Source organism: Peromyscus californicus, unplaced genomic scaffold, assembly GCF_007827085.1.
Source record: "Peromyscus californicus insignis strain IS unplaced genomic scaffold, ASM782708v3 Scaffold_9__1_contigs__length_137607984, whole genome shotgun sequence".
Classification (NCBI taxonomy): Eukaryota; Metazoa; Chordata; class Mammalia; order Rodentia; family Cricetidae; genus Peromyscus; species Peromyscus californicus.
In genome coordinates, this window is record NW_026294617.1 from 135,606,396 (window position 1) to 135,678,484 (window position 72,089).

General features: G+C 41.8%; 1 protein-coding gene across 3 annotated transcripts; it reads right to left on the reverse strand.

Annotated features, from left to right (window-relative positions):
* Window positions 1-18,051: 18,051 nt before the first annotated feature.
* Cth (cystathionine gamma-lyase) lies at window positions 18,052-58,266 on the reverse strand. Of its 3 annotated transcripts, none has more exons than XM_052730465.1 (12): window positions 56,613-58,266; window positions 52,097-52,178; window positions 51,338-51,433; window positions 46,592-46,701; window positions 43,461-43,592; window positions 39,824-39,881; window positions 39,018-39,095; window positions 36,822-36,974; window positions 35,643-35,764; window positions 33,573-33,625; window positions 23,836-23,974; window positions 18,052-18,630 (listed from the first exon to the last, which is right to left on the reverse strand). In XM_052730465.1, the coding sequence occupies exons 1-12, from the start codon at window positions 56,775-56,777 to the stop codon at window positions 18,622-18,624; spliced, it is 1,197 nt and encodes a 398-aa protein (XP_052586425.1). In that variant the 5' UTR covers window positions 56,778-58,266; the 3' UTR covers window positions 18,052-18,621. The 3 variants fall into 3 exon arrangements, with proteins under 3 accessions (XP_052586425.1, XP_052586427.1, XP_052586426.1); XM_052730467.1 differs by lacking the exon at window positions 56,613-58,266 and adding an exon at window positions 52,614-52,810; XM_052730466.1 differs by lacking the exon at window positions 56,613-58,266 and adding an exon at window positions 52,417-52,577.
* Window positions 58,267-72,089: the final 13,823 nt, after the last annotated feature.

The window sequence follows — 72,089 nt, forward strand, 5'->3', positions numbered from 1 at the left end:
AGTTTGCTGTCTCTGAAGTAGAATTGATGGGAAAGACTACTCCACAGAACTGAGCTAGAAAAGTGACAGCTGGAGACACAAGATCTGTAGCCTAAGAATAAATACCCAGGAGAGTGGGATTTATGCCTGTTCCCAGTGATCTAGTCAAGAGATCTGACAACAGCTTTTCTTTCAGAGTGTGAGAAGAAGAAAGCAGAGAAGGAAAAGGTTTAACATAGTTCAGTCACATGAGTAACAAAATACCACCTCTGAAGAGGCAGTACAGCCTGGAGAGAAAAGCGGCCAAAGGCCAGGTTTCCTGGCAGAACAGGAAAACTGTGAATTTGAACTTTCTAACCCAAGCATACATATGGATGTGCGTTCCTGAACCCCAGGCTTTCTTCAAAAATTTCAACCCTGCTCACATCAACCACTCAAAGTGGAGCCTTGTCCTTTGCCTTAAATAGGACATCACTGACAGCTCTAAAGCTGAGTGTGGTGGTACATGCCTGTGATCCCAGCACTGGGGAAGTGGAGGCAGGAGGCTGCTGCAGGTTCTGTATCAGTCAGGGTTACATAGCAACATTCAATCAAGGAAAAATAAGTTGAACACTGAGAGCTCATCCAACCACCGACGGGCTAAGGTGCTCAAGGGGGGTGGAGACAAGACATGACTGCACCTGAGGGGACAGAGGGGTCTTAGGATCTGGCTGTCTCCTGTGGGACTCACACCTCAGTGGACCTGGAGGAGTCAATATTTTCTGCTTCCTTTCTTAACTTGTTCCCCCCATTTCAAACAAGGACCTTCCTACTGGTTATGGCTAACCTCCCTTGTCTTGTTGGTATGATTTAGAATCTCTGTGGAACTCTCTGGGAGTCTCTAAGAGGATATTTCCATAAAAGCTTAACAAAGGTGGTCAGGACTACCCTGAATGTGGGTCCTAAGGTCCTGAGCTGAATAAAAAGGAGAAAGTGATCACCAGCACTCATTTCTCTTTTTCCTGACTGTGGCTGCACTGTGAACAGCCCTCACCCTCCTGCCTCCATGCCTCCCCCACAGTGAGGAACTGTTCTTTGACTATGACAGAAATAAACTCCTTCCTTAACTTGCTTTTGTGGGGAATTCTGCCACAGCAGCAAGAGAGTAACTGGCACACCTGTCCTCTTCATCATCCCACGTGAGAAACTTTGATATAACTCTTCAAACCAAGTCTGCATCTTCTCCCTGCCACAGGCACAGTCTCCACTCCTGACTCATCTGTGCTGGAACTTACATGAGTCCACAAAAGTGGACACATCTCTGTGAATAACAGTAATTTCCACTTGGGAGCGTTTTCTTTTAGTCACAGAAGATGCCAAAATCTTTCTATAAATTATCGAATTTTGCTTTCCACGACTTTACAAGGAAAGAACCATAATTCTCCGCTTGACAGATGCTGAGTTGAAGATGTGTTGCTGAAAGGCTTGCAGCTCACACAGGGCATGGCTGATTTGTACCTAATCTGTTTCATTGCAAAACATATACACTAACACTCCAATAAACATTTGTTTGTTTGTTTGTTTTTGGTTTTTCGAGACAGAGTTCCTCTGTGTAGTTCTGGCTGTCCTGCAACTCACTCTATATGGACTAGGCTGACCTCGAACTCACTGAGATCTGTCTGCCTCTGCCTCCCTGAGTGCTGAGATTAAAGGCATGCACCACCACTGCCTGGTCTGATAAACATTTTGTGTTGAAGGCAAATTTTTAAAAACTGGTAGCATTTGTCTGTGTAATTGAAATAATTTTATATTTTGGGAATGTATTATTTCCAAGTACTCCCACTACCGTGAACTAAGGAGATGTATCTACCATGCTGTCTGTGGTTTTTTGTTGTTTTTGGTGATGTTTAATATTTTTATTAACTCTTCTGAGAATTTCATACAGTATATTTTGATCATATTAATGTAATTCCCTAAATTTCTCTTAGGTCTACCCCCACCTTCCTATCCACCAAACTTCATGTCTTTCTCTTAAAAAAAAATCCACCAAGTCTAGTTTGTGCTGCTCAATACTCTTGGGTGTAGGGCCTGCTGTGGAGTGTGATCAATTTACCAGGAGTCACACTCTTAAGAAAACTGACCCTCCTTCTCCCAGTAGCTTTCAATTACAGCTCTTCAGTTAGGGCTGGGACCTTATGCCTTCCTCCCACCCTCCATGCTAGGATTCTTTTTTTTTTTTTTTTTTTTTTTGGTTTTTCGAGACAGGGTTTCTCTGTGTAGCTTTGCGCCTTTCCTGGTACTCGCTTTGGAGACCAGGCTGGCCTCGAACTCACAGAGATCCACTTGGCTCTGCCTCCCGAGTGCTGGGATTAAAGGCGTGCGCCACCACCGCCCGGCCATGCTAGGATTCTTATCTGGCTTGAGCTTGCAAACTTATTGTGCATGCTATCAAAATCACTGAGTTCATATGTTCAACTTCCCCGTTGTATTTGAAAAACACTGCTTTCTTGTAGTCATCCACCATCTCTGGATCTTACAATCTTTCTGTCCCCTCCTATGTAAAGACCTCTGAACCTTTGTGGGGAGAGGTGTGATTTAGATGTCCCATTTAGGGCCAAGCAATCTGCAGTCTCTTCTTCTCTGTACCTTGGCAAGTTGTGAATCTCTGTGTTAATTGCCATCTACTGCAAGATGAATCTTCTCTGATGAGGGTTGAGAAACTCACTAATTTATGGGTATAGCAATGAGTCATGAGGAATCATCTTAATGCTATGTCCATTTTGCAGAAAAATAACATTAGGTTCTCCCCTAGGGCCTATGAGCTGTCTAGCCCCAGGTTCTTGGCCCTGAAAGCGGTACAGGGTATGGGTTCTATCTTGTGGAGTTGAGATCCACAGAACTCATGTAAAACTCCAACATGGCAGTACATGTCTATAACCTCAGCTTTGGGGAGGTGGGTAGATCCTGAAGTTCATTGGCCAGCCAGCCTAGACAATGTATTTAATAAGCTTCAGGTTCAATAAGAGACCCTTTCTCAAAATCATAAAAAGCAGAGTCATGGAGGAAAGAAAGCCAACATCAATCCTGTGCTTCCACATGTATGCACACACACACATACACGTGGCTCTGCTTCTTCCTCGGGATCATTGGTGCATTAGTTCACAAGGGTGGAGGGAGCAGAAGCGGGGAACAGGGTTCAGATGGCTGTGGGTACAATGGAGATAGCCTTCCAGGAGATGACTTCAGCAAATCAGCTCAGCTTTATTCCAGAGTACAGGGAACATATAGGATTGGTGCTGTGGGATGGTCTTTCTGTATGCTGCGAATATGTGTTGCTATGATTGGTTAATAAAGAAGCTGCTCTGGCCTATTGCAAGTCAGGTTATAGCTAGGTGGGAAATCCGAGAAAGAGATAGGAAGAAGAAAGGCAGAGGCAGGAGAGACACCAGCCTACTGCCCAAGGAGCAACGTACCAGCAGACTGGTAACACCACAGCCATGTGGCAAAACATAGATTAAAAGAAACGGGTTAATCTAAGATGATAGAGCTAGCTAGCAAGAAATTTAAGCCATTGGCCATACAGTCTGTAATTAATATAAGCCTCTGAGTGATTATTTTATAAGTGGCAGTGGGACCACAGGGCAGGGTGGGACCGGAGAAACTTTCAGCTACAGATTGGGGAGCCTGGGGACAAACCCTAGTATTACGTGGCATGCTCCTATCATAAGCCTTCATATGTGGCAGTAGGGCCCTATAGCAAATATCCTAGTACAAGTCTTAGTTGCCATATGAGCAGTAGGGGAAAGGCTTCTAGCAGGAAACTGTGCCAACGGCCACCCTAGAGATACATCAGGCATCCAGGATTAGAGACATTCTCTAGATAAGGTTAGGTAGAGAACAGGAAGTCTCACTAGGGGAGAGGGAGTCCTTGTGCTGTCAAGCTTTGAAGAAAGCTGCTAGGCCATGATAGACTGCAACCTCTGACCAGCAAGGCCTTCCAACACATACACACAGCGAGATACCCCCAACACACACACACACACACACACACACACACACACACACACACACACACACACACACACACAGGGCATGCCCCCAGGAACACTAGGGTCTTCCACAGACCAGCTGGCTGCACAGGGTAGCTCCTCCTCTCCATAACACCTTTCTGGGATGCAGTCTTTAAAGCACCGAACTTTGGGGAACATTCCAGATTGAAATGACAGCATATGGCCATGTTCTCACAGAATCCAAGGCACTAGACAATTTTATATGCAAAAGTTTCAGTTTGTAAAAGATGTCAGTTTTAAAACATAACTGTGTCTGTAGTAGAAAGCAGGCCAGGGCTCTTATGTGTTGACTGTTGCCATGAGTCTTATTCAAGCAGCATAGTATTGAAAGACAGAAACTATTCATTCCAGCACAGATCAAATGCCGTCTAATCACAGCAAATGTACCCCCAAGATGTCCTAATACTTTAAAGCAGTGTTTCTCAACCTGGGGTCTTGACCCCCTGAAGGTCAAATGATCCCTTTGCAAGGGTCACATATCAGATACCTGCATATCAGATATGTACATTACAATTCATAACAGTAGCAAAACTACAGTTATGAGGTAGCAATGGGATAATTTTTGTGGTTGGAGTCCCTATAACATGAGGAACTGTATTAAAGGGTCATGGCCTTAGGAAGGTTGAGAACTACTGTTTTAAAGTGTGTCGTGAACAGTTCTTGCCCACCCCAGCCTCAGGAGGCCTCTGCTAACAGAAGCTTCTCCCTGAGTCTTTGCTTCAGAACTTCCGATTGTCACAGGATAGGGACTGGCACTGATCTTCTGTTCCTCAATGTTTACCTTTCTTGCAGAGTAACAGAATTTAATAACTGGCTCTGACATGGCCATACCAGATCATATAGAATTACTTGGATAGAAACTGGCCTTGCCTCACTCAATAATTAAACTGTTTTGTTTACTATGATCTACAGGATTATTTAAAAAACTAATAAGGCTACCAAATTGTGGGCTCTAAAGCTATTTTTCCTTAGTGGCAGCATTGCTGGGTGAATGGATCTAAAATTCATTAACTACAGTGATGTTGACCCAAGATCCAGTCAGTTCAAATGCAGACACACAAAACCAAGTCATACATTTTAAATCATTAAAGTAACTGGATAAGAATTGAAATTCCTGGAGAGATTCTATACTGATTTCACTTTACCTTAAGTACATTTCAAAGTAAACAGGCGCTGAAATCAGTATCTGCATGAACAGAAACGATGATTATCTGCAGAAGTCATTGTCATGGTCACCTCACTAGTAAGACCACAAAGGCGCCCAAGGGTTGCTACAATTACAGACATTCTCTGGGTAGTCACCCACTTTTCAACACTTTCTATGTTCAAGTCTGGAACGCCCATGCCCATACAGAGGCTTTTCTTCATTGGCATCCAGGCAGTGAGGTTGCCCAGGGCCCCTGCTCCTTGCCTTCTGGAATATGACACAAGATAAACTCTTTCCAGCAAAATATTGGCAACTTAGATATACTTGCTTTATTATCCTTCTTGACACAGTTAAGTCCAATTTTAACCCACTGTATACCCAGCCAGGATTTTTGCAAAGCTTCCATGCATTCCAAGGCTGACTTCTTGATCCTAAGAACTCTTCATTAGCACCTATCATGATGTATTTCATCATGGAAACTTGGATTCATTTCTTTGCTTTCTGCAAGATGAAGAGAGGAACAGAACAGATAACTTATGTAGCAGGCTTTTGTGAAGATGCAAGGGTAGTAGACAAGGTTACCTGGCAGTGACCACACAAGCACATCAGTATTCTTTGCCGTATTCACAAAGCCATCCATCCAATCAAGCAGAGCTCTCTTCCCCCCTCCCTGCTCTCTGCTGTGGGAAGTCTTGGGGGGGGGGCCTTCTCATAGCTTGTCCACACACCCCACTCCTGTGTTGGACCTGTTTGGATAAGCGATTTTATCAGTTTTATTCACTGTTTTACTCCTAGCACCTTGATCCAGGCATGGCATATAGTAAAAGTTTAATAAATGTGTGTTGAGTAAATGAATAAAGAAAAGACCTTGTCCTGAAGCAAAAAAATAATTGAGTTTGTGTTCATAAGTCAAAGTGTTTACTCTATCAATGTTTTGAATGTTTAGCTATTTCCCTAATTTTTTCTGAACAGCTAAGCAGTTCTATAGGCAGCCCTTGTGTTCAAACCTGGATGGCTTCATCTCAGAAGTATACACCTTTTTCTGTCTTGCAAGAAAGTCTGACTAGTAGCCAATGACCTGTTAGGAACTTAATTTCAGTGTCAGAGCTGCTAGTGTAATCATGCCTTGGATGGTCAAAGACCAGAGTGTATCTGGATGTACCATCTCTATGCGAACAGTGACCACACAAACAGAAATTATGATTCTTCCTTCATGGTGATTGGATCCCTGACCCAGTCTGAGGAAGCATAAGGTGGGCAGATGTCAACCTTGCATTTGCTGAGATGGGAGTAACCTCTCCCATCCTAGACTCAAGAGCTGAGTTTAATTTATTCTGACCTCAAGATGTTATCTGTGTCAATGAGCTTGGGGCAATAGAGCAGAAGGCAGAATCCTCTTTGCCTCTTTTACCTGGCTTAACAGTCATTAGCTCAAAGGTTCTCAAGCAAATTGCCAAGTCTACCTCTGAAAAGATCAATATGTATAAATGCCATGATAAATTGCCAAGGCCCCACCTTATCTGGGTAAATAGCCACAAGCTGTTAAATTCCCAGCACTATCCAGTCTAAAACAAGAAAGAAACGTAGGGGCAGTGATAAGTAAAATTAATTTCCTTCAGTTCTTTTTTTTCTTGAAACAGCCTTGCTATATAGCCACAACTGATCTTGAACTTGAGAACTTAAAAAAATCCTACCTCTAGCTTCTGAGTCCTGGTGTTAAAAATACTTTATCTGAGTGTGCATGCATATACACACGTTTTAAAATGTGTTATGTAGTGAAAGATGACCTTGAACTTCTGATTCTCCTGCCTCTATCTTCTGAGTGCTGGAATTAGAGGCATGTGCCACCACAACCATTCTATAGAGTGCTAGGGATTGAACTCAGGGCTTTATACATGCTAAGCAAGCCCTCTACTACCTGAGCTACTTTTTCAGTCCTCCACACCTCCATACACGTTATTTTTAACCAGGCAAATGTTAATTCATCCTTCAGTAATCTTTCCTGAACTCTCTGTTATAGACTCAATGTTTGCAATATAGTTCCCTGCCTTCACCCCTGTTCCTACCCCTACCTCCCTAATCTCTAATGCCATGAGACTTGAGGTGGGGCCTTTGAGAAATAATTAGGATTACATGAGGTTATGGGGTTGAAGCCCCAGTGATGGGGTTAGACATCTTATGAAAAGTTTTTGTGTAGCTAAAATAACATCTTTTTTTTAAATTTATTTATTTATTTTTCTATTATCAGTTTGATACAGTATAAATTCTTATCTTAATAGTGAAATGTTTCATTGAAGCTTGCCCAGTAATTGAGTAAAACCAAAACTTATTATAAACCACAGTCTTCCTAGGGTCGTTCCCCCCCCCCCCCCCGCCCTATATAGCCTCCATGGTTCTGTGGGTTGCAGTGTGATGGTTCTTTGCTTTATATCTAGAATCCACTTATGAGTGAGTACATATCATATTTGTCCTTCTGGGTTTGGGTTACCTCACTCAGGATGATTTTTTCTAGTTCCATCCATTTGCCTGCAAATTTCATGCTGTCATTTTTTTTTCTGCTGAGTAGTACTCCATTGTGTAAATGTACCACATTTTCTTAATCCATTCTTCAGTTGATGGGCATCTAGGTTGTTTCCAGGTTCTGGCTATTACAAATAGTGCTGCTATGAACATAGTTGAGCATGTATCTTTGTGGTATGATTGAGCATTCCTTGGGTATATGCCCAAGAGTGGTATGGCTGGGTCTTTAAAATAACATCTTACAAGGACTGAATGAGAATAAGGATCTTGAGATGGAAATCAGATTTTCTTGCAACATCTAGTGATATTGACCTAATCATATAATGCATGTTCCCTTCATTTCAATATCAGATAAAACCTTTTCAGTTACTAAGAGCAGTGGCAACAAAAGATAAAAGAAAAATTGGCTTAATAAAAGTAAAAAAAAAAAAGAATGAAGGAGAGGGGAAGGGAAGGATGAAAGGAAAGGGATAAGAGGGTGAGAGAGGGCAGGAGAAAGAAGAGTAGGAGGAGGAAGGGAGAGGAAGAGAGGAAAGTGGGGAGAGTAGAAAGGAAGGGGCAGGAGGAAGAGAGGAGGAAGAGAAGCAGGAAAAAGAGGAGTGGGGAGAGGCTTGTTCATGGGATGCACATAGTTGTTTTTTTAACTCTTATTCTTTGGGGACCTGCCACCCAGCTTCCAAATAAATACACAGAGACTTATTCTTTCTTATGAATGCCCTGCCTTAGCTTGGCTTATTTCTAGCCAGCTTTTCTTGAATTATTCCATCTACCTTTTGCCTCTGGTCTTTTATCTTTCTCTATTCTCTATTCCTTTCTTTTCTTCTTACTCCATGGCTGGTTGTGTGGCTGGGTGGCTGACTCCTGGTATCCTCTCTCCTTATCCTTTTCTTGCTCCTCTCTTCCCAGATTTCTCCTTCTATTTATTCTCTCTGCCTGCCAGCCCCACCCATTTCTCTCTCCTGCCTAGCTATTGGCCATTCAGCTCTCTATGTCTAATCAGGTATTTTAAACAGACAAAGTAACACAGCTTCACAGAATTAAACAAATGCAACATAAAAGAATGCAATACATCTTTGCATCATTAAATGTAGTAGGACAGGCCCATAGGGTCAAGGAAATTGGCTCAAACAAGTTGCCAAGACATACACATAGCATACTTCCTAATGAGCCAACCTGAAGTCTGCCTGAGGGCCTAGCAACAGGCACTGTCAAAGTTCCTGGTCACTGTCAGAGTTCCTGATTGTGCCCAGCCAATGAGGGATGACCACGCAATGCCACCAGATTGGGACACAGACTGGATGCTGGGAGGAGGGTATACAAGGCCTTCCCCATTATTAAATAAAGGAGTTTATTGTTTGCCTTCAACTGACTCCTGGTGTCTGTGTCGTTGACACCATGCCTTCTTACCCCCTTCCCTGAGGGAGCCATTAGAATCCAGCAACAATTAAACAAATATTCCATAGCATAAACGAATGTAACACATTTTCAACTAATATTCCACAACACCACATGTACCAGCATTGGTCTATGTTTTAGGATGGATCCACCAGAGCCCAGTTTTCCATATCTTGGAGATGCCATATCATCTCAGATGGGTGTCCCCTTCACAATGGGGAAGTAGCTCTGCTGGTACACATCACACCTTGGTAGGCTTAAGCCACAGGGGATGAGACTTTGCCTTTTCTGGTAACTCCCATAAGAGTCTGAGATCTTAGACCAAGGTTCAGATAGAGCCACTGTTATAGACAGGGGACCATCAGGGTGGGTTTCTGATCATCTGTGCTCATCATGAGACTCCTGAGACAGAACAGAATATTAGGGTATAGTATATGTTGTACAAAGAAGGTAGGATGGACTCTAGACAATCAACACAGGAAGGGCCACCCTTCGGGTAACAAAACAACTCCACAGTATTTTGCCTTTTACAAAGGCTATTTGAAGCTGGACTGTGGTGGTACATGCCTTTAATCCCAGTGTGGGAGCCCACAAAGGTTTCCTAGTTAGATCTGAGATTGCTTTACACAGCAGGGCCGCATTAGTGGATGGCTTGACCATGGCTGTGCTGGGGGGAGGTCTTCTGCTCCACCCCTTGGCATTCCTTTAAAAGCCCTTTGGCAGAGACAGTCAGGGCCCAATGGATTAGATCCAGGCCCCCTAAGGCTATCTTGTGTTTTTGACTCTCTATCTAATTTTTCCTGCTGCTCCTGCTCAAGAGTACCCTGGGGAAAAATGGGGGTGGCATGGCTCCCCACATCATTCAGGAGGCAGAGGCAGGTGTATCTCTGTGAGTTTGAGGCCAGCCTGGTCTACAGAGCTATTTCCAGAACAGCCAAGGCTACACAGAGAAACCCTGTCTCAAAACACACACACAAAAAAATACCACACACACACACACACACACACACACACACACACACACACACAGGCTATTTGATTCTGAAAATCAAAACCACAAGAGGATACCTGGCATTAAAATTTTATTTATTTATTTATTTATTTATTTATTTATTATTTATTTATTTATTTATTTATTTATTATTTATTTATTTATTTATTTATTTATTTATTTATTTATTTATTTGCAGTACCAGGGATTGAACCCAGGTCCTTGCACATATTGGTGCATCTTCTACCACTAAACCTCACCTCAGTGCTTCTCTTTTGTTGTTGTTGTTTTTTTTTTTGAGACAGGGTTTCCTTATGTAGCTCTGGCTGGCCTGAAACTTGGTATTAGATCATGCTGACCTTGAACCCACAGAGGTTTGCCTGACAAGTGCTGCAGTTAAAACTGGGTTCTGCCATTGCTGGATTTCTGCAATATTTTTAAAAATAAGATGCCAGAGGCATTATTTATTCTCTGGCTTTAGAGAAAACAGAACGGCAGTTTATTAAAAGATATTTTAAATGTAAGTTTGTATGTACGTATTCTGGCACTTGCCCATCTCTCAGCACTGGGATTATACTCACACAATGCCACACTTGGCTTTTTATGCAGGCTGAGGGACCCAGACTTAGGTCTTCACGCTTGCATGGAAAGCACTTTACCAATGGAGCCATCTCTCAGCCCCCGACACTGACTTCATGCACAGGGATTAAGAAAGAGATGCTCAGGGAAAGAATAAAACATGCCCGAGGGTGGGTAGAGGCTTCTCCAGGAAGAGTTGAGGATGTCTTAACATTAACCATATATGCTATTTTGGTAGCTTTCAAAGTTACATCTCAAAGGATTGCTAAACTTTTCTGTTTCTCTTTTTGGTAAGTGAGACTAGGGCAGTTCTTGGAGATGCCTTGGATGGGGTTATAATCTGGTAAGTAAAACTGAGGACCACAAGGGATTCACAAGGGTTTACGGTGGCTGGTGGCACATGCTTTTAATCCCAACACTCAAGAGGCAGAGGCAGGCCGATCTCTGTGAGTTCAAGGCCGTCCTGGTCCACAAAGAACATTCCAGGACAGCCAGGGCTGTTGTTACACAGAGAAACTCTGTCTTAAACAAAAAACAAGGGTTTCGGACTTTTTTCCCTGTTTCTTTTCTTTTCTTTTTTTTTTTTAACTGCAAAGGGAGTTTTTGGTTACATTCCTAGAAACCTGTAAGTTTAAAGCTGGAAGAGAGAAAGGCCTATTTCATTGATGTAATTCTTGATTCCCAGGTTTCTGTTGCTGTGATGAAACAACATGATCAACAGCAACTTGGGGAGGAAAGTGTTTATTTTGCTTACACTTCTACATCACAGTCCATCATGGAAGGAAGTCAAGGCAAGAACTCAAGTTAGGAACCTAGAAGCAGGAGCTGAATCAGAGGCCATGAAGAGTGCTGCTGACTGGCTTCCTGCCTGGCCCACAGTCAGGACAAATCTCTGATACCCGCCAGTCCCACAGCCGCTCAGACCCAACCAAGTAAACACAGAGACTTATATTGCTTACAAACTGTATGGCCATGGCAGGCTTCTTGCTAACTGTTCTTATATCTTAAATTAATCCATTTCTATAAATCTATACCTTGCCCCATGGCTTGTGGGCTTACCGGTATCTTCACATGCTGCTTGTCATGGTGGCAGCTGGCAGTGTCTCTCTCCACCTTCCTGTTCTCTCAATGCTCCTCTCTGTTAGTCCTGCCTATACTTCCTGCCTGGCCACTGGCCAATCAGTGTTTTATTTATTGACCAATCAGAGCAATTTGACATACAGACAATACCTCAGCACTTCCCCTTTTCTTTCTTTCTTTCTTTTTTTAAAGAGGAAGGTTTTAACTTTTACACATCTCCAAAGCCAGCTTGGTATATTTGGGAATTTGGGCGTAGCTTCTCTTACTACTTCCTGTTGGAGGGGGGCACTGTATCTTATGGGGACACAATGAAAATTTTAGGATTATGGAATAGTCCATGAGGGTGTATCATCTGAGCCAGTTGCCTTGAAACGGTTCTGGATGTTGGATCATCTGGGCCATGGTGTCATCGGAGACCTTTCAGGGGGTCTTGGCTGGTCAAACCTGAAGTATCTTAATCTGGAACAAATCCATAGCCTCTGGCTTTCTGTGGAAACAAAAGCAGAGCCTCCTTTCCAAGGCAACATCCTTACATCTAAATTTTGAAGTCAAGGTACCTTTAAAATATACATTTTGGCATAACTCAACAGCTTTTGCAATCAAATGTTTTTCTTCAGTTACGAATATCAAAGAGAACACAATCCAGATTCTCTGTGTGGTAGCCATCTTTACGTGGCTTCTTTTTTATATTACCTTGAGCCTATTGCTTTAAACTGCAGCATTCTAAGACTGAAACGGCACTGTGGCTGCTGGCTCCGCCCACTTCAGCTTCCCAACATGGCGGTGGTACGTTTTCTGCCAGCTCTGGGAGCCATCAACTCTCAGAAATAGTGGGTCTATGCTTCTATCAAAGCAGTGTGTAGCCCAGAAACCTCTTTTTTTGTTTTGTACTAGCAAAGGCTAAATCCACCACGCAGCTTAATGTGCCACTTGCAGAGGCCTCATTCCTGCCATAGGGCAGGTCAGAGCGAGAATGCCAGGAACCCACCATAGTAGCTCAAACACGCAGGCGTCCACTAACTTGAAAGAGACAACTAGGAACTGTTTTTAGCTCCGTTTTAGTATCTTCTTTCTCAGGTTTTAGGTGGAAACTCTTGCCAACAGGTTTTATCTGAATCTGTCAAATGTTAACGGACTAGACATCATTAATGTAATCTTGACTGTGTATATTGTATATAATTTTTCTTGTATTAGTTATAAGCTTTTTTAAATTTTAGACAAAAAGAGAGGAAATGTGGTATTGTATTCCCCCAAATATTGTGCATGCTAATAAACTTATCTGGGGTCAGAGACAAAGCAGCCACAATATTATACATAAAGGATAGGCAGTGGTAGCACACTCCTTTAATCCTAGCATTCCAGAGGCAGAAATCCATGTGTTCAAGGATATAGACAGGCATGGTGACTCATCATGCCTTTAATCCCAGAAAGCAAGCCTTTAATCCCAGGGAGTGGTGGTAGAAAGCAGAAAGGTATATAAGGCGTGAGGACCAGAAACTAGAAGCATTTGGCTGGGTAAGCATTTGGCCTGGTTAAGCATTCAGGCTTTTGAGCAGCAATTCAGCTGAGACCCATTCTGGATGGGGACTCAGAGGCCTCCAGTCTGAGGAGACAAGACCAGCTGAGGATCTGGCGAGGTGAGGTTAGCTGTGGCTTGTTCTGTTTCTCTGATCTACCAGCATTGACCCCAATTACTGGCCTCGGGTTTGATTTTATTAATAAGAACTGTTAAGATTCCTGTTACAGCCTACAGTCAGCTAGGCCTTCCCACACCAATCACCAGTCAAGAACATGTACCACAGACCAGTCTGGCAGGAAGGTTTTCTTTTCTTTTCTTTTTTTAAATATTTAAATATTTTAAATTTATTTTTATTTTATGTACATTGGTGTTTTGCCATGGGTGTTGAGTCTCAGGAACTGGAATTACATACAGTTGTGAGCTGCCATGTGGGTGCTGGGAATTGAACCAGGGTCCTCTGGAAGAGCAATCAGTGCTCTTAACCACTAAGCCATCTCTCCAGCCCCAGGAATGTTTTCTTAATTAAGGTCTCCCAGATGACTCTAGCTTTTGTCAGGTAGACACAAAACTAGCTAACACCACATCTCCATAAATTTGCATTTTCCTGGCCTTGCTTTTCCTTCTAACTTCTTAAACTCTCTGGGGGTGGGAAACAACTTTTGCTGGAAAGAAACACTATGGAAGGAGGGCGGGGAATACCTCATAGATTATGTATTGTAGACCAGATTATATACTGTAGCCAACACACATCAGCATGGCTGCTATCTTTAGACTGACTTGGAGGAGCTGGATATTAATGGCCACAGCATGAAGCATTGTTTGTAGTGTGTTAGTCAAGACCCTTTATTAGACCAGTGCATGTCCACTTTCCACAAACAATTGTCCGAAGCTATCTAGAGCTGCTTTGCCATGCAAATCAGTCATCTATGGCCTCTCTCTCCACCTCCTGTCCTGACCCTTCTCTGATGCATTTCTGCTATCAGTCAGCCCTGTCCCCAAACTGGAGTGCATTTATTTCAGAGACTACCTCTCCTAGGAGCAAACCAAGACTAGACTTTGCTCTGTCCTTTCATTCAAAGTGAAAAACTCTTTGAATAAAACACACCTGTCCTATAGTCCCAAGTCACCAGCCTATTTTTTCCCAACCAGAACCTGAGGGGTTTTATTAGGAGGCTCTGATCACAGCCTAACTCTTGCAATTTCAGGAGTGTGGCTTGCTAACCTGTTCAGAATCCCCTATGCTTGACTAAGAGCACTGTGCTGAACAATGGAATGGAAGGTCAGGAGATCAGTGTTCTAGTGCTGTGACCACTGAGAGCTTTTGATGAACTATATTTTAGGTGTGCAAACAACTGAGCTAATATGTGAGGAGTGAAAATCAGGCCTGAATTATTTTTCCTAATTGAAGAAACATAGTAAGTAGCATAAAAACAGTACCTGAGGGTTCTCACTTGTAGCTAGAGTTTTCCTGACTGGCCCACAGTCAGGACAAATCTCTCTCACCCGCCAGCCCCACAGCCGCTCAAACCCGATCAAGTAAGCACAGAGACTTATATTGATTACAAACTGTATGGCCATGGCAGGCTTCTTGCTAACTGTTCTTACAGCTTAAATTAATCCATTTCCATTAATCTATACCTTGCCACATGGCTCGTGGCTTACCGGCATCTTCACATGCTGTTTCTCATCATGGCGGCTGGCAGTGTCTCTCTGACTCAGCCTCCCACTTCCCAGCTCTATTCTCCTCCTTGTCCCGCCTACACTTCCTGCCTGGCCACAGGCCAATCAGTGATTTATTTATTGACCAATCAGCAACACATTTGACATACAGACCATCCCACAGCACTCACTGGATCAAACTAAACAGTTAATTTGTGAGAAGTGGATAAACATCAAACTGAATGTGCTTATAGAAGAAGAAGAGGAGGAGGAGGAGGAGGAGGAGTTGGAGGAGAAGGAGGAGGAGGAGGAAAGAAAGAGAGAGAGAGAGAGAGAGAGAGAGAGAGAGAGAGAGAGAGAAAGAAGGAAAGAAGAAAAGAAAGAAGTTAAGAAAAAAGAGAGGAAGAAAGACAGCTACTCTTTTCTCAATCTTCAATTCCTATTTAGAAGCACTTAATTTTTTTGATCACAGCAAGTCTGTAGATGATGAAACAAATGGAACTAAAACTACTATTAAGACTTCATCTTCAAAAACAAAAACAAAAAACAACAACAAAAAACAACAACAACAACAAAAAGAGTTCACCCTTATGCCAGGCAGTGGTGGTGCATGCCTTTAGTCCCAGCACTTGGAGGCAGAGACAGGTGGATCTCTGAGTTTGAGGCAAGCCTGGTTCCAGATAAAACATGGCTGCTGTAGGCAGAAGTTTCTGTCCCACAGCCAGTTCCCAAATAACTGATACAGAGGCTTAATATTAATTACAAATGATTGGCCCATAGCTTAGGCTTATTACTAACTAGCTCGTACAACTTCAAATAACCCATTTCTATTAATCTATGTACTGCTAAGTGGCTCGTGGCTTTCTCCAGCATGTTTTGCTCCCTCTGTGTCTCATGGCAACTCCTCTGACTCTGCCCTTCTTCATCCTAGCATTCTTAGTTTGGTTGTTCCACTTATACTTCCTGCCTAGCTACTGGCCAATCAGCTTTTAATTAAACCAATCCAAGTGACAGATTTCACAGTGTACAAAAGGATTACTTCACAGCAAGCTACACAAAGGAACCTTGTCTCATTAAAACCAAAGAGTTTATCCTTATTCAAGACACATCTATAGTTCCAGGCTATTTCCTGTCTCCATAAATAAATCAGGTCAGTTAAGACCCACTCTTTTGTTAAAAATGCATTAATTTAGTTGGGCAGTGGTGTCTCACATCTTTTATCCCAGCATTCAAGAAGCAGAGGCAAGCAGATCTCTGAGTTTGTGGCCAGCCTGGTCTACAGAGTGAGTTCCCAGACAGCCAGGGCTACACAGAGAAACCCTGTCTCATAAAAACAAAAAGTCGTAATTAAAAAACATATTCCCCACTCCGTTGTTTATGCCTCATGTAATCCTCACATCTCAGAACACATTTTGACTTAAAATTCCAAAACAATGGAGCAATTTATATATTTTGCCTATAATAGAAGTCACTGGAAACTTTTTTTTTTAAATGTACAAATACTCAAGGGCACCGAGAAGCAAGAGTTGTTTCTCCCAGGAATAAACAGGAGGAAGAGATCAGGTTCACTTGCATGAGCATACTGGATATAGGAAGTCCTCAGTCTCTCCCAGGATGTTTCCTCAAACACCTGAGTGAGAACACAGGAACCTTGGAGTGCCCATTCAAGACAGGCTGTGGCTTGCTCTCAGCTTCATGTGTGGGATTTCAACAGTGCAGGGAGAGCACTTCAGGTCTGAAGGGTGCCCTGTACAGCATGCTGTATGAAACAGCTCAGTGAAAAAGCACCCTGGAAGTCTGAGCTTAGCAGACCATTCCCTCCACAGCCACATGTACTTACTAAGAGGGAGGGTGGGGAGAGTTTAAAAATAGAACCATTACTTCAGTGTGAGCTGCTACTGGGGGAGGCATGGTTTCAGGTAACCCAAAGCTGCAGATAAAATTTGTCTCTAAGAAAGGTAGCAGTCCCTTCTCAGACTGAGGAACAGCATCTACAGCATGACTGTGATGGTTACTTCAGTGTTGACTGTGGTTCTCAGTTGTTTGGTCAACACCAGGCTAGATGCTGCTGTTAACATAAAGGATATTAATCCCTGCATGCAACGAAGGCCTTCCCCAACTGGTAGACTTTTCGACAAAAGATAGGTTTCCTTAAAGAAAAATGATTTTGCCTCAATTCCTCAACACCTAAATTCTTCCTGCTTCCAGTTTGATGGAATGTCCTTCAGACTTGAGACTCAAGCTCTGTGATCATATGAACCACAAAGACACACGGGCAGAGGAAATACACACACACACACACACACACACACACACACACACACACACACACACACCTCTTAGTCTGTGCAACTCCTAACAATCACAATACTAGTCATTTAATTCTCCCAGAAGTTCTAAGACACTGAACATACAATGGCTGGACCCTACATAAATGGGAGAAGTTGAGCCAATCTGCCAGGAAATCAATCTCATTACCTGCATTCTACAATGCAGGAAGCCATCCTGTTAGTGGACATGTAGGAAGTCAGACTGCTTTCTCAGAAATCATCCAGAAGGTGAAGAGCTTAGTTATCACTCAGCCACTAATGCTCAGGACTTGGCCAAGTATGCTGGCTACCGACTCACAAAGAAAGCCTGCTTCCAGTGAGAGCTACCCGATGTGTTGCACACACCTGATCTACAGCAAGTTGTAATATGCCTGATAAGACAAAAAGCTTTTGGCCAAAACAGTTTTAAAATTCTAATTATTGGACTCACAGCTGTTCATGATCATTTGCTCATGATAATGTGCCTAACTATGAAAAATTGTGGTTTGTTTTGTTTTGTTTTATAGAATGCATGTAGATTTACTAAGGAAAAATTAGAAAGAACTCTTGTTGAGGGAGAAATACCCAAAATATTCTGGTTTTAAATACAACTTCCTTACCTCAAAAGCTTTACTATTTAAGATAATAATATGAAAAGTATAAAAAGCACTGAGTTTATAATTTGTACCTAATTTGCAAATATTAAACTTTAAGGATAAAATTAGTCAATTACATTTATAAAAATCAATAAAGTTTGAGACCTCTAGAGCAGCCACTGGGAATTAAAAAGAACCCAAAAATAGCAAAGCAGTATCTGGGAAGGGTGCATTTGATAATTAGATTTATTTAAGAAAAATAACAAATATCAAGGACAACCTTTAGTCACTAGAACTTCACAGTAGGCATTTCAAATATTTGATTTTTGACTTGTGGTAATTAAATAAAAAACATCACTTTCAATAATTTTCAGCAAAATGGAAAAAATCACGGTTGACTTAAGATCATTTAATAATTTAACTTCATAAAACATCAATACTAAATTATGACACTGTAAACATGATTAAAATACATCTTAGGCTACAGAAAAAAGAAAAGTCCAACAACATAATCCCCCAAACAGTACAATTCTCACTTCCTTGGATACAAATATAGCAAAATTACCAAAATGATACTAACAGAACCAACCTGTCAGTTAGGGGAAGACAAACAGAAGACAATCCTTAACAGGGAAGACCCCCAGAAGGTTATAGCTGTAAAAGTCATTAGGTGCCTTAAAATGTTCTCTGGGAAATTCTGCAAATGCTCCTTAATGGTCTGTCCAGTTATTTAGAAGATCTGACCCCTTGGATGCAGCTTCTGACGGCAGCACTGGAATGCCAGCTTCAACTCAAACTTCAAGGGTGCTGTATCAATAATGCACAGGAAAAGAATGTCAGTGACCTCCACACTCCTACTCTGAGAGCTCTTCCTGAGTTTCCTGCTTATTCACCCATGTCAGCTGTATGAAAGTGACACCTTTAGAGGTGACAGTGAGGACACTTTTCTTTAATTTTGGTGATGGTCAGATTGGAACTGGGGTGGCTCTAGACTGGGTTTGTGGTGGATGGAGGAAGGAGTTGTGAGTCAGATGCCCAATACTGTGAGAACCCAAGATGCTGGAGATGATACCAAAGGTAGCCCAGAAGTCTGAATCATCAAATGTCCTCAGCGAGGCTGATACTGTGCTAGGAGATGTTGGGTGGCTTGGGGGCTTTTCTTTCTTAGAGGGGTAAAGACCAGCTGATAAGTCAACTCTAGACTGAGTGGCCAATAGGTTGGTCACTTGTAACTCAAGGACTTGACAAGTTCACAGATCGAATCTCTAGCAACACCATATAAATATGATCACACCCACCCTCAAGATTAGACACATGCTAGCAGAGAAGCACTTAACAGAAATGCTCAGCCAGGTGCTGGTGGCACATGCCTTTAATAATTCCAGCACTCGGGAGGCAGAGGAGGGTGGCTCTCTGAATTTGAGGCCAACCTGGTCTACAGAGCAAGTTCCAGGACAGCCAGAGTTATACAGAGAAACCCTGTTTTGAAAAACCAAAAAGAAAAAAAAGGGAAAAGAAAAAGAAAGAAAGAAAAGGAAAAAAAGAAATGTTCGGCATCCTTAATCATCAGGGAAATGGAAATCAAAACTACTTTGAGAGTTCATCCTACACCATTCAGCATGGCCATGTCAGAGGAGCAGTAGGTGGCAATTGAAGTTCAAGGAGTCAGCCCACCAGGAGGCGATCCCCTGACTGGTTACTCTCCATTAGGCAAGGTCCCCGAGACCACAGACCCCGGAATGTCTTTTGCTTCTGCTGTGTCTACACATGTTTGCTGCTGCTCTTTCTCTGGCATCTGGCATGGTGTGAATGGGTGTGGGGAGATCCCCACTGCCTGTAATGTAGTGTGTTTATCTCATGGAAGTATCCCATTCTACTGGGTATTTTTACCTCTGGATTATTATAAAGATGACTTCCTCCCTAAGCTGTACCATCTAATTGATAATAATAATGTTAGCTTATACAGAGTTTTGATGAATAAAAATAACTACAAGGAAATGTTACACAGCTAGGGCCTGTGAGTTTCACTTAGGAGCTGCATAGATCGTAGCTCAAGCTAATGATTAAGAGAAACAATTGAGTCTCAGTAGCCAGGCTGGCTCAAATTCAGTCTTTTTTTTGAAAGACACAGTCACAGGTTTTGGTGTGCATCATTGGCTGAAACAAAGCCTTATAATACTTCAGGTTAGATCAGATGTTCTGATAACAGCCTTAAGATGAAAAATCGCAGAAAACAATCTAAAGTTCACAAGGACACAAAACTAGCATGAAAAGTACAGAGCAGCCCAACTGTTACTGGCTGATGTATTTTCTTGCTAGGGTTGGTTGATGATCAAAAGTAATGATTAATTGCTTGTACCCATTCCTGCCCTCAATCTCCTGATATAAAGAACTATTGATGAATGGAATGCATCCTAAGGATCTAGAATACAGCTGACTGATTGTTCTTTATGTATGGAAGTTAAGATTTGTGATTCCTTTAAGATTCCTTATAATATTAACTTTCAGGATAAATAGTAAAATGATTGATTCTTTCTTTGTAACCACAACTTGCAGCCTGCCAACAAAAGAGTTGGCTATGAAAAAAATACTTTGTTTGCTCATGTTCTGTTAATCTGTAACCAGTTACTTAGATGTAAATGTATATGGGATATTGGGAAGAATTTGTTTTCAATCATGTAAGAGAGATAAACAAAAACCAAACAAACATGTCTTCACCTGTACTCTGCAGGAATTTAGCAGAATCACTGTAGGGGGAGATATTAGAATTAACAGTTGTTTTTTAGAAGTACCTTGACCTTGAAGAATCCTTGTGGAAGACAGTTATTGTTTTGCTGAAGGGGCTGTGCAGCCATCCCATGACTTTGCTCACAAGATGACTCAGGCAAACCTGAGGCTCTTGTATTATTGTGTATTGCACACAATACATAATAAAGGACTAGAGTCATGGAGGCATGTGATGCTCTCCTTCAGTAAGACATGTAAATTTAGATTAGGGATCTTGGTATGAGGAAATACTTTGTGTAACAATCATTAAATATGCCTCTGTATGGCTGTACAGGGTTCAGTCCATCAGAAGAGGGTAGACCTTCCTTCTGTCACATGGGCCTTAAAATTTCATCTTGGAGTGCCTTCTTTCTTCAACCAACAATGAAAAGAACACAAAAGAATAGAGAATAAAAAAGGAAACCATCAAGAGACAGTATGTTTTTTCTCTTAACCCTCCTCAGATAAGGAAGTCTAGTACACTCAGACTCTGTGGATTTCCCTTTGAGCCCTATGCTGCTAGAGGTTGCCCCACAGGTAGTGATAGTCAATATCAATAAAATGAATGACAGCTCATGCTGGTGAGGATGTGTAATGGGGGAATACTCATTCATTGCTAGTGGGAGTGCAAACTTGTACAGCCACTATGGAAAGCAGTGTAGTGTAGCATGAATCTTAAAAGTTCTTATTAATAAAATCAAACCTGAGCCAGGTATTGAGGTGAACTGGAAGATCAGAAAGACAGAACAAGTCACAGCTAACCTCACCTGGCCAACTTCTCAGCTGATCTTGTTTCCTCAGACTGGAAGCCTCTGTCCTCATATCCAAATGGCTCTCAGATGAACTGTGCTGCTCAAAACCTAAAAGCTTAACCAGCCAAATGCTTCTAGTTCCTGGTCTTCACGCCTTATATACCTTTCTGCTATCTGCCATCACTCCCTGGGATTAAAGGCTCGTTTTCTGGGATTAAAGGCGTGAGTCACCATGCTTGGCTGTATCCTTGAACAGATAGATTTCTGCCTCTGGAATGCTAGGATTAAAGGCATGTGCTACCACTGCCTATCCTAAGTATCTAGTGGCTTTTCTGTTCTCTGACCCCAGATAGGTTTATTAGGGTGCACAATATTATGGGGAACACAATGCCATCACAGTGTAGTGGTTCCTCAGGAAGATGAGAATCAAATGTCATCAAGATCCAGTTATACCACTCTTGGACATATACCTAAAGGACACTTGCTCAACCATGTTCATTACTGCTCTATTCATAATAGCCAGAAACTGGAAACAACCCAGATATCCCTCAAAAGAACAATGGATATAAAGAAAATGGTACATTTACACTATAGAGTATTACTCAGCCATTACAAAAAAAAATGAAATCATGAAATTCACAGGCAAAGGTATGGAACTAGAAAAAAAATCATACTGAGTAAGGTAACTTAGACCCAGATACGGTATGTATTCACTTATATGTGGATTTTTACTGTTAAGTCATTGACAAGCAAGCTACAAACTGCATAACCACAGAGGTTAGACAGAGTGTAAGGCACTAGAGGAAGGACAAATCTTCCTAGGATAGACAGCTTTGGATGGGTGGGTGGGTGGGGGCCACAATGGAAGGATCAGATAGGGAGAGGGAAGGAAGAGAGGGGCAAGGAAGGGACTATGGGGAGGGACAGCTAAAACTAAGGGCATTTGAGGGGATGCATAGAAACAACACAGTAGACGCTTCCTATTACACATACATATGTGAGGGTGATCTAAATAAATCACCAAACAACAGGGAGACAGAGCCCCAACTGGACATGTCTCGTCATCAAATGAAACTTCCAGTATCGGGAATGGGTTGCATCTAATTGAGTTCTTTAGGGCCAAAAGGATCCCACGGAACCACCAAACAACCCAGGCTATTGCCACGGCTACTGGTAGATCTCCACAAACTGACAATAAGGTCCTATTACTGAAGACAACACTTAGACAACTTACTGAACATAGAGAAGTGGAGCTGGTGCCTACCTAGAGATTTCACCCCTCCAGATTAGTACTCATAGTACTGGAAGGTTCTCTGCATGCTACCAAAGGAGAAAGGTAAACACCAACCCAGCTACAAGCCCTTCGATCTATAAGAGTGACCTGCCTACAAGATATGCGGGTGCAATAGCAGTACAATTATTTGTACAGTTATTTGTAGGAATAACCAACCGATATATGATTTGAGTTAATCATCAGTTAACCTATCCACTCCATGAGATGGAACCCATGCCCAGTGCTGCTTGGGTGGCCAATAACCTGAGATTAAATAGGGTAGGGACCTAGGGGGAAACCAATTACTACTGTTCTGATAAACGAACGTAGCAATAAAATGACTCCTAGTAACATTCTGCTTTACTCATAGACCAATGTCTTGCTTAGCCATCAGAGAAGCTACCTCCTGCAGCAGATAGGAACAAATACAGAAATCCACAGGCAGAAATATGCAGAGTGACAGACCTTGGGACACTCAGCCCTAAAATGGATGTCCTCCATCAACTCTCCCCTTAGAGCTCAGTGAAACTGTGGAAAAGCAGGCAGAAAGTGTAAGAGCTGGAGGGGATGGAGGACAGCAAGGAATCAAGGCCTTTTAGACACAACAAGGCTGGCACACATATGAACTCACAGAGACTGTGGCAACATGTACAGCACCTGCGTGGGTCTGCACCAAATGAGGTCCTAGAGCTGAAAAAAGTGGACACACGCCTCTATCCCTAAACCCAGAAGCTAGCTCCACTTGATAGTCATTTGCTAATAAAAAATTAGTTTTCTCCAAGTGAGTCTCATTGGGGAAAAAAAACCACTCCCTTTTTTTTTTTTTTTTGGACTTTACAGGTCCTTTGTGTATATATTATGGCTTCCAGTTTGGCGGTCTTATTCTATGTATGCAAACATACATTGTTTCTGTGTCTATATGCATTTCTTGTGCCTTTCCTTCAGCTCTTTATTTGTTTGGCTGTTTTGTCACATTCCGATTTGTTTCTTTTTATTTTTTTTTATTATTATTCCTTAGATTTTTTTCCATTTGTTTTCTAACAAGAGACAGAAAGGGTATGGCTCTGGATAGGAGGGGAGGTAGGGAGAAACTGGAAGGTGCAGAGGGAGGGGAAACTAACCAGAATATATTATATGAAGATTCTATTTTCAATAAAAGAAAAAAAGAGGACATATGCATACATGTATGCATACACATGCATGCACACACACAAAACTCACCGCTGCCTTCAAAGCTTGATCCAGGTCTTCAAGAAGGTCCTTTTCATCCTCTAGGCCCACAGAGAGTCGGATCAGTGTGTCACTGATCCCAAGGGTAGCTCTGTCCTTCTCAGGCACAGATGCATGGGTCATGATTGCTCTGGAAGTAAATGTGAAGAAATGTTATCATTGGATTGTGCCAGGTATATTTCTAGCTAAAATGTTGGCAGTTATCTTCAGGTCTCTTTCTGCTCCTATTTTTAAACTTTTATAATTTTTCAAAGGCAAACAGAAAATAAGCAATTATCAAACTTATCTCCTTTTGTCATGATTTTATTACTCACATGCCATAAAAATGGGTTAAGGACAGCAGTTTGGTACCCTGGTAGGGGAGAAACCAGTCACCTGTGGACTGGACCACCTGTCTGAATGAGACTTTAGCTGAGATCAAATTGCTCCTATACTGCTCTTTAAAAGAAACATCCTTCTGAGGAAGATCCAGGAAAGGCAACCCCAGCCAGCAGCAGGCAACAGAAATTCTAGTGCAGAACACATGCAAGAAAGGACTGAAAAATTTTTCCAAACTAGAAGCTGATCATTCTCAAGAGGTGCAAAGTCAGGCTTCCACCGCATCATGCACTACAGGAAGAAACGAGGTGTTCTCCTTACATTAGAGGATGAAGGAGGCACTGGAGAAAAGCAGACAAACCTACCCAAGAAGTCCTGGCAAGATGGTTATGGAAGCTCAAGGGAGGGTCTGAATAGACTGAGAACCACACAGGGGAGGCTGTGATACCTAGATCCAGGGTGTGTTCTGCTGCCAGTTCGCTTATTTCCCTGTGCTCTGCAATTGAACCAACAACCCTCAGACCCACGAAAAAAAGCACTTGAGCTGTATAGTACATAAACAGTATCTTTTGTTGCTCTAAGGAAGGTTTTTTTATTTTTATTTTTATATATGTGTACATGATTGGTAGGAGGGGCACAGGATGTGTGTAGAGGTCAGAGGACAAATTTGTGCAGTCCGTTTGGTCCTTCAACCTTTACGTGGGTTCTGGGATTTGTGGTGATATATTGTGTACCCTAATAAATTTGCCTGAAGATCAGAGAACAGAACAAGCCACTAGATTAAACATAGAACCCAGGCAGTGGTGGCACATACTTTTAATCCTAGCACTCAGGAGATCTATGTGGATCTCTGTGAGTTCAAAGCCACTCTGGACTACATGAGATTGACTCAGTCTAGGAGAGAAACAGAGCCAGGCAGTGGTGGCACACACCTTTAATCCCAATACTTGAGAGTCACACATTTTTAATCCCAGCACTAGGAAAGTTGAAATAGGAAATGAGGGTAGGGAAGAAAGGTATATAAGGCAAGAGGAGACAGAAACTAAAATCTTTCAGCTGAGAAAAGCTTTTCAGGCTGAGGAGTCCTAGAGGTAACAGGTGGCTTGTTCCTTTGTCTCTCTGATCGTTCAGCATTCACCCCAATATCAGGCTCAGAGTTTGTTGTTTTGTTTTTTTTTTTTTTATAAAAAAAGACCACTTAGCAATTCATGTTACGGGGATTGGACTCAGGTTGCCAGGCTTATGCAGCAAGTGCCTTTATCTGCTGAGCCATCTTGCTGGCCCTCTAAGGAAGTGTCCAGGTGGTTTTTGTTTGAATATAAGCTAGAGTCATCTGAGAAGAGGAAACCATAGTTGAGAAAATGCCTCCATAAGACTGGCCTATAGCCGGGCGGTGGTGGCGCAGGCCTTTAATCCCAGCACTTGGGAGGCCAGCCTGGACTACCAAGTGAGTTCCAGGAAAGGCGCAAAGCTACACAGAGAAACCCTGTCTCGAAAAACCAAAAAAAAAAAAAAAAAAAAAAAAAAGACTGGCCTGGATGCAAGCCTGTGGGGAATTTTCTTAATTAATGCGTGGGCTGGGCCCACCCGCATCAATCATTAATTAGGAGGTGCCACCCCTGAGCAAGTAATCATGAGACATAAGGACAAAAGCACAAGAAACAGAGACCCACTCATTTGCACACTCAGGATCCCCATAAAAACACTAAACTGGTAGCTATAATATATACACAAAGAATCTGTAGCATAAAGAGAGAGAAAATATGTAAATAAAATAAACGTAAACAAAAAAGATTTAAAAAAAAAATGAACGGAAAAGCCTTGACATAATGGTATGAAACAAGGAACCTCCAAAGATGCTGCTGAGTTCATTCTCTGTTGGCCACCTACTGCTTGGTGTGAAGCTATTAATTTTTTTCAATATTTGAAAGATTTATGTTGTCTAAAGAGAAACCAGATACATAATATGAAAATTTTTTTACATACAGTTTACTTTGTAAAGATAGTGGCAAGGAGGGAGGAAGGGAGAGAGAGAGAGAGAGAGAGAGAGAGAGAGAGAGAGAGAGAGAGAGAGAGAGAGAGAGAGAAGAGTTAAAAGTAATCATTTTCTTATCCTAAAATTAATAATTTTATCAACGTCTAAGGGGGAAAATGATTAAAATCTGAAGCCTTAAGACACTGAGCATTCATAAGCTGTTGGGCAGCCTTTTCTAGAACACTGGCTGCCCATCCTGGAGTGGGTTATCAGGTTCCTAAAATGAAGACACTGAAAAATGTTCTCCAGCGGCAGGAACATTCCAGAATTTCACAGGTTTTAGAAAGGTTGTAAAAACACTGGTAATCAGCACAGTATTTTTTGTTTTCAAATAAAATACCATGAGTAAGAAGGGTGGACACACACACCTTCTTTTCTAAATATGAAAGACTCTACTGATCATAATGGTAAACCCATGATTTTAAACCCATTTTCAGAAAAGTAAATGATTCTACTATTAGAGGAATATTAGTGATTATATGGAAATGAGGTGTGCTAGGGATTAGCAGTGCTTTGATGCCTGCAGCCATTACTTTTTAATGAGTAGGAATTTCACGTAACTTCTATCTTAAAAGTATTTCATAAGCATCAGTTAAAGTACATAAAGTTATTTTTAATTAGGGAATACTAGAAAAGTATGGACTGTGAGAGTTCAGAAAGGTAAGTCTTCATGGACTTAGTTCCAATTCATGAGACAAAAACAGAAAATCAAAATAAAAAAGGAGGGAGGAAGGAGGGAGATAAGGAGGAAATAAGGGAAGAGCAAGTATTTAAAAATGCAACAGATGCATAAAGTAGTCCATAGCAAAAGACATTTTTTAATACTGTAATATGAGCCAGGACATTAACTCAGGCATTTCCCCCACACTCTCTAAACTGAGATTTAAAAAGGGTAATATCCTGGCTAGTTTTGTGCCAACTTGACATAAGCTAGAGTCATCTGAAAAGAGGGAATCTCAATTGAAAAAAAATGCCTCTATAAGATTCAGCTGTAAGGCATTTTCTTAATTAGTGTTTGATCAGGGAGAGTCCAGCCCATTGTGAGTGGTACCATCCCTGATCTGGTGGTACTGGGTTCTATAAGAAAGCAGGCTGAGCAAACCATGAGGAGCAAGCCAGTAAGGAGCTTCTCTCCATGGCCTCTGCATCAGCTCCTGCCTCCAGGTTCCTGCCCTATTTGAGTTCCTGTCCTGACTTCCTTCAATGATGAGTAATGATGTGGAAGTAAAAGCCAAATAAACCCTTTCCTCCCCAACTTGCTTTTGGTCATGGTGTTTCATCATAGGAATAGAAACCCTGACTGAGACAGGTACAAAGTGTTTTCCGAGGATAAAGAGTTAACATACGGTATCTGGGTGGGAGGCTAACCCAGTATACAGACTCTATTTCCTCTCCTCTATATTGCTCCAATCACAAGAGTGTTGGGAGGCCCAAAATGAAGGTTGACCAAACAGACAAGTCCTGACCTAAATATACTTATCTAGTCTGAGAGCTGAGCAACATTAAACTCAACCCCTAATAAATCAGGAAACATCCATTTTTAAGGAGAAAGCCTTAAAGCAATAAACATTTCCTCCTTTGAGAAGCAAATTGATTGCACATGAGTGTGCCCTGTTGCGCTCACAGACCCTCTCTCAGGCATCTTCCTGAAGGACTGGGGAAGAAACATGCCATCTGACCTGCTTCAAAGTTGACTTAGATATATTTCCTTAAACTTTGTGAATCGGACTCTCTCTACAACTGTAAATGGGAAGTATGCCTACACACAGGACTTTGAATCTTTAATATAGTCCTCCCAAGACACATCATTTCTGAATGTGTACAAAAATATCTCTCTACAGCTGAATGTGGTGGTGTGCACCTAAAAGCCAAGCATTTGGAGCTAGATATAAAACAGTCAGTAATATAATGTCATCCCAGGCTGCAGAACAAGTTTTAGAACAAATTGAGCTGTTTGTCCTGCCTCAAAAAAGTAAAAACAAACCAAAAAACCCCCAAAGTCATGTTTACTGATAACAGGTGAACAAAAAGAAGAAGTAGTGATGCCATATTCCTTTAGTAACAGCTATAATAAATGGTCACCTAGCTCCAGACTGTGGAATATTCCTTTACACTGTGTGGATATATGTTGCTGTGATTGGTTTAATAGAGGAGCTGACTGGCCAATAGTTGGACAGGATGAGGTTATGTTGGAGAACCAGACTTAGGAAAATGGGAAGAAAAGCAGAGTCTGAGGCGTTTCAGTGAGATGGAGAAGAAACGAAATAAACATGCTGTGCTGAAAAAAAGTACCAAATCACATTGGCAATGCATAGATAAAAATATGGGCTAATTGAAAATGTAAAGAGTTAGCTAATAGCTGGGTGGCGGTGGTGCACGCCTTTAATCCTAGCACTCGGGAGGCAGAGCCAGGTGGATCTCTGTGAGTTCAAGGCCAGCCTGGTCTACAGAGCGAGATCCAGGACAGGCACCAAAACTACACAGAGAACTCAAAAAACAAGAGTTAGCTAGTAACAAGCTTGAGCTATTGGCTGAGCATTTATAATTAATATTAAGCCTCTGTGTGGTTACTTGGGAGCAGCTTGCAGGACAGAAACTTCCACCTACAAATACCACCAAACATCTGGCACCTATATCCACATAAGACCTAAGAAAGCTTAAAAAAGTTTCTAAACGCACAAAAACGGAGCCAAATGTGGTTTCCTAGTCTCATGTCTCTCATGCCAGCTGTGGTACAGAGACATGTCTCCCAGCCACTGCCTGTGGGCTTCACGCCATGAACTAAGCTGCATGGTAGGTTTAAGTTTTGCTCATTCAGACAGAAAAGATTACAGATAAGCAGTAAAGACAAATCCAGACCAAAAAACCTCTAGACAGGTTACAGTGTGTTTAAAAATATACATAGGCTTGGGAGAGAAAGACAAAGGTTATAAACAGTCACAGATTAAAAAAATAGTTTAAAAATAGTAAATCCCTTAAAAAGGGAATAAAGTAATATAAAATATAATAAGCCACATAAAGAAGGGAGTCTAGATTCTGTTTGTTATTATGTTTTTTTTTAGATTGTCTGACTACTAATGAGGGAACAATGGCTCCTAAGACACACTGGATTATACCAATCTATATATTTTTAAAACATCTTGACTTCAAAATGGAAGTCAAAGATATCTTACTTCGGGGAAGAGGCTATGCTTTTATTTCCACAGGAGATGAGAGGCTGTGGATTTGTTCCAGGTTGGTATGGAGCAGTTTGACTAGAAAAGACCACCTGAAAATTCTGACTACAGACATAAAGAAATAAACCTAAAAAAAAAAAACAAAACACAAAACGTATATTTTATCTGCTCAAATATAAAACAACGCCGGGCAGTGGTGGCACACGCCTTTAATCCCAGCACTCGGGAGGTAGAGCCAGGCGGATCTCTGTGAGTTCGAGGCCAGCCTGGGCTACCAAGTGAGTTCCAGGAAAAAGGCACAAAGCTACACAGAGAAACCCTGTCTCGAAACCCCCCCCCAAAAAAACCCCAAAATCAAATATAAAACAAAAAAATCATCTTTAACTGACTTGTACACACCATATATTCAATACTTGTAATGTATGTTACCTTTAAAAGTATGTATTTTCAGAACAAGGGGACCAAACACCAATGAAAATGGATGGCCCCGGTCCAGCATCTCAGAATGCCTCTTTTGTTTTGTTTTGTTTTGTTTTTGTTTTTGTTTTTTGAGACAAGGTTTCTCTGTGCAGCTTTGCGCCTTTCCTGGAACTCACTCTGTAGCCCAGGCTGGCCTCGAACTCACAGAGATCCGCTTGCTTCTGCCTCCCTACTGAGATTAAAGGCATGCGCCACCACCAACCGGCTTCAGAATGTCTCTGTTACAGTCTCCTCAGAATTCTGCATCCAAAACAGCTTCAAGGCTGCTGGATGAGATGGTCCAGGCCCACAGACTACTCCAGCCAAGACCTAACAATTATCATGATGTTCTCAAGGTTCCCCCAAAGATACTAGTACCCACAAACAACAGGAAGTAGTCTACAGAATTATGTCCACATTCCAAAAGATGGGTTATGGATGTTTATTATCATTTAAGGGGGGGGGTTGGTTATAAGTTGTTATTGATAATGGTCAGGAAAAAACTGAACGAAGGAGATTAGATTCAGGGATCTTATTCTAAAAAGAAAAAGGGGGATATAGAAATGACAGGATAAAGGGGTGGATTATTGATCTACTTTTAAACTAAAAAAAGCAACTACTAGTCTTAAATATTTTACATTGGTGTGGATTTTGGCTTATTAATACAAATTTAAAGTTACTTTTGTTATACTCTTGTTTAGGGTATTGTACTTATGCAACTCATTTAAAAATGTAATGTGCAATTTAGAAATACAGATTAATAGTAGTTACCTATAATAATCAAACTTATAATCATGTTAGGTATGTTTTCAAGGTCATACACAGATATATTTATATAGATAGACAGACAGATAGATAGATAGATAGATAGATAGATAGATAGATAGATAGTCTTTGAACACTTCAAAGAACTACAGCATATGGCATTTACTATGTTTAATAACCTAGGGCTTTTCATGACAGTGAGACAAGTCTGCCCCTGACAGAATCAATTTATTTCAAAAGAAGATGATGGGCACTGAAGAACCTTCATGTGGAGTTTGCTTTCTTTATGGCAAAAGCTAGCCATTTGGGCAAAGAAACTGCCTTACCTTGACTGCTTGACAGTATATTGTCCAAACTGGACCAACAGAAGACAAAAAAAAAGTGACTGCCAAACTTTGCCAAGACAAAGCAGGACAGTTCTTCAAAATTCCCTGCTTCTCCAAGACTGTACAATGCAAAAAAGAAAGAATCTCCAACTAGTGGTGCTGGCATAACTAGATGTCAACATGCAGAAGATTGCAAATGGATCCATATCTATTAGCATGCACAAAACTCAAGCCCAAGTGCATCAAGGACATCAACATAAATCCAGTTACACTGAACCAAACAGGAAGTAGTCTTGAATGCATTGGCACAGGAGACCCTTCTTAAATATAACACCAGGAAGGAGCACAGACACTGAGAGCAACAGTTAATAAATGGGACCTCCTGAAACTGAGGAGCTTCTGTAAGGCAAAGGACAGAGTAAATAAGACAAAAAGGCAGCCTAAAGAATGGGAAAAGAGCTTCACCAACCCCACATATGACAGAGGGCTGATCTCCAAATTACATAAAGAACTCAAGAAACTAGACATCAAAAAACCAAACAATTCAATTAAAAAATGTGCCACAGAGCTAAACAGAGAATTATCAACAGAAGAATCTCAAATGGTCAAAAGACATTTAAAGAATTGCTCAACATCCTTAGTCATCAGGGAAATGCAAATCAAAACAACTCTGAGATACCATCTTACACCTGTCAGAATGGCTAAGATCAAAAACACTGAAGACAGCTTATGTTGGAGAGGATGTGGAACAAGGGGAACACTCCTCACTGTTGGTGGGAGTGCAAACTTGTACAGTCACTTTGGAAATCAGTATGGCAGTATCTCAGAAAACTGGGAATCAATCTAACTCAAGACACAATGATTCCACTCTTGGGCATATACCCAAGGAATGCTCAATCATACCACAAGGACACTTGTTTAACTATGTTCATAGCAGCATTATTCGTAATAGCCAGAACCTGGAAATGACCTAGATGCCCCTTAACTGAAGAATGGATAAAGAAAATGTGGTACATATACACAATGGAGTATTACTCAGTTGTAAGAAACAATGACATCATGAATTTGCAGGCAAATGGACGGAACTAGAAAATATCATCCTGGGTGAGGTAACCCAGACTCAAATGGACAAACATGGCATGTACTCACTCATAAGTGGATACTTTATCCTTAGCTAACCAGACTACAACTCAAGCTCCAGAGAAGATAGGTAACAAGAAGGACCCTAAGAGGGACACATGGATCACCCTGGGAAAGGGAAATAGATGAAATCTTCTGAGTAAACTGGAGGTGAGGGAGGGATTAGAGGGTGAGGGGATGGGGAATGAGAACATAAGGGAATGGGATGGTCAAGCTGGAACATGGATAGAGTGGGAGAGTAATGAGAGAGATACCATGATGGAGGGAGACATCATGGGGATAGGGAGAAACCTGGTGGTAGGGAAATTCCCAGGAATCCACAAGGATGACTCCAGCTTAGACTACTAGCAATAGTGGAGAGGGTGCCTGAGTTGGCCTACCCAGGTAATTAGATTGGTGAATACCCTAACTGTCATCATAGAGCCTTCATCCAGTAACTGATGGAAACAGATGCAGAGAACCACAGCCAAGCACCAGACCGAGCTCCAGAAGTCCAGTTGAAGAGAAGGAAGAGGGTGTCTATGAATAAGGGGCATCACAATGAGGAAATACAGAGACAACTGAACCAAGCTAGTGGGAACTCATGAACTTTAGACTAACAGCTGTGGAGCCTCCATGGGACTGGACTAGGTCCTCTGCACAAGCGAGACAGTTGTATAGCTTGATCTGCTTAAGGGGCCCCTGCAGAGACTGGTGGACTGGAATTTCAGTACTGTGGAGAGATTGGAACTTTTTTAGGTTCAGAGGCTAATTAATTTATCTTGGGCTAGTGTCAGCCTTTTGGAACAGCCATTCCTTGTCCTACTCTGTATCTGAACTAACATCATGTGATAATAAAAACCTCTTAGAAGCTATTAGCAAAACACTAGCTTCCACTAATCCAAGAACTACGGATGTTATCAACAGCATCTTTGGACTATAACACAGCTTTCACAGTCTTGTGCCTGACTCTGATGCTCTCACCATCTTGTTGTGCCCGACTTTCTGATGTACCCACCAATGTATTTTAAACATGCCTTATGACTTTCTTTGTTCTGTAAAACTATAAAAACCTTGTGAAACTACTTCCACATTGGAACATGGAATTTGGGTTAACTCAGTCTGTATTCCTGGGTCCAGGTTCTTAATCCCTTTAAGATGAGAGCTACGGTTTTTTTTGGTTTTTTTTTTTTAATTATTTATTTATTATGTATACAATGTTCTGCCTGCGTGTATGCCTGCAGGCCAGAAGAGGGCACCAGATCTCGTTATTGATGGTTGTGAGCCACCATGTGGTTGCTGGGAATTGAACTCAGGACCTCTAGAAGAACAGCCGGTGCTCTTAACCTCTGAGCCATCTCTCCAGCCCGAGTTACGGTTTTTATGTCAATAGATGAGAGAAGTACTCGAGACAGATGCAGCAGCTCAACATGAGACACAATGCAAAGAAATCAAGATAATCAACTATTAAAAATAAAGATTAGATAAGTGAGATGTAGTAATAACCAAGAGAAAAAAGATCACACTTACGGGAGCTCGGCTAGACTCTCATATCCTCCCAGACTCTCAGCCAGAGTAAACACCTAGCAAAGAAAACAGGAATTTAGATTGCCCGATAACATAGTGCTAAATTCTGAAAATAAATGTTTTTGATGAAATTTCTCTGGCTCAGGAGGGATGAAGAGTGATAGTAACTATGAATAAACCAAGAATCAAGCAAGATACTAAGAAAAAGTCAAAATAATGTAAGGCAATTAGATGTACTGCCTTCAGACCTTTAAAACACGAAAAGTTGCTGGGATCAGTAGCCCAGAACTGTCATCCTAGCACTCAGAAGACAAGAGGCAGGAAGATTTCTGTGAGTCTGATGCCAGCCTGAGCAACATCGTGAGACCTTACCTCAGTGAACTATACAAAGGTTTTAGGGTTGTAGCTCAGTGGTAGAGAGCTTGCCTGGCATGTACAAGACCCTGAGTCTCATCCCCAGAACTGCAAAATCAGTTATCAGTCAATCAGTGAATCAATCAGTAAATCAATCAATCAACAATAAACTGAACAAAGTCAGTTTCCTACATCACCATGGTTTGGATGATGACTAAACAGCCTGCAAGTATTAAATATTATGCTTAAGACAGATGGTACCACCTTATGGTACCACCCAGAGGGAAAGACAGAAGGGTCGCTGCAAGTTCAAGGCCAGCTTGGTCTACATAGCAAGGACTAGGGTTCTAGACTATAGAATGAGTAAGGCCCTGTCTTAAAAGCAAAGCAACAGTAACAATAAATACATAATATCATACTTAAATATTATTTACGTGAGCTCTAAAACCAAACAGTTTACTTTTAGACCTGCCTCTGTTGTTTCTCTTTAAATAAATACCTATAAATGTCTACCATTATCTACACTAGTCAATATGTGACACTTTTTTTTTTTCAAGACAGGGTTTCTCTGTTTACTAGTACTGGTTGTCTTGGGACTCCCTTTGGAGACAAGGCTGGCCTTGAACTCACAGAGATCAGCCTGCCTCTGCCTCCTGAGGGCTGGGATTAAGGGCGTGGGCCATCCATCCAGCTATGCAGCACCTCTTAAATTAACACCTCCTTTCACTGCCTATGGAGAAGGGGAAACTTCTTAGTCCAATAGTTGCTTTGGTTTGCACATGGTCTGTCCCGAGGTTCCCTGTGTGATGTGAACAAGGGGCAGGTCCTGCAGAGTACAGTCTCTCAGAGGATAACTATCAAGGGTGCCACCCTGATTCATGTTCATTGGATGGGTAGTGTCTAAAAATCCTGTACACTCTTGCTCCTGTCTTCTTGCTCCCACATGCCCTTTCTACTTCTGCCACATGGATGCTGGCAGGCGGCTTGATCCCTTCAGCCACCAGAACTACACACTGAGTGACTTGCCTGGTTTGGGTGAGGTGGGTCCTACCAAAGTTCATGGGCTGGAGTCAAGGTTCTCAGTGCGACATGTTTTTAAGAAGTGGGGGTTGATGGGAGGCTTTGAGGCCATTGAGGAGAGAACTAACCAAGATACTGCCGACTGCCATCAGAATAAGCCTGCCCCCAACTGCCATTGGCCTTCCTGACTGATGACTGCTCTTACTCCTCCACATGATGCCATCTGACACTAGGCCCTCAGCACAAGGAAGGGGCCACTTGACTCTGACCTTATGCTTTTGGTCTTGAACAGTCAGTGGAGTAAACCTTTATTTATAAAGTAGCCTGTCTCTGCATTTTGTGATAGTAATGAAAAACAGGCCAGTATATCTAGTCTTGGGTATTATAGCAGCAGTAAGGACTAAGATTATATTACAGTGACACAAAATTTACTCCTTTTTTTGAGGCAGATTCTTACTGTGTTGCCTAGCTTCATCTCAAATTTATAGGATCATGTGATCCTCCTGCTTCGGTGTCCCAGATAGCTAGAACTGCCTAACTTGATTTTACTAAATGTCTGAAGTTAATACTCTCCTTCTGATCTTATTAAATTTGAGCCAGGAGAACTTTGCTCTGTCTTATGGGAGTGGCCTGAAAGCACAAAGCTTGGGAGTGAGTATGAGCCACTATAAGGAAGTCTCAGAAGAGTTTTGAGCTCACCTTTAGATTCTTGAGGAAAGCCTCGGCGTGCCGCAGAGCACCCTTGATGTAGAAACTGACCATCCCCGGGCAGCCTGTGCACTGGCGCTTGGCCAGCTCATGCTGAGGGTGAGAGGGTAGCCCTGCAAACACAAAGCACAAAAGAAGTCTCTTTCTAAAGCCACACATACAACTTCAAGGGAACAAGTCCACTGTCCCCAAAGTCAGCTTCAAGTAAGCCTGACAACAGGCTTACAGACATCTCTTCTGTATCTTCCCATGCCCTGGCCACGTCTCCTTTCTTGACTCCATCAGCAAGTGCTCTTTCATTCAGGACCTTTGCATGTCTGGATTCCCTTGTTAATTTCATCCTTCTGGAATTCCTTAATTAATATATTTTAGGAACAAGACTATTTCCATGAGCAAATCCACTTATTTTATTAATATTGGATTCATATTCCCAGAGAAAATCCAGGCCCAACAGTTGTTGGATGCCTCTGGAAATACTCAACCATGAGCGTTTAACAAGTGCCACCCACTTCTTGGGGCATAAATCAGAGCCCTTCTCTCTCCCTGTATCCAAAATGTACCCCAGCAAACAGTGTTTACCAAATGACAAGTAGAGGTCTGAGCTCATACATTTCTACTCTGACTTATCCAATTTCCTTGAAGACAAATCTTAACTACCCTACACTCATGATCCCATAGCCACAGGATCTAAGAACAAGGTTTCACAAGCTCATGGACAGTTTAACTGGTCACTGGTAGCATAAACTCAAGGGGTGACAATGTGTCTGCTAATCCACCAAAAAAGGGCAGTGAACTGAAAAGAACCAGGGGGATTCTGGTACATTAAGGCTCAGTGGGACAAGCTTATGTCATTTATAGTGTTGAACTAATGACTGGCAGGGTCATCAGCCAGTCAACCAAGAATTATCCTGTAATTGAAGTATACGCAAGCCTCAGAGTTAAAAACCACAGAAGCATCTAGCATGTGAGGCTGTTCTTAGCACCTGACATCCACTGCCTTCAGGCCAGCATCTTGTCTATCCACTCTCCACCATGTCATTCCAGAGCCTGATACAAAGTGGCAATAACCAATAAACAAATGTAAAATTATATGAAAACAGAAACTCACAAAGAATGACCCATATAAAGTCTCAATCTAGACAGAGCTGCTTATAACTCAGGTTGACATACCAGGATAAATAACCTTTTCTACCCGGGGATTCGATTCCAAGAAACGGGCCACTGCCATCCCACTCTTGAAGTGTTTCTCCATCCGGACCTGTAGAGTCTTCAGGCCTCGGCAGCAGAGGTAGCAATCAAAAGGGGAAGGAACCGCTCCAATTGCTGGAAAGAGAACAAATATTGGATTATATGGTGATATTTTATTTGTGCTGAAATGTGACTTTATTTGTATGTTAATAAATAAAGTTGCCTGGGGGTCAGAGCTAAGAGCAAGCCATTTAGCAGAAGTCTGGCAGTGGTAGCACATGCCCTTAATCCCGATCACATGGCAGGCAGAGTTTGTGTGTTCAAGGACATAGCCAGCTTGGAGACACACGCCTTTAATCTCAATACCAATCATAGAGACCTGGAGGTCTGTATAGACAGGCAGTGACTGAGGAGGTCATGTGGTTGGGTTTACAACCAATGAGAAGGCAGAACAGAAACTCAATAAAAAGACAGACACATAGGAAGTAGGTCTCTTTCTCAGGGGAAGGACAGCAGCGGCATCGGCTGGTAAGAAGGTGGTCTCAGCTTTTGGCTACTGCTCTGATCTCTGGGCTTTTAACTCTGCATTTGTCTCTGTGTTTCTTATTTAATAAAACCATTCAGAATTACATCTACAGGGTTAGCTTGAAGACACCACAGGGCCCAAGGAGTCCTCTGGTTCTTCTTTTTCAATATAGTGACTCAGAAAAATCTAAATATGAAGCTCAATGTTTGTGTTTTAGGAAGAAATTGCTATGTTGAACAGGAAGCATGAAATGAAAACAAAGATGCACTTAGAGAAATGTGCTTTAAATCAGAGAAATGGATATCTAATGACTAGGAAACCAAAATGAGGCTTTCATCTATGAGGAGACAGTCTTTTATGATTCAGTGACATGACATGTCACATAGTGTGGGCTTTCACATCTCTGAAATACACCACAGAGAAAATCTACAGTGTGGTCATGTTTGTTGCTACACAATGAGCTAACAAACACATACCTTATTTATGTTTTTAAAGATTTTATTTTTATTTTAAATTATATATACATATATATATGTGTGTGTATATATATATATATACACACACATATATATATGCTGTACATATGTGTGTGTGTGTGTGTATTTGTGCATCTGAGTGCAGTGACTGCAGAGGCCAGAAGAGCAAGTCAGATCCTGGGAGCTATAGTTACAAGTGATTGTGAACCCTGACATATGGGTGCTGGGAACTCTGCAAGAGTTCTCTGCAAGAGCAGCTCCAGGTCTTAGAGGCTGAGCCAACTCATTCCTACTTATTTATCAAGCAGTCAGTCAACTCCCCTCCTCAACCCCTTTATTACTTTAATAGTGATTTCTAGAAGAGTATTTAATTTTTAATCATGTCTGTCTCTTATCTATCAGAGTGCAGTGATCACCTATACTTGAGGCAAACTGAACAACCTACCAGGAACGGTATTTAATGTACAGAAAGGTGCATGTTTAGGTCTTCAGTATTACTCAAACTTAATCACCATTCCAGGTGCTTATGTACATGAAAGCCAAAATTTCAGTGTTTAAAACAATCCACTGAGTCTTAAAAACTCACTTCATTTTAACAATTTTGTTAAGCAAATAACAAAAGTCACTCCTTAAATGATGTCATGAAGTCATAAAAACTAGTTATGCTATAACTCTATTTGTTTGTTTGTTTATTTATCTGAGACAGGGTCTCACTTTGTAGCCCTGACTGACTTGAACCTCACTATGTAGACCAGGCTGGACTTGAACTCTCAGAGATCTTCTTGCCTATCTGCTTATCAAGTGCTGGGTGTAACTATGTTTTTATGACCTTTTTTCCTTCTCTCTCTCTCTAGTACAAATATCAAATGTAGACTCTGGTGGCATAACAAGAATCCAGGCTTAGAGGGGTGGAGAGATGGGCTAGTACACAGAATGCTTGCTGTACACGAATAAGGGCCTGAGTTAGGATCCCAGCAACCAAGCAGGAATCTGGGCATGGCTGTGTGCACCTGTAACCCCAGTATGGTGCTGGATAGAGACAGGGGGATCACTGGTACTTAGCTATAGGTTTGAGTAGTGACCCTGTCTCAAAGGACTAAGGTGGAGATTGTCCGCTTCTGGACCGCACATACACACACCACATACATAAAGAAACCCAGGCTTTTGACCACTTACAATTTTGCAGGAAACGAAGCCGATTATTAAGGTCATCAGAATTAACAGACACTAATCCCATGATAACATCACTGTGGCCTAAAACAAAACAAAAACACCACCATCAACAACATTTCCTGTTTATTCTCCATTTAATAATTTCCAAACTGTGATTTTTCTTTTGAAAAAGGCCTAAGGGCAAAGCCTTATCTTTGATCGTTTATGTGAACTTTATCCAGTTTTATAGCAGTGACTATATCTAACGCAGTAAAGTGAAAATCATATAAACAGCCAGTGTCTCCAAGCTGCCAGCAAAACGAAAGCATACTCCTTACAGCAAACCCTATGAGCCATGAACGCAGTTTTGTTCATGAGACATGAGATTCTGAGTGTGGTGATGTATACCCCAGTGCCTGAGACACAGGGAGATCAGAAGTTCAAGGCTAGCCTTGGCAAATAGTGAGTTCCAGACTAGCCTCAACTACAGTAAAATCAAAGCTCTTCTTTTATTTTACTTTTCAACACAAACCACAAATAAATCCTACACAATAGCATAAGGGTCCAAAATGCCAGGCCCTTGCCACTGTCACCTACCTATGGAGAAGAGGGTTTAAGATTCAGGCTATGAGCTAGGCGGTGGTGGCACATGCCTTTAATCCCAGCACTCGGCAGGCAGAGGCAGGTGTATCTCTGTGAGTCTGAGGCCAGCCTGGTCTATAGAGTGAGTTTCAGGACAGCCTTGGCTGTTACACAGAGAAACCCTGTCTCAAAAAAAACCAAAAACCTGAAGAAAAAACTAAGAAAGATTCAGGCTATGTTTATCTTACCATTCATGTATTTTGTGGCAGAACACATACAAATATCAGCACCCAGAGCCAAAGGTCGCTGAAAGAAAAAAAACAGACATGTTTACTTCAAATGAGAAACCATGTGAAATGCACATCCACTTGCATCTGTTGCCTCAGATCCCAGTTGAATCCTTCTCTACCTTGCTGTGTGAGAATCCACACATTTTCAGTTTTTCTAAGATCTTGAGTTTGTCCCTACATTTTCTTCTACCAAAGAAGCATCCAAAAGAAAACAAAAACGAACAAACCAAAAATAGACTGGGCTCAGACTCTGAAGGTGCAAGTTGCATCGAAACAAAAGGCAGGCCCAGGCCAGACCTCCCTATGCCTTTCTTTACAGTAGTTATGGCTCTGAGTTTACTGTCTGCAGTAGAGATATGTCCATTTTATGAGTCGTTAAATACACGGAGAAGTTTATGATATGGAAGAATCTAGCAATTTTTGTGCCAAGTCAGCACAAAGTACTTTGCTCAGATTTTTAGTCATTAAAACCTTATGAGGTACAAGGTGATTGTTAACACTTGATTTGCTGAGTTCATGACTCCTAATCACTCTTTTATTATACTAGTTTTGACAGGTATAAAATCACAAAGAAATCTGCTGAGGCAGGAGACAAGGCTCAGCATGACCTGAGTCCAATCCCTGGAACCTAAAGATTGAAGGAGAGAACCAAATCTGCAAAGTTGTCCTTTGACCTCCACCTCCACTCTACAGCACAGACACAGGTACGAATAAAAACAGTTTTCAAAAGGAAATTTGTTGAGATTATCCTCCTGCTCTAATATTGCTGCCAATTAATCAACCTTACATCTTTAAGGTTTTGTTTTAAGGTTTTCATAGGTTTTGTTTTCTTCACATAAAGTCCCTCTAGGTAGCTCAAACTGACTTAAAACACCCATGGCTGTGGGTGGAATGTCTGTGTCCCCCATTTCACATGCTGAAGCTTAATGACCAGGCCACGGCATTAAGAGTCAGGACTCTGGGAGGTGATGAGCTCCTGATGACAGACCCGTTGTGATAGGATCAGAGCGGCATTAGAGTTCCAGAGAGCTGCCTGGATTCTTCTCCCATGAGAACATAGACTTGGCCCTCCAAGATACCTCAATGTTGGACTTGTGGGCCTTAGATCTATAAGAAGCAAAGTCCTGTTCTGAATTCACCCAGGTTACAGTACCATGCTACAGCAGCCAAACATGCTAAGAATTCTAAGTCATAACATAAAACAGATGAAGTAGAAATTCCTTATTTAACATGGACTGATAACCAACACTCAGTCAAAATATGGAACACATCAGAGATACAACCACCTAATAAGCTATGTCTTCACATGCTCTACATAACCTAAGAGATCAGGAAGTGCTGCCTGGGTGGTAGTCTAAAATCACAGGCCTATGTGGAGACCAGAAGGGCTAAAATAAAAAGCAAAAGCCCGGTCTCTAACCACCAGCTTTAAGCCCTCAGGACCCAAATGTGTAAAAAGAAACCTCTAGATCTGAACTCCTAAAGGCTCCTGGTGCCTCACCTGACATGGCCAAGGAAGGGTCATTGTTACAAATTTACTACCTAACATTCTCTTATCTATTCAGATAGGACTTCCCCCAAATGATCAAAGAGGCAAGGAAGGTTATTGAGAGCTGCTGGTAGTGAAAGTCCATGAGAGTATACAGCAGTGTTCAGAAGGTCAACCTATCAGAACTAAGGGTTCTGTTAGAGGAAACCATCACAAAAGGCGTTATGGAATTACTGCCTTTTGAATGAACTGGCTGGTTCTTGTTGTAAACTTCTTGTGCCATAACAGATATGATTCTCCCCATTTACCGTGCATCTCCATGTTATGAGAACATGTAATCTCACGATTGCATCTCAATCTTGGGCACAACTTTCCCAATACATTTAGGTAATTGGACAACTGTCCACAGCTGCATTTATTTTTCATTAATATATGTCTGGCTAGGGGCATTCTCCGGACAAAGGTATTTCAGCAAAGATACTTTTTTCCAAAGATAAATGCAGAGAAATAAACATTAGCTTATCTCACCCACAGATAGAAAAAAGAACCACGAACAATTAAATCCTCAACCCCTTACCTTCACCCCAGGTTATTTACACAAGACCCTAATTTAAGAGATTTACTGCTCCCATTCCTGGGATGATGTTTTAGCCATTTGCTAGATACTGAGTTAAGGCAGTTACTTCCCACTGACCCAAGGAGATTGCCTCCAGGCCAGGCAGGCAATAGGTGCCAAGCTTCTTTCTTGTGCAAATTAAGTTTTTATTCCTCCTCAGCCAGGTGCTATTCCTAGATTTTCTCCTCAGCAATTACTCTGAGTGAAAGTGCTTTTACTAACCAAATACTACATGCTCTGACATGGGTTGCTTAGCTACCTAGCATATATCCCCCTCCCTATCAAAAAGCAGTTGCAGCCGGGATGAGCAGGAAAAGTGGCGCCGCCAAAGACAGTTTACTTTCTTGTGACCTATTGACCCCTAACATTCTATCTAGCCATTTCTTTCTTTTTTTTTTTTTTTAAAGATTTATTTATCTATTATATATACAGCATGTTTGCCTGCAGGCCAGAAGAGGATGCCAGATCTCATTACAGAAGGTTGTGAGCCACCATGTGGTTGCTGGGAATTGAACTCAAGACCTCTAGAAGAGCAGTCAGAGCTCTTAACCGCTGAGCCATCTCTCCAGCCCCCTATCTAGCCATTTCTAGATTATAGTTTGAGCACATAAATTCCCTAATGATTGTAGCCTTTAGTTGACCCTACCAGGGTACTCCCCTTTAGTCACTCCCCTTTTGGGTTGTAATTGGAAGCTGACAATTAATTGCTTTATGTGTAGGTCCTTATCGCCTCTCTCTGAGACCATGAAAACTTCAAGCCTCACATGGCTTTACCAAAGAATTACTGTCTGGGTATATATACTGGTTCTCTGAGAGCACTGGGAGAATTGATGGAAAAGAACAAAGATGAGGATGGAGATGGAAAGAACTAGGTAGAATGATGAGAAAACAGCAGAAGGGACTGAGAGCAGAAGGGACTGAGAGCAGGAGGGACTGAGAGGAGCTAAGTAAGAGAGCAGAAAAGAAACTGTGTAGATAAGAATCGCCATAGAAGAATAAAGTGAATGGACTAAAGAACTCAGTGTGCTTAAATTCATTGAATATTCCTCAGATTAGAATCCTCAGCTGGCTGGGAGACTCTTCTGCGGACCCTGGGAGCAAACAATACGGGCTGGACCTAATATTGTTTGCGTTTGAAGGCCAAGTAACTTCTCTTAACTGCTATAAAGGACCCTCAGAGGCATAGACTCTCTGAGATTTCCCATAGTGTCTATTCTCATCAATTATGGCCTGGCAAAGTGTTTACTCCTATCTTGTGGCCCACTGTTCCCAACAAAACCTCCAATGAGATAGTAACACAGTCTTGAGATATTAACTAATGCAAAAAAAAGGTCCAAATCTGATTCTTTTTCTAATCAATAATAGTTATATTTTGATATTCAGCTATTTTGAGTTTGATAATGATTTTTTTATAAAGTAGTTCTTCCTTTCCTAATTATAGATAACTGTGTGGTTTGTTAATCACAACAAAACCCCTTCCCTTCATTTACCTGGAAATATGGAGACATGAAAGTGTTATCTACAACCAAAATGATGTCTCCATGCTTATGGACGATTTGTGCACAGGCTTCGATGTCAGTCAACTTCAAGGATGGGTTTGTGGGTGTTTCAATCCAAACAAGCTACAGTAATTCAGCAAACAACAGTAAGTAAAAACATATCACACATACACAAATATCTCACATACCACAACATAGAAGGCTTCTACTTCCCATGCTGGAAAGGCTTAGACAATGAAGGTGCAATGGTCAAGTTTGAATCTGAACTTTCCCTATAAGATTGGCCATTGCTCTGTAAATTCCCTTCTATCTTCCTCAAGTTCCTCATCTGCACAAAATGGTTGGTAATATTTATCTTCCAGAACAAAGCCATGGTGTCTGGAGCTTCTGTTCTCGGAGACAAATAATACAGATTGTATAAAAATATATCCTCACTCTGGGGAAGTAACTCAGTAAAGATCTTGCCTAGTGTGCATGAAGCCTGAGATCAATCCCTAGCACTTCATAAACCAGCACTTTGGGGGCTTAGGGGTGATGCCTATACTCCCAGCATTCAAGTAACAGAGGCAGACAGATCACAAGTCCAAGGTCACAGTCAGCTACACAGAGAGTCTGGAATACAAGCAACTCTACTCTACACATCCTAGAATTTTCATTAATGAGAATTATGCCCAGGATGCCAAGGACATCCTCAGAGTTAGATAACAACAAACGCACTAGAAACTCTAAACTTGGGAAAGTGCATTAGGCTGAGGAAAAGAAGTGGCAGCCATGTAGAAAGCTAGGTTCCCTGGCAGAACTCTGATTTACTGCAACCCTGTCAAGATGTGCACCCTCAACAGTTACTGAAAAGACCAAGTCAGAACTCGGTTAAATAAGGTACATCTGCTTTGAACTGTATTACTTACAGGTTTCTCTTATAAAAACTAATGACTTTTCATTATCTATATAGACAGACAAGATGTCTAGTTAAATACATTCCCTGTCTGGAAGTTCACTACTAAAAACTACTTTGAAAATCTTAATTTACTTAAAGAGCTATAAAAATGACTCCTGGGCCGGGTGGTGGTGGCGCACGCCTTTAATCCCAGCACTCGGGAGGCAGAGGCAGGCGGATCTCTGTGAGTTCGAGGCCAGCCTGGGCTACCAAGTGAGTTCCAGGAAAGGCGCAAAGCTACACAGAGAAACCCTGTCTCGAAAAACCAAAAAAAAAAAAAAAAAAAAAAAAAAAAAAAAAAAAAAAATGACTCCTGGATAAGAATAATAAATTCTCATCAAGATAATTTAAAAATGAAAACAAGTAACTAAATACAAAATAGGTTTTATATGGACTTTAAAAACTGACTACCAGAGCTGGAGAGAAGACTCAGTAATTAAGAGCATTTGTTCATGAGAAGACCAGTATTTGAATCCCAGCACCCACATGGTGGCTCCCAACCTTCTGTAATTCCAGTTCTAAGGGAGCCAATGCCCTCCACAGGTAGTAAACATACACACGGTGCACATTTGTGCATGAAAACAAAACATTCATACACACTCAAACACTCATCATATATATCTTCAAAAGCAGAGCCTGTATTTCAGGGGAAAATATATTAATTCAAGTGAATTAAAAGGCCAGCAAATAAAATCGTATGGACAAAATTTATCATACTCATGATCTGATTTCTTCCCTTGGGAAGTCTCAGATCAGCTATTTAAATAAATTCTTTTTCCTCAAGCAATATAAAAATGCAACTTCCTTGAAAACAAACCTTACTGAGTAAAAGCTGCTCTAGTGCTAATCTAGAAAGTCTCCTTTGTGTGAAGGACCTCTATCTTTTAGCATTCACTGCCACATGAGCTTGAATCTAGGCTCCTTTGTGTGAAGGATTTCTATCTTTTAGCATTCACTGCCATATGAGCTTGGGTACAAGTTTAACGCTTTAATCCTTAACAGAGTTAGAAAGGTTCACTCATAAAAGACACTGGCCTTTCACTCCTGCAGAATTTAAATGAGGTCCCCAAATACCACATCTGCTATTCAGGCACAAATACCTTCCACAGCACACAAGCTTCCCAGGGCTGAGATCAAAGTCCCTGGGCTGAGGGGGTCTATGATCTTTGAACGATGTTATGCTTTGATAGCTTGGTATGTCTGAGAACTATGCACTCTTGAATTTAAATTTTTTACAAAAAAAAAAATTGGGTGGAGCCGAGAGATTAAACCCACACTAGCTTCTAATATAATGCACACACACAAAAAATTAAACTTATTCTTAGAACACTGACCTGCCCCTAAAGGACAGGGGTCACTTTTAAAAGGCCATGCCTCCCTACTACTCTCTCTGGGACAGAATTAAGAAGCAGGTTGTGCTATGGCTAACAGTGGTTCCTAATTTATGGGACTTGATTCATTCATGTTCTTTGTCGTGTATACAACATTGAACTAAAATCATATGATATGAAACTTCCTAAAAAACCCACCAAACTTATAAAAGTCTGGTATTTCCTTTGTTCTTGGGATTGCTGTGGGGATTTACTTCAAAGAGGCTCCCTTGGCTTCCCCTACCATCCCTCTCACGGCAGTCATCTATCACTGTGTGTCTTTCTCTGCCTCTCCCCTTCTCATTCTCATGTGAACATGTGTAGGTCTATACATGAAAATTCAGGTGCCTATGGAGGACAGAGGCATCAAATCCCTTGGAGCTGAAGTTACAGGCAGTTATGGGCCACCCAATGTAGATGCTGGGAACCAAATTCAGGTACCCTGGCAAGAGCAGCACATACTCTTAACCACTGAAACATTTTTCCAGCCCAGCCCGCCTCCAAATTTTAAAGGGAAGTCTTTCCTTCCTTTCAAGGCCCTGTTATGTGGTTTTTAATATATTGTGGCATTTTTTTGTCTAATACTCTTTTCTTCCCACCTACCTCAAGGCCCAATTGAAATTCCACTTCAGAATTTGCATGTGCACTCCAGATAATTATGTTTTCAAGCCATGGAGACTCTAGCCTATATCAATCTCAGTATTTCCAACAGCTTCAATAAAATGTTATTTGGATTTATATTACATCCTCTAGTAAGCAGAAAGGATGTAAGTAAAACATCATGGGGAAAACAGAATCAAAAGCCAGCTGGTTACCTTGGTTCGTGGTGTAATTGCTGCCTCTAGCAATTTGTTATTGGAACACTCCACAAAAGAAACCTTCAGTCCAAATTCAGATGCCACTCTCCTGAAGTACCTGTTGGTGCCTGAGGCAGAAGACAGTCAAATAATATGCAGAGAATACAATGTGAGGTAATGTCTGCTCTTTGCAGACCTCCCCAATCCCAAATGAGAACTCTCAAAAAAAAAAAAAAAAATTCAGCTGAAAGCAAGTTCAGTGTAGCTAAGTAGCATGGCTATCTGACATGCCACAGAGCCAATTAAAATTGATACACACAAGTGGCAAGAAGCAGAACCATTTCTCAAACTCGCCTTTCTCTACTCCTCTAACATGGAGCAGCTTCCTGACACAGTGTCTTCTGCTGGGGATGTCTTTCTGTGTGCTGCGAATGTGTTGTTCTGATTGATTGATAAATAAAATGCTGACTGGCCAGTAGTCAGGCAGGAAGCAGTGTAGGCGGGATAAGCAGAGAGGAGAATTCGGGGAAGTGGAAGGCTGAATCAGGAGATGCTGCCAGCCACTGCCACCATGAGAAGTAAGATGTGAAGAACCAGTAAGCCACAAGCCACGTGGCAACTTATAGATTAATAGAAATGGGTTAATTTAAGATATAAGAACTAGATAGCAAGAAGCCTGCCATAGCCATACAGTTTTTAAGTAATATAAGTCTCTGTGTGTTTACTTGGGTCTGAGCAGCTGTGGGCCCAAGCAGGACTGGAGAAAACTCCAGTTACAAATGGCACCCAACAACTTGAGTTTCCACCTAAAACCTGAGAAAGAAGATTCTAAAACGGAGCTAAAAACAGCTTCCTAGTTGTCTCTCTCAAGTTAACAGCAGCCTGCAGGCTTGAGCTACTCTATAGCAGGTTTGTGGCATGCAGGCTTGACCTACAACATGGTGGGAATGAGGCCTCTGCAAGCTGCACATTACACTGCATGGTGGATTTAGCCTTTGCTAGTACAAAGGAAAAAAAAAAGTTTCTGGGCTACATGCTGCTTGGATAGAACCATAGACCCACTGCTTCTGAGAGTTGATGGTACACATGGCTCCCAGACCCAGAGCTGGCAGTAAATGTACCACCACCATGTTGGGAAGCTGAGTTGGGTGGAGCCAGTAGGCAAGGCTTCTGCTTCAGTACTAGCTGCTGCAGTTTAAAGCAATAGGTTCACAATAAGACAGATTCAGATGGAATAATTTACAATGTGTGTAAAAATGTACGTAGGCTTGGAAGAGAGAAAAAAGTAATACATGCAGTTATATAAAGAATTAGATAGTTTTAAAAAATAAAGTGTTGGGGGCTGGAGAGATGGCTCAGAGGTTAAGAGCACTGCCTGCTCTTCCAGAGGTCCTGAGTTCAATTCCCAGCAACCACATGGTGGCTCACAACCATCTATAATGAGATCTGGCGCCCTCTTCTGGCATGCAGTCATACATGCTGAATACATAATAAATAAATAAATAAATAAATAAATAAATGTTTAAAAAAATTAAAGTCTTTAAAGACAAAGTAAAAGTAATATAAAAAATAAGCCAAGTAGAGATGGATATCACACAGAGAATCTGGACTGTGTTGTTTTTGGGATTTTTCACTCCAGAGAGATATTTGATTGTAAAGGCTGTTGAGTTAAACCAATATGTATATTTTAAAGGTTTCTTGACTTCAAAATTTGGATCTAAGGATATGTTACTTTGGAAAGGATGTTCTGCTTTTGTTTCCACAGAAAGCAAGAGGCTATGGATTTGTTCCAGATTAAGATACATCAGGTTTGACCAGCCAAGACCCCCTGAAAGGTCTCCGATGACACCATGGCCCAGATGATCCAACATCCAGAACGGTTTCAAGTCAACTGGCTCAGACAATACAGCATCATGGACTACTCCATAATCCTAAAATTTTCTTTGTGTCCCCAAAAGAATACAGTGCCCTCATCCAGCAGGAAGTAGTATGAGAAGCTATGCCCAAATTCCCAAATATACCAAGCTGGCTTTGGAGATGGAATTGGCTCATTCCTTCTCTAAATCCAAGCATATTTGCTAAAAGAAAAGGTTGAGAGATTCTTCTGTTCTATATCAGAAGAGCCCTCTGGTGTGGGACAGAGAAAAACCAACATTTTTATTTAAAGCAGGTTGATTATAAATGCAATCTCTTTCTAAAGAAGAAAACGGGATAGTATAGATATATAGGATAAAAGGGTAGATTAATAAACCTACTTTTAAAGAACAAAAACTTGTTTATAAATGTTTTACATTGCTATGGATTTTAGTTTATTGATACAAGTTTAAACTTAATTTTGTTATACTGTATATATATTTCTATTATTGTTTGAGGTATTATGTTTATATAACTCATTTAGATTATAATGGATAATTTAAAAATACAGATTAATAAGTAGTCTTCTATGATAGTCAAACTTATAGTCGTGTTAAGTTTTCTAGGTATACATAGATATAATTCAATTAGGCAGGTAATCTTCAAACACTTCAAAGACCTACAGAATACAGCATTTAAAATGTTGTAAAAATTTAGACTTTCTGGACAGTGAGACACGTCTGCTCCTGGCAGCACTGATTTACTTCAAAGAGGAGGATGGGCATTGAAGATACTCTATATGGAGTTTATCTTCTTCTTGGCAAAAATAACCATTTGGGCAAGAAACTGTTCTTGCCTGAACTGCTTGATTGACTGGACATGCAGGATCCATAGGAAGGTGACCACTGAACTTTGCTTGGCAAAATGGTCCTTCAGGTTCCTGCTTTGCAGAGGGAACTGCCAGACATTCTACAGGACACAGAGAAAAGTGACTGAAAGACTCTAGGCTTGTGGGCTGAAGACAGATGCCCCAACTTTACAGAGGAACTTTGGATGACTGTCCAGGCTGCCAGCTGTCTCTGTCTACTCTCATAAGCCTACCGAAAGTTGCTTGTGTCCTTCTCCCATTTCTCAGGTAATATTATATCCTTCTGAGGTCTTTGATGTAGTTGAAGACTAGATAGTTATAATTTCCTTAGTTATGATAAAAGATAAGTTAGATATAAAACCTTAGACTCACAAATATAGGATAGATAGGATATCATCTTTGATTTTGCCAGATGCAAATAGACTAGATATTATAAATATAATTCTTGCTTGATAACTGTTTTGTTATATATAATTTTACTATGTTAAAGGTAAAACATTCCTTTTTGAAAAAAAAAAGAAAAGGGGAAGTACTGGGGATGTCTTTCTGTATGCGGTGAATGTATTGCTCTGACTGATTGATAAATAAAACACTGATTGGCCAGTAGCCAGGCAGGAAATATAGTATAGGCAGGATAAGCTGAGAGGAGAATTCTGGGAAGTGGAAGGTTGAGTTAGGAGATGCTGCCAGCCACAGCCACCATGAGAAGATGCAAAGTACTGGTAAGCCACAAGCCACATGGCAATTTATAGATGAATAGAAATGGGTTAATTTAAGATGTAAGAGCTAGATAGCAAGAAGCCTGCCATGGCCATACAGTTTATAAGTAATATAAGTCTCTGTGTGTTTACTTGGGTCTGAGCGGCTGTGGGCCCAAGCGGGACTGGAGAAAACTCCAGCTCAGTCTTCTGTAGAAATCTCTGCACGTACAAGCTGTATGTTTCAGATAGGGACTTGGTTCCAACAGTCCCAACTGATACATCTACAACACAATTCTTGCACTCAAGGCTCAGTAATCATTACAGAAGGGTGGGGATAGTAAGAGCCAGAGGAACAGAACGTTTATTGTGAGACTGTGCTTCCTAGAAATGTTGAGAGGCTAAACTCCTGAAATCTCATCAACATAGCTACCTAACCAAGACCTGAACAACAATGAAACCAATGGACATGTTAACATAGGAAGGGAAAACCCATGAGGCCTTAGACAAAGAACTACAGACAACTGGAAATGCTGAGAGTGGGAGAAATGGTCTTCATAAACATACAGGTAACATTATATGGACTGAGAAAGTTGTATTTATGTATTTAGGAATACATATACACATACATATATGTGTGTGTGTGTGTGTGTGTGTGTGTGTGTGTGTGTGTAACAATAATCAAAGAAAAAGAGACCATGAGAGAGTACATATGGAGGGTTGTGTGTGTGCATGGGAAAACTTGAAGGGAGGAAAAGGAAAACGATGTAATTATATTATAATTTTTAAAAAATGTATTAAAAATGACAGAGTCTCCCTGTAGCCCAGTTGACATCAAAATCAAGCTGGCCAATTCATGGCAATTCTGCTTAGCCTCCTGAGTGCTAGGATCATAGGCACAAGTGACTGTTAACAGTTTCTTCATAGTACTCAAGTCTAAAAGCATCACTAGTGAGACGCACAGGTTAAAGACTGGCCACCAAGAATGGCAACCTGAGCTTGATATCAGGACCTACATGGTGGAAGAAGAGAATTAACTCTCAGAAATCGTTCTATGGTGTTCATTGGCACAATGTGGCATCTCAGCATGCCTGGTACAATGTATGTGTGTTGTGCATTCAGAAGGCTGATCAAGTCCTATATCCTTATTCCAACTCTTAAACACAATCCTTATTAGACAATCTCCTACAGGCACTTCTGGAACACAGAGTCTGAAACCATGGAGGTGCCTACTATACCTTAGAAAGAACATACTCGCCAAAACTGGCAATGGTGCTCATGTAACTCAAGGCTCATTGCTATCTTTGTACCAGTGGCACACACTGCGGATGAGAGGGCACCTACCTCCATACACTTCATCCATGCAAATGACTTCATCTCCAGCTTTTAACAGATGGGTAATCGTAGTGGTGGCAGCTAGCCCTGAAGCAAAGGCCAAACCTACCATAAAAAGCAAATTCAAGTAAGCTTAAAAAACAAACAAAAAAGCAAACAAAAACCAAAAACCAAAACCTTAGCAAGAACCTAGCGCCATCTGCACCGTCGTTCCCCTGGCTGACTGAGTCACTGCTACTACTCCTCAGAGGTCCTCTAATTAATGTTACAATACCCCTTTATGTTTGAAAAATAAAAATTTTAGAACACTATGTATTTATACACACACAAGCATACACACACACACACACACACACACGATAGATATTGAGACTTTATTCTTTATTACTCTGCTCATATAGCATCATTTTTATTGAAAATACAAAGATGACTTCACCAGAACTCACTCCCAGGACCTTTTCTGGGGTGTAAATTCCTTCCCTCTGAGAGCATATTATCAAGGATTTTGGGTTTGGTGAATGAGCAATAGCGACAGCCTGAGATGAAGGCTGTAATAAGCTCTGCCATTCTGCTCTGTCCCTATTTATTTACTGCTAACTGGTAAGGACACACATGCATATACCAACTGAAGAACAAAGCCAAAGGATTCACTGTTTTAGGAAAACGGGAGTTTGGAATGAGAGGATCTCTATTTCTACCTTCTGTGCTTCTGTGGTCCCTAGACACCTAAAGAGAATCCACCTTTCATTGTAGATATAAGTCTCTTACTGTGTTTTGCCCCGTCCAGAGCGGCCACTGCTTTTTCCAAGCAGTTCCTTGTGGGATTTCCAGAGCGGCCATATACAAAACCCTGAAAATAAGAAGGGAAGGAGGAGGAAGAGGATTTATTCATCATCTTAAGATCTCTTGATTAGTATCAGAGCCCAATGAAGACATGGTCCCACCATAATGATTTTCTATTACCTAGCCATGGCACATTTTGATATAAGATGTAAGTGTGGCATCATCGTGGCTATGGCAGCATGGAGAGCTTAAAGGATGACCAAAAGGGGAACTGGAGAGATGGCTAAGAGGTTAAGGATGCTTACTACTCTTTCAGAGGACCTAGGTTCAATTCCAAGAACCCACATGTCAGCTCACTAGGTCTGGATCACTAGTTTCAACGGATATGATGCCTTCTTCTGGCCTCCACAGGCACTGCATGCATGTGGTATACAGACAGAAACACATGCAGACAAAACACCTATACACATAAAATAAAAATGAGTAAGAATGATGTACTTACCATGGGTTGGAATGATGTTCCTGCCATTTACTAGCTTGGTACTACTAGGTAAAGGACTCAACATTCTAACAGTCAATTTGGAGATGGGAAAAAATACAGGTCTAATTGCAAAATTGTGAGGATGAAATAGAGTAAGGCATACATTCCCTGTATATTCCTCAACATGTTCTAACCACTATATAGGTGGCAGTTCTTTTTTTTTTTCTTTATTAAGAAATTTTCTACTCATTCCACATACTATCCACAGATCCCCTTTTCTCCCTCCTCCCACCCCCCAGCCCTCTTTCCCAAGCCACATCCCCCAAATCGAGGTCTCCCATGGGGAGTCAGCAGAGCCCAGCACACTGAGCCTAGGCAGGTCCAAGCCCCTTCCCACTGCACCAAGGCTGTGCAAGGTGTCACACCACAGGCACCGGATTCCAGAAGCCTGCCCATAGACCAGGGACAGATCCCGATCCCCCTGCCTGGGTGCCCCCAAACAGTTCTAGCCAAACAACCATCTTCCATATCCAGAGGGCCTAGTCCAGTCCCATGGGGGCTCCACAGCCACCAGTCCACAGTTCATGGGTGCTGTGGATGATTGATTGATAAATAAAACACTGATTGGCCAGCAGCCAGGCAGGAAGTATAGGTGGGACTAGCAGAGAGGAGAATTGTAGGAAGTAGAAGGCTGAGGCAGAGAGACGCTGCCAGACGCTGCCATGAGAAGACGTTAAGATACCGGTAAGCCACGAGCCACGTGGCAACTAATAGATTAATAGAAATGGGTTAATTTAAGATATAAGAACTAGATAACAAGAAGCCTGCTGTGGCCATATAGTTTGTAAGCAATATAAGTCTCTCTGTGTTTACTTGGTTGGGTCTGAGCAGCTGTGGGACTGGTGGGTGAGAGAGATTTGTCCTGACTGTGGGCCAGGCAGGACCAGGAAAACTCTAGCTACACATGGGCTTCCACTAGTGTGGCTGGTCATCTCTGCACGTCCTCCCATCATGATCTCGACGTCCCTCACCTGCAGTATCTCTCCTCTTTCTCATCAATTGGATTCCCAGAGCTCAGCCTGATGTCTGGCCATGGATCTCTGTATCTGCCTCCATCAGTCTAGGTGGCGGTTCTTAACATTGGCATGGTGTTGCAATTACATTAGCCTCACCCTTTCCTTATAAGATGGGCGTATTAGGAAAAGGGAATGGCACGAATCTAACCTGTGCTTCTCTTCCCAAGATAGAAGTGATGCAGGTTCATTTAGCACACAAGAGGGCTGACTGAGTCATTCAAGTTCTCAGGGTTCAGATCTTAACCCTATAAAAATGACTCAACACAAAAGGAGGAAGCAATTTTCAGTGAACATCCTCCATAAGTTGCTTCATAAAATCTTGTGTCAGGCTCCCTTTATACTTAAGTTTATCCCTTTATATTTAATTTTTACCTAATCATTTTATTTAGCCTTGTGACCTACTTGAAGAAAAGTGAAGCCAAATGTTGTAAGACCTGGGGAATGTGAGGGTTAGAATCAATCCTAGGCTCTGAGCTGGTGTGATCGCACACATCTGCAATCCCAGTAAAGGCAAAGTCTGATCCGTGAGTTGAAGGCCAGCCTGGGCTCCTTAAAGACAGACTGTCTCAAACAATTTAAAACATCCTACACATTTCTCTCCTTGGTTTATACAGCACATCACTACTTACAACCTTGTTTCAGACTCGGAAGCTTCTAGTATTAGTAATAATAATTTTAAAAGTTTTACCCTGATTAGATAAACTGGGCACACAGAGTTCACAGGGCTCCAGCTGTCTTCAACACCCACCACTGTCCCTGGCTGCTAAACTCATCAAACCTCCTCCAAAACACTTGGTTCCTAGAACAGCCCCATGCTGCCATAAATATTCATAAGCATGCAGATGTCTAACATCCAGGGTAGGAGAACTTATTTCGTTGGCAAATTACCTTGTGCATTCCATGGCTTTTCAAATGGAACTAAAGATTTCTGATACTTCTTATTGCTACAGTGTCATTTATCTTTTGGAGATTCTGAGCACATACTGGATTTAACTGCCCCTGCTTGCTCTCTGAACCATTTAAACATTAATACCATACCCAAACACTCAATTTCTACACACTGTTCCATACAGGCAGCAGGCCTACATAGGAGGGCCCCACCACTTGCTTGGAGGAGGTAGTGTTTGAGTTTTGAATGCAAGTCACCAGTTAGGAGTATCCTAACCTGCTATAGTGATGCCTTTGGAACTTTGCCTCACAGAACAAGGGCTGTTTATAAGAATTTTACCTGACTTACAACATACAAAGGTAGTTTCCAGAACAGTCAAGACCTGGGAACATGCTGCAATTGCTTTACTGTTGTCCTCTGAACCTCAGGAGACTTTTAAAATATCTAGTAAGCCATCAAAAAGGAAGATGCCATGAGATTCACAAGACTGCATATTTCAGGCGTTACTGGTCACTTGTGTTTGAGTCTGGGTCAGTTTCCTTTTCTATAAAAATGATTTAATACCTACCCCCTGACCTGGCTGTTGTAGTCAAATTGGAAATAGCAAGACATGAAGACTGCAAATACCAAAGTACTTCTGAGTAATGAGTGTGTACCACAGAGTTTTTAACAGCAGTAGCTCATGTGGTGTGTTCTATAATTCTATAATTATCCCAGTTTACACAGGGTCAACTCAAGGCTAGGATGGGTTAAATAGCGTCTTCCAGGTTACCCAGACAGAAGAGCTGATGTAAGAATTAAAACCCCTGTACTCTTAATCACAAAGCCACACTGCATAGATCAGTGGTTCTCAACTTGTTGTGGTGACCCCCAACCACTAAATTATTTTTGCTGCTATTTCATAGCTGCAATTTTGCTACTGTTAATGAACTGCAATGTAAATACCAGATGAGACCCTTGGGAAAGGATCATCATGACCCATGGGTTGAGAACCACTGTCTTAGATGATGAAATGGCTTAAACTATTACTTATCACAGCTATAATGTAGCACCATGCAGTCAGGTGCAGAAGAGAGGGTTCAAGATAAATTAAAGGTAGCTTCATTGCTCATGAGCCTTGGCGACCCTAGGTTACTTTAGTGCTGGTAATCCTCTATCTCCTCTATCTCAATCTGAATACTAAGACCTTAGTTTGGGCTTGGTTCCTTCTTGTTAACATTGGATGAGACTACATGTAACACATAGACTCTAACTATGCACACACAGGAACTGATCTTAAATCTCTAAGACTTTCATTATTTAGTGTGTGTGTTTGAGTGTGAATGTATGTGTGTGTGTGTGTGTGTGTGTGTGTGTGTGTGTGTGTGTGTGTGTGTGTGTGTGTGTAGGTCAGAGGACACTGCAGGAGCTGGTTCTCTCCTTCCACCATATAGATTATAGAATTGAACTAAGGTGGTCAGGTTTGGTGACAAGCACCTTTACCTGCTGTGATAAAACACCACAAACAAAAGCAATTTCACTTCCATGTAACTGGTTTATCATGAAAAGCAGATAGGGCAGGAGCCTGGAGGTGAGAGCTGATGCAAATGCTATGGAGAAGTGCTCCTTACTGGCTTGCTCACCCCACTTTCTTATAGAACTCAGAATCACCAGCATGGGGGTAGGGAGGGCCCCCCACTCACAGTGGACTGGGCCCTCCCCCATCAGTCACTAATTAGGAGAATGCCCTACGGGTCTGCCTGCTTACAGCCTAATCATCACAGCCTAATCTTCTAGAGGCACTTTCTCAATTGAGGTCCCCTCCTCTCAGACTATAGCTTGTGTCAAGTTGATATAAAACTAGTCAGCACACCTGCTGAGCCATCTCACCAGTCCAAGGCCCTTCATTTTTCCAAGGGGGACTGGCTTCGTTGCTACAGAAGTCACCAAATTACAACTCTGATTTTTAACTGAAAATCGCAGAGACCACCCACGTGTCCCGAGCGCTCGGGCAGTCCGCCGGGGCTCCCTGCTCGCCCTGCCCACCCTGCTCGCCCTGCCCGCCCTGCCGCTCACCGAGGACTGGCCTGGCGAGTCCTGCTTGAAAGTGGTGGCCAGCGAGATGGGTATCACCAGGGCGCGTGAATTCCACTGCTCGGGCTCCTGTCCCACGTGAATGGCCTGAGTGGCAAAGTGCTGGAAGTTGGGCAGGTAGCCGCTAGGGGAGGCGTTCTTTTGCATGTTGGCGCCGGGAAGATCAGGACTTTGCCAAATATGAGACCAACTGGAGTCTTTCCGAGCTTCGCGCTTATATCCAGGGAGGGGCGGGTCCGACGCGGCCAATCAGCGCGGGTCCCGAAGCAAAGCCATTGTCCATTGGGCGGCAGGGGAGGAGTTGCCCGGAGTGCCCCTGCCCCGCCTCCAGGTGGCGCCCACGTGGTGAGCAATCGGGCTGGGACAAACCTCAACAGCAGAGGCTGCAGCACAGAGCCCAGATGCACCCTTTGTCCTCAGGGTAGAGACCCCAGTGCGGGCCTCCTCCCGCCGCCTTGCGGGACCCCAAGTGCTGGTGTCAAGCAGAGGTGATCCGGGGACCTCTGGAGCTGCTTCCCCAGCGCCTGTGGGCCTACCCTCGCCAAGATCAGGCTTTCAGGAGGAAGCTTTGCTTCCAAAAGACACCAGCCTTGACCTAATTTTACACCATGTCAGGGAACTAGGGAGTTTAAGGCGTTTCCATTTCTCGGAAACCTAACCTAAAACTCTGAAACACTGTAGAACAAATTTAGACGGCATTAAGGAACAACTTTTAAAAAACGTTTTTAAACAACTTTTTAAAAAGCAAGGGTTTGGAAAAGGCAAACACAGTCCATTTGCTTTTCAAATTAGCTTCAGAGACAGTCACCCTCCAGCACCAAGTGTGAGAGGCTGGAGGCCAAGGGAAACCATGCCCACAGGGAAGCAGACTGTTTCTGAAACCAATGGGTTGCGATGCCTATTTGATTACTATTTCTCCTTTTAAAATATGTTCTCAACCTGAACACTGAACACATTTCAAAGATTATGCATATATGTGGGTATCTTTTAAATTTTTTTGAAGTTATGTGTATGTCTGTGCACCACATGCATTCTACAGAAGTCAGGAAGGACGTTAGGTCCCCTGGACCTGCAAGCTATAAACAGATGGGCTCGACATGTGAGTGCTGGGGAACAAACCCGAGTCCTCTTGAAGAGCAACCAGTGCTCTTAACAGCTGAGCCATCTCTACAGCCTTGTGGTACATTTTGGTGTGACCACACAGAACAGGTGGGGGCAGAATAGCCTGAAACAGTTCAGATTCCAGTTCTAAGTAGACTTGATAAACCCTGGGTTACACAAATGTGTGTGGTGCATGCGTGGAGGTCAGTCTCCAACCAACCTGCCGAGGCAGAGTCTCTCTGCACTGCTCGCTCCAGGCTTGCCCACCAGGAGCTTCAGCTGATTCTATCTCCGCCTCCTACAGTAGGAGTGCTGGTACAGGTGCACAGTACCGCTAAGGTGGGTGGGATCGAACACAGAGCGTCAGGCTGTGTGGCAAGCGTTTTTACCCACTGAGCCATCTTTCCACCTGACATTTTCTTTAGCTTCTCTCTGTCATAGAGAGTTCTTTGAAAAGTGGCCCCTTGCTGGGTGGTGGTGCACGCTTTACTCCTAGCACTTGGGAGGCAAAGGCAGGCTGATGTCAGTGAGTTCGTTTGTGGCCAGCCTGGTCTACAGAGTGAGTTCCAGAACAGCCAGCGCTACACAGAGAAACCCTGCCTTGAAAAACCAGTCCAAAAAAAAAAAAAAAAAAAAAAGAAAAAGAAAGAAAAATATGGCCCCTATACAGAGCCTCTAAATGAGGCCTCTGATAAAAATGAGAGGAGGCTGCAGGATGGCAGCCCCAGATTTAACTTCTCTATTCAGCAGTGTCTCTCTCAGACGTCATCATATATGTGTGCAAAGGTGACTACAAAACTCTCAGCTATAATGAAAAGCAGATTAACTACCCATCCTTCAGAGCCCAATAGCTAGTTCTGTGATAGACTCATGAAGTGGCCAATGAGCAGAAGAGTTGAAGAGAACTGGCATGACCATTTCCAAGACAGCAAAGGAAACTGCAAAACAGTGTGTGAATTCAGGAGCACATACTATGCTACACGATCTTTAAATACATGTGTTGTTTGACATCTGAAACAACCGTGGTAGCAGAAATCATAGATCTACAGGGGAAAATGAATTCCTTTACACTTCATATACATAAAGTAAAATAAATCTTTTTATTTTCTTTTTCTTCTTTGGCTTTTTGAGACAGGGTCTTGCACTACCCCTTGCAAACCTCAAACTCATGGTAATCCTTACTGCATCCAACCAGAAAAACCTTTTTAAGTGAATGAGTGATGGCCACTTTAAATACAGTAAATGTCCTCTGAATGCTTATTTTTCACTTAGAGCAGGTTGCAAACAACATCATGAAATTATCACTACACTTCTAAGCCATGGATTCTTCTTGGGAATGAGATTCGGGAAGCACACATGTTCTTTCCTTCTTTTTACTTTATTTTTGTGGTTGTTGTATGTTTGGAGACAAGGTCTCAGGTTTCTCAAAGCTGGCCTCAAACTGGCCTTGTAGCAGAGGATGATGTGGAATTTGCTCCTCCTACCTCCAGTGTGCACCATCATGCTTAGTCCATGTGCTGCTGGAGACTGAGCCCAAGGCTTCCTGCCTGCTGGGCAAGTATTCTTTCTTCTGAGAATCATCCCCAGCACCACCTATAATATTTTTTTAAACCAGTAGGAAAAGAAACATTGTATTTTTAATAGGAAATAATTAAAAATAGCATCTTTTGAGACTAAGAAAGTTTAAAAACTTAGTCAATGGCTGTCAGGCTTTGTTTCAAGGCTGACTACAGAGAAGCTAAGTGATTCACTCATAGTTGTGGAAAGGAATTGGAGTTCAAGTTCATCTCAACTAGCTACATGGTAAGTTCCAGGCCAACCTGGGCTGCATGAGACCCTGTCTCAAAAAAGAAAAGAGAAGCCAGGGTGGCACACACCTTTAATCCCAGCAGTCTCTGTGAGTTTGAGACCAGTCTGATCTACAGAGTGAGTTCCAGGACAGCAAAGCCAGGGCTGCAAAGAGAGAGCTATTAAAAAAAAAAAAAAAAGACAGCAAAAGTGAATAGATAGAAAATGGCCAAGATGAACTTCTAATTGTCTCATTTGTGGGGGGAGGGGCTGTTCCATTGGTAGAGCATGCTGGCCTTGAGTCCAGTATGCCTGCTTGGCTTTCCAAGTGCTGGGGTGACAGACCTGAACAGGGTACACTGCCAGCCATTTCCTCTCTGAATGGCAATGTCACCATCCTGTGTTTGTGTCATTCTCTCTTAAATCCCCACTCTGGAATTCCCTTCCTCACTCTCTTCTTGCCATCTTTACAGAAAAGGTGATGTGAACTGACTCAGTTTCCCCATTGCATCCCAGTTTCCGCAACACCCTTGGTGCTTTTCTTCTATGAACAGATAGGTATATGTCCACAGTAGTAATTACACCATGGAAGCCATTGCTAGGGCTCTAGAATTAGTGTGGCCTCCAAAGACGCCTGTGGTGGAAGCTTGGTTCCTTGTATGAGGCAGGAGGTGCTGCCCAGAAAGGAAGCAAAGAGACTTCCTTCTTTGCACCCCAGCCTAGGTCTTGCCCTCTGCCTTGAAGTGTGATGTTTTTCTCACATGTATGCTGCCCACCTATGCAATGCTGTCTGCTTTCAGCAGACTGGTCAAGGCCCTGCTGTGCCCATGAGTCAATAAGTACTCAAGTATTCCATTACAGCATTAAAAAACAGACTATCCTAGATGTCTTATATTGAGCTTAGTCTAAGAATTCTGCCAATACCTTCAGAGAATACCAGAGAGTAGACATTGTGTCGGCTCTACAAGTGAGTACAGGAAAGGGTAAAGAGGGGCTACATTTTCCCAGGAGCACAGCATGAATGGAGTGTCTGACCTTCACACCCTGCCCTCCCTAGAGCCTTCCCCAAGCTTCTGATATGTCCTCCTTTGCCAGCAGTTAATGTGTGCTCAGGACTGATCCCTTTTTGGCTCATCTTGCATGTAGGGGGCCAGAATAATTTCTCAATTTTTTTTTTGTTTTGTGTGGTTTTTGTTGTTGTAGTTGTTTCTACCATAAAAACTCTCAAGTCCTCCGAACCAACAAAGAAATTCTGTGATTTCTCTGTCCCCAGAACTTTATATATATTTGTGGTGTGCCAAAAATGACAATGGTGAACTGTCTTCACCTACATTTACTCATTCATTCGTTCATCAACAAACAATATTCAGTCCCAATTATGGGCAAGCATGATGGCATGTCCTGACTCGGGTCCATTACCATGTCTTGGTTCTTTACTGCCTCCATTCTCCTAGCAGAGAAAACTTTGAAAATTAACCCACAGAACCACAGTAGAATGCTTTGCCATGAATATTAGGATCCACCCAAGGTGAAGTTCATATTCCTTCAACTCTAATCCCAAATTCTTGCTGGTCATGCAGTTTCATTTCCTCCCTACTCTCCACACTGTGCTACATTCCTTTCCTCACAGATGCCCACATCTGTTCACAACTCTACACATATTATTATTCTCAAATTTCTTTCCAAATTTCTCCCCAGATGTCCTCTGGCTCTCCATATCTTAGCTCAAACTTCTCTTCTGGTAAGATTTGTCCCACTTCTGTGCCCCGACTTATATGGCCATCATAATGCTTATTGTGCTTGCTTGTTTGGATGTGCCTTGCTTGGTTACATGCTCTGGAAAAAGAAGAAAAGATATAAAGTTTATCTTCATGTCACTAACACGTAGTTCTGACTCTGGCATAAGCACACTGATCAACAGCATTTTCTAACTGCCAGGATAAACTTGACGAAAGAGGAGATACTATGACTTAGTCTCTGTCCTTTCAAGGCTGGAAAATAAACAGCAGAAGGGCACTGTGTTGCCCCATTGTTGACTTTTCTGCTTGTTTTAAGTGGCCCTGACCTTTTTCAGTAAGTAAATGTGTTCACCAACTGAACAATGTATGAGAATATTAGAGACTGCAGATACATCAGAGACCCTGCGAAGCCCAGAGAATGGACTTTTTGAACTAAAAATTGGATCATAGAAAGTAATAGATATGGCCAACACATGGTAGTGAATGTCTTTGATCCCAGCACTAGGAAGGCAGAGATAGACAGATCTCTGTGAGTTTGAGGCCAGCCTGGTCTACATAATCAGTTCCAGGAGAGTTGGGACTACATAGAGAGATCATATCTCAGAAAACAAACAAAAAGATAAAAATAACAACAACAAAACCAAAAAGATAAAGTAACAGATAAGGAAACCATATAGATGTCTTCCTGTGGTCACAGGCTAAGGGAGAGGGGGCATAGCACAGCTGCTCCTTGCTCTATACCCTCTGATTGCCACTCACAATATAGAATACTGTTCCTTCCCATGACTTAGGCAGGACAGAGGGCAGAAAGGCAAGGAAAACTAAGGTACCTGGAGGAGAGAGAGGAGCCCTTAACCCTAGAGTCTGGCTAAAGTCTCTGTCTCACCAGCTGAGAGTCAAAAACTCCAATAAAGGTAATATTTGCTGTGGCATTTGAGTGTATAGAGATATTATTGCTCCTAGTAGTAGTGTTTTTAAGTGAGAAATGTTGACACCACAGTAAAGAATGCTGAAGGCCTGAGTGTACACCACCAACTATGGCTATTTCCTTTCCCAGCAGCAAACCTGACGTGTTCTTGGACTCTCACAATAAGCCCCACATAAGAAAAGTCTTCACTGGTGTGCAACTTTTGCAACCCATGCTTTCACTTTTTTTAATTTTAATGTAAAATCATCTAATTGTAGTGAACTCAAAATTAAAAACAACATCCAATTAAATCAAGGCAGACAAACAAACACTTGTCCAGCTGCAAACTCTATACATCTCAGGAAATTTCTGTATAGTTAAAAAAACCATTCTGAAGTCATGGAGCTTTGCTTAGGATTTTACATTTTTCACTATCAATTACATTTTTTTTGAAACAGGGTCTCACTGTGTAGCCAAAGCTGTCCTAGAACTCACTAATGTAGACTAGGCTGACCTTGAACTCACAGAGATCCACCTGTCTCTGCCTCCTAAGTGCTGGGATTAAAGGTGTGTACCACCACACCTACCTCAATTACATTTTTATTCTCTTATGTACCACAAAAAATTGTGATAAAGTTGAAACTAGAGAAACAACTTTATATCCTCTTTCAGGATTCATGTGTCCTTTTGCCTGCACTCTTTCCTTATCACCTAATACTGCAGTTTCTAGGTCTAATGTTATACTACACCCACACTTCATCTTATCAGATTGTAAACCCATCCAAGGTACCTTCCAGAGTCCACTACAGTCTCACTTATCACAAAGAAGTAAAAAAGGCTTCTGGTGACTGTGGGATGTTCTGTATGGCAAATGTGTTGCTCTGATTGGTCAATAAATAAAACACTGATTGGCCAGTGGCCAGGCAGGAAGTATAGGCGGGACAAGGAGGAGAATAAAGCTGGGAAGTAATCAGTAAATAAGGCTGAGAGAGAGAGACACTGCCAGCTGCCACAATAAGAAACAGCATGTGAAGACTCCAGTAAGCCATGAGCTGCGTGGCAGGGTATAGATTTGTGGAAATGGATTAATTTAAGCTATAAGTACAGTTAGCAAGAAGCCTGCCATGGCCATACAGTTTGTAACCAATATAAGTCTCTGTGTTTACTTGGTTGGATCTGAGCGGCTGTGGGACTGGCGGGTGACAGATTTGTCCTGACTGTGGGCAAGGCAGGAAAACTCTAGCTACAGGTGACCTTTAAGATAAAACTTTAAAGTCACCAAAATGACATGTGGTGATTGCTAATACAACTCTGCAGGAGTTTCTTCTATGAGGCTGACATCCACATCCTCAGTATATGTGATTCTTGCCCTGGGTGCCTCTTCCTATTAATTCCAGTGTTTAAATCTAACTTAAAAATCTTTTTTTTTTCTTCAGTTTTTCAAGACAGGGTTTTCTGTGTAGTTTTGGTGCCTGCCCTGGATCTCACTCTGTAGACCAGGCTGGCCTCAAACTCACAGAGATCCACCTGGCTCTGCCTCCCGAGTGCTTCGAATAAAGGCGTGCGCCGCTGCCGCCCGGCTAATTAAAAATCTTTTTAATGAACTCCATCTCTGCCTCATTCTAGTTGGTCCTGAACATCTTTTCTGCAACAAAATCAAGGATTGATTATTTACCCCCTGAATGCATGATCCTCTGAGGGAAGGGAACCCCTAGGCTGCAGGGGGCAGTGTAGGGCTGTTTCCTGCTGTGCCTCCTCTAAAGTGACCTTGTAGAATCAGCAGCAAAGAAAACTACTCCACTTAAAGAGTGTCAAGGTAATTTTATCCAATTGAACTTCAGCACTATTGAGTTCCTAGTACAATGTTCTTTCTTACAAATAGGCCTGAAGCTAGGACTGGAGGACTGAATCCTGTCTAGGCTATAAAGCAAGTTCAAGACCTCCTGGAAAACTCAGTGAGGCCCTGTGTCAAAGTTAAAAATAAAAAGAAGGCTGTGCACATATTCAGTGGTAGAGCAGTTGCTTATGATACACAAGGCTCTAGATTTAGTGCCCCATGGCACATGAAAAAATTAAAAAGCAACCGGTCCTAAAAGCAGGTTCCTTCATTTATAACTGTATGCTTATACTGTAAAATCCTTTAATCTTTTGTCTTGTTTTGTTTTTGAGATGGGGTCTCATGTAGCCCAAGCTACCCTCAAATTCCTAATCCTTCTGCCTAAGTTTCCCAAGTGTCAAGAATACAATTGTGTGTCACTACACCTGGGCTGAAAAATCCCTTTGTTACAGAACATTCTTTGTGACCAGATCTATTCCTGAGATACTAACACAGGCACTAAGTCCACTACTCATCTCCTGTTAAATGTTCACTTACTAAGAAGATACTTAAGTAAATTTTGAATTGCATGATTAGGATAGCTAATAACTCCGAAGTATCATTTCTTCAGTATTTACTGAAGAGAGTGTCAGATTCCCTGGACCTGGAGTTACATACAAGTGTTTAGGAGCTGCCATAAGGATACTGGGAACCAAACCCAGGTCCTCTGCAAAAGTAGCAAGTGCTCTTAAGTATTGATCCATTTCACAGCCTCAGTCATCCTTAACATAAAGAATGAGGTAACAGTGAGAACTGCTTCCCTAGCTAATAAATGCAGAGCAAGATGTATTGTCAGTTTCCCATTTCTCTGGAGTGTAGGAAAGGGCATACAATGCCTTAGTGACAGAAACTTAGTAAGAGCCTTTTAATAAAATTATTTGACAATGTCCATTAAAAGTAAACATACACACACACACAAAACCCAAAACAACAACAACAAAAAACCCAACCCAACTAAACCAAAACAAAGCAAAAAACCAGGGCTAGTCTCAGTCGATAAAATGCCTGCCATACAAGCATGAGGACCTGAGTCTGAGTCCTTAAGTTGGGTGTGGTGGCACATGCTTGAAATCACAGCATTGTGGAAGTAAAGACAGGCATATTCCTGGCCCTTGCTAGCAGCTAGTCTAGCCTACTGGGCTAATGGCTAATGAGACAACCTGTCTCAAAAATCAAGGTGACGGCTGGAGAGATGGCTCAGTAGTTAAAAACACTGGCTGCTCTTTCAGCAGTTCCAGATTAGATTTTCAGCACGTGCATAGCAATTTACTACCATCCAGAACTCCAGTTCCAGGGCATCCAACACCTTCTTCTGGCCTCTGTGGTCACTACGTGAACATGTTGCATAGACATACATGCAGGTAAAACATCTATACACATTAAAAAAATAAATTAAGTATGTGTGATGGCAGGTGCCTTTCCTTAATCCTAGTACTGGAGGGGCAGAGGCAGGCAATGACGTCAAGGCCAGCCTGGTCTACATAGTGAGTTCCAGGCCAGCCAAAGTTTCATAGTGAACCCTGTCCTCCCCACCCCTCCAGAAATTAAAAAAATCCCAAGGTAGATACTACCTGAAGAATGACAGCCGAGGTTGTCCTCTGGCCTCCATATATGTGTTCACTTGTATACACAAAACACATATATTCATACACACATTATAGAATTTGAATTTATTTCTAACTTTTTGAAAGAAACAACAAAGCTAGGTATGGTGGTACATGCCCATCTTAGTCACTGTTCTGTTGCTGTGAAGAGACACCATGACCAAGGCAACTCTTTTTTTGGGGGGAGGGGGTTTGAGACAGGGTTTCTCTGTGTAGCTTTGAAGCCTGTCCTGGAACTTGCTCTGTAGATCAGGCTGGCCTGGAACTCACAGAGATCCTCCTGCCTCTGCCTCCTGAGTGCTGGGATTAAAGTTCTGTGCTACCACCGCCCTGCCAAGGCAACTCTTATAAAGGAAAACATTTAATTGGGGCCTTGCTTACAATTTCAGAGGCCAAGTCCATTATCAGCATGGTGGGGAGCATGGTAGCATGTAGGTAGGTGCTGGAGAGGTAGCTGAGCAATACATCCTAATCTGAAATCAGAGAAAGGAAGAGAGAGAGAGAGAGAGAGAGAGAGAGAGACAGAGACAGAGACAGAGACAGAGACAGAGACAGACTCTGGGCCTAGCGTGGGCTTTTGAAACCTGAAAGCACAGCCCCCAGTGACTACTTCCTCCAACAAGGCCAGATCGTGGGGCACTCCTAGAAGCAACAGTAACCTGTGTGGCAGAGATCACTTGTACTAAAGACTTTGTGTCTGGCTAAAAACACTTCACACCCCAAACCTAGCAAGCTAAAGACTAGATGGGAGCCATGAATACTCATTTCTATAAAGAATAGAGGATTCCTACTCATGGACAGGTTATTTGTTTTACAGGATCCTGTGATCTATACCAAGGATTGCCTTGTCTGACCTTTTTGCTCAGTTTCTATGAGAATATTATTGTTGTTGTTATTATTTTAAGTTCTGGAAATAATACATAATTGAATATAGGGTAAGGAAAGTCTACAAAGCAGTTTTAAGGATTTCCTTAAAGTTTTTTCTGTGTACATGCATGTGCCTGAGTGTGGGTATGCACATAATGTGTGTGGTGCCTGAAGAGGGTATTGGGAGTGTAACTCCCTGGGGCTGGAGTTATAGGTGGTTATTAGCCACCCAGTGTGGGTGCTGGGAACAAAACTCTGGTCCTTTGCAAGAGCAGCAAGCACTCTTAACTGTTGAGTCATCTTTCCAGCTCTAAACTGAAGTTGTTTATCCCAATAAAGAATTATGTGAAAGATAAACCTAACCTGCTACCTAATTGCCCAGTGGTTCCTGAGTGTAGTTTCTTTGGGAGACTGAAAAAAATGAAGGATGGTGGGCACAGGGAGAGCTAATTCTCAAGAAAGTCATGAAGATGAGAAGGCCCTTCCTGAAGGGAAAAATCCATGATAGACTTGCCAATAGCTTAAAAGCTTCCTTTCCCTTTACTCACCTTGGGAATTAGGAACAGGCCCTTGCTAGCCATTGAATTGGTCCTTGGGAATATTTGATAAGATATTGCATTTTAAAGCAAAATACTGTTCTTACATTCTGTAAGGGTTCAACAGCCACATGCCCTGCTCTCTCTGCACTGTCAAATTCTTCTTACTCCAAACTTCATGCCATTAGAGGTCATAAGATCTGAGTTGTTGATGGAATGAATCTTGGTCAAGCTATGAAGTCCTGTATAGTCTAGGGAATTGATAAACATCAATCAGGTGAAAGCCTTTCCAAAGACAAAGGTTTGTGGCTAGAGTTTTTCTGGTCCTGCCTGGCCCACGGTCAGGACAAATCTCTCTCACGCACCAGTCCTGCAGCCACTCAGACCCAACCAAGTAAACACAGAGACTTATATTGCTTACAAACTGTACGGCCATGGCAGGCTTCTTGCTAGCTGTTCTTATATCTTAAATTAACCCATTTATATTAGTCTATAAGTTGCCACGTGTCTCGTGGCTTACCGGTACCTTACATCTCGCTTTTCATGGCAGCGCTGGCAGCGTCTCTCTGCCTCAGCCTTCCATTTCCCAGATTTCTCCTTTCCCCTTGTCCTGCCTATACTTCCTGCCTGGCTACTGGCCAATCAGTGTTTTATTTATTAACTAATCAGAGCAATACATTTAACATACAGAACATCCCAGAGCACTTCCCCTTTTCTTTTTTTTCAAAAAGGGAGGTTTTAACTTTCACATAGTAAAATTACATATAACAAAACAATTATCAAGCAAGAATTACAGTTACAATATCTAGTCTATATGGTGATATTTTATTTGTACTGAAATGTGATTTTATTTGTATGTTAATAAATAAAGTTGCCTGGGGGTCAGAGCTATTAACAAGCCATAGCGAAAGCTGGGTGGTGGTGGTGCACACCTTTAATCCCAGCACTTGGAAGGCAGAGCTAGGTAGATCTCTGTGTGTTCAAGGATACAGCCAGCATTGGAGACACACGCCTTTAATCTCAATACCAACCATAGAAGACCTGGAGGTCTGTACAGACAGGCAGTAACTAGGAGGTCATGTGGTTGGGTTTACAACCAATGAGAAGGCAGAACAGAAACTCTATTAAAAAAAAAAGACAGACACACGAAGTAGTTCTCTTTCGGAAAGGTACAGCTACAGTGAAGGGTAAGGTTTTTAGCTCTTAGCTATTGCTCTGACCTCTTGGCTTTCATCTCTGTATTGACTCTGTGTTTCTTATTTAATAAGACAGTTTGTTACATCTACAAGTCTACTTATAATATCTAGTCTATTTGTATTTGGCAAAATTAAAGAAGATATCCTATCTATCCTATATTTGTGAGTCTAAGGTTTCATATCTAACTTATCATAACTAAGGAAAATTATAACTATCTAGTCTTCAACTGCATCAAAGACCTCAGAAGGATATAATATTGCCTGAGAAATGGGAGAAGGATGCAAGCAACTTTTGAGAGTCTTGTGAGATTGGACAGAGACAGCTGGCAGCTGGGACAGTCATCCAAAGTTCTTCTGTAAAGTTGGGCCATCTGTCTTCAGCCCACAGGCCTAGAGTCTCCCAGTCATTTTTCTCTGTGTCCTGTAGAATGTCTGGCAGTTTCCTCTGCAAAGCAGGAACCTGAAGGACCATTTTTGCCAAGCAAAGTTCAGTGGTCACCTTCCTATGGGTCCTGCATGTCCAGCTGATACATTTTTTCAAGCAGTCCAGGCAAGAACAGTTTCTTGCCCAAATGGCTATTTTTGTCAAGAAGAAGATACTGATTGGCCAGTAGCCAGGCAGGAAGTATAGGCAAGACAAGGAGAGAGAAGAATTCTGGGAAGAGGAAGGCTGAGGCAGAGGGATGCTGCCAGCTGCCGCCATGAGAAGATGTTAAGATACTGGTAAGCCACAAGCCATGTGGCAACTTATAGATTAATAGAAATGCGTTGATTTAACATTACACAACAGTTAGTGAGAAGCCTGCCACGGCCATACAGTTTGTAAGTAATATAAGTCTCTGTGTGTTTACGTGGTTGGGTTTGAGCAGCTGCAGGACTAGTGAGTGAGAGAGATTTGTCCTGACCGTGGGTCAGGCAGAATCAGGAAAACTCTAGCTACAAAGGTTTATGTAGCACTTTGGTAAGAGTTTCAAACACACATCTCTATATAGATTTTATTTGTTTTAACAAAAGTTTTTGGGGCCTTGTTTTAGAAATTGCCATAGTAATACTTAGTGACTATCAAACACAGCACTGATAAGTGGCTCATGGGGATTTACTCATTTAAGTCTTACAATACCATGTGATGTAGGCACAAGTTTCTCTCCTGCCTGCCTCTTCCCAAATACCTGGCAGTTGCTCCTTAAATAATTGACTCTGAGGTTTAATATTACTTATAAATGCTTGGCTAGTACCTCAGGCTTATTACTAACTAGCTCTTACCTATTCGCCACTGCCAGTCTGCCTCGCCTTTTGAGAAAAAACTGTAATGGCATCTTGGGTTTGGCCTGATCTGAATATTAGGAATTGTAAAACTCCTCTCAGAATCTGATGTACAATTCACCAATTGGGTCATCTGAAGGTCATTTCAGATTTTCTTCTCTACCATAAGATGAGGGACCAACTTTTCAGTTAGTTTGGGGACATTTAACTATCTATTATTTGGAACACATTGATAAATTTCCTTTAAATTTGCTCTTCTATTTATGGTTACTGGTGCTCAGCAGTAGCTGGGGCTGTTTTTTACTTGGTTTTCATGTTATCATGTTGTGATATTGTGTTCCCCAATATATTGTGAACACTAATAAATCTGGGGTCAGAGAACAGAACAGTCACTAGATATAGAGGCCAGAAAATGGTGGCACACACACCTTTAATCCTAGCATTCAGAGGCAGAAATCCTTCTGGATCTCTGTGAGTTCAAGGCCACACTGGAAACAGCCAGGCATAGTGACACATGCCTTTAATCCCAGGAAGTGATGGCAGAAAGCAGAAAGGTATATAAGGCGTGAGGATCAGGAACTAGAGTTGGTTAAGCTTTCAGGCTTTTGAGCAACAGTTCAGCTGAGAGTCATTTGGATAAGGACTCAGAGGCATCCAGTCTGAGGAAACAGGATCAGCTGAGGATTTGGCAACTGTAATAGAATTTGAAAAATCCTTAGCTTACCCATGTCCAACACTGATCTCTTGAACTCCACCTTTAGGGAAAGGCAGCCTGTGTACACGAATAAAAACACCTTGCTTTAATTGCTTGCTTTAATCAATATGGACATGGTAATTTGGTTCGGTGGTCTTTCTGCTCCCATCTGTGGGATTAACATTACAAAGATACATACATTTCTCATAAAAGTCAGAAATACTTATGTTTAGAATAAGATTTATCTGGTCTATTCTGTTTGTCCATGAACATATAAGGCATTTAGCAAAGCTTTGTTTAAAAATATCTGATAGAGGGCTAGTGAGATGGTTCAGCAGGTAAAGATGCGTGCTTCTAAACTTGGCAACCTGAGTTTGATCCCTGGAACACACCTGATGGAAGGGGAGAGCCAATTATCTTCTGACCTCCATAGGTACTGTGGTGGAAAAAAAAACACAACCAAACAAACCTGTATGTGTGTGGTTTTGAACCCAGTTCATCAGTTTTAGTGGCAAGTGCCCTTACCTGCTGAATCATCTTGCTCGCTTATAATTTGTATTCTTAGCCACACCAGAAGGAAATTAAGAAGCACTACTCTGTAAAGACAGGTGATTTTGTATGGTAAATTCAGTACTTGAGTTATATATTGGAACCTATGTCACCAATGCTTTACTAAAAAAGTAAATGTGTTGTTTGTGAAGTTATTTGTTCACTATACATCCAGGTATTTTTAAAGTTAAATTCAACCCAAAGCAAAACACTGTTCTAACTGTCCCCCTTCTTCCCTCTCTCCCTATCCTAGGAGTCCCATCCTTCCCCACTCCACGTCTGGGTGTTAATGTCTGCTACTGACTCTTGGGTGTTTGTCTTTCCATCTTTCAGATCTAATTCTCATTATGACATAGCTTTGCTAGTATGAGAACTTAGCCACACCTTCTACTCAGAGATGAGTCTGGATTGGCCAACACTAATCAGGTCACCCACCTCCCTACGCAGGAAGCTGAGAGTGTTACTGGAGATTGACCTTGAGGAGTTACTCCCAAGATTGGGATAGGCTACGGGGTTCACCAGAACATAGATGTGGGATTTGAAAGGCTACTCTTGAGAACTTGTCTGAGTTGGTTACGTAAATCATTACATAATTTTAAGGCAGTTTTAATTGAATTTATTATTATTTCTAAGTGGAAATGAAACAAAAAAGTCCTAAATAACATATGTATACTCAGGCATAAAGCAGCAGTCCACTCCAGTCCCAGTCCTAGCAAGACTGGGATTACTTAAGGAGCTTATATTTAGTATTTTAGCATGGCTCAGTTATCTGAGCACATTGTAGATACTTCAGAATTTAATGTCATATTAGATCAACACTTTATTAATAATAGTAAGCATTTGTTATGTGTTAGGAAGGCAGTGTGTTGAAATTGAGGCAGGATAAAAATACATGGGACATGGGAAAAGAAAGGGGCCCTTCACTCTGGTATCTGAAGTCTCCCACAAGCTGAGAGTCAAGAATTTATTCCAGCACAACTGACAGAATTTTCTAATAAGGTTGCCCAGAGATAGTATGTGGAGGTATTTCAAATAAGAAGGTTAAATAGCAGTGAATCAAGCTTAGGGCTTGAGATAGGTGGAGGATGTCTTTTTATCTATGTGAAGTACCCTAGGAGCTACCCTAAGGTTTAAAAAGAAGAGAAGAAAAAAAAGCTCTTGGAAACCTCTTGAACAATGTAAATTTAGGAATGATTATTATCAGCTATGACTGACACTCTTGAGAAGCCCATTTGGGTACTTTCCCTAAGTGCTTCTCTTTCTCTGATTAAAAAGGTTAAACTCTCTTCTTAGTAATCCCAATTCTACTTTAACTGTCTGGTCTGGATTATTTTCTGTG

What these genes read in the sequence shown, in the direction of transcription:
- Cth (XM_052730465.1), bottom strand. Translation starts at nt 56,777, where the DNA reads ATGCAAAAGAACGCCTCCCCTAGCGGCTACCTGCCCAACTTCCAGCAC. An exon ending in TGCCACAAAATACATGAATG is followed by an intron (nt 39,096 to 39,823) that starts GTAAGATAAACA and finishes GTTTTGTTTTAG; the next exon opens with GCCACAGTGATGTTATCATG. An exon ending in CTTTCCTCAAGAATCTAAAG is followed by an intron (nt 33,626 to 35,642) that starts GTGAGCTCAAAA and finishes TTTCTTTGCTAG; the next exon opens with GTGTTTACTCTGGCTGAGAG.